A 72,089-nucleotide genomic window follows, 5' to 3' on the forward strand; every position below is an offset into this window, starting at 1 on the left:
AGTTTGATTTCTTCAAAGTATAAATAGTCTTTCCTATGTCCTATGTACATCACATATATTTACAGCATACATACAGGTAGCTAGTATTCTAAATAGGAAACATAGAGAGCCGGATAGCTGGAAAGTAGAGTACAGTACCCTTTTCCCTCCGTGCTCCCTCTTTATATGAACATCAAAGAGTTAAATTCTGACATCATCTGAGCCATACCTCCACACTGACAATTGGCTCAGACTCCTTATGGTGTCATGATACACACCTACTTGATTAATATTCTATGAGCCTGTAACGATTGGGGAATTATTTCCGTGGTCAGCGCACCAGATGCGTGCTGACACTGCGGAAATCCTCCACAAGCATATGACAGAACCCAGCTTGGGTGCAATGCACCTGTAGAGAGAAAGTGAGCACAGAGACAGAATGTATGTGTGTCCACCAATCTAGTCGCCACCCGGCGACAGTGAACACACAACAGCGGAAACCAAGTGGGAACGCAATCGCAAGAGTGGCGAGTGACACAAGACCGAGTAAGACAGAGCACGAGTGTAGCAAGAAAGACACAGCAAATAACAATGATCAGAACGCCAAGGAAACGCCAAGGAAAATAACAAACGCACTTGCTAAGCGCGGTCGCCGCGCGAAAAGCGCAACAGCAACAAAGCACACCAACGGCGCGGTCTCTGCACGAAAAGCACAACAGAGACAAAACACGCCAACCCTAACTATCAATTGAACCTAGAAACACAAACGAACAACAGAAACGCTTGCTAATTGGCTGCCTAACCTCAGGCAACAGCAAGCTTTTGCTCCAGACAAACAGACAACAGGAACAAGTCAGAAGTGGATGCAAATTCTTCACCAGTAAAGCAGCTCAGCAAGTTGCAGAGTGAATACAGGTCTCCATTCCAGGGACCTGCATCACTCAGACCTACAAATTGGTCAAAAAGCTGTCTGCCTGTGCACCCCCCCCCCCCCCCCCCCCCCTTAGGGACGGCTTCCAGACGTCTCTCAAAACTGACATTTCCAACAAAGCAGTCTGACTGAATACTTATGAAGGCCGGGGCAGCCCGACAAGGCCCAATTCCAGAGTCAATCCTCCCGAAACTGAACTCATCGGAAGCAGAAACCACCAAAACATGCCCATCAGTACTACCAGTCTCAGCGTAACATCCATCAGAATTGCGAATGCCAGAGAAGAATCCATCAATACCCTCCAAGCAATATCCACTACCTTCCAGAGACCGTCCAAAAATACCAAATCTGCCACAATAGCCATTTGAAGTGTCCCTTTCAACAGAGAAGCCACTGTTGATCCCATCCAGGGTACCAAGAAAAATTTCTCCCAGAATCTCCCAGAACACTTTGAAGCTCCGCAGAGATCCCAAGTGGCCAGAACATTCACCAGGCTCACATGGAGAACTACCAAGAACCCCTATGGAACCTATGACGATTCAGGATTACCAGGACAACCATCAAGATCAGGGCTTTCAGGGACCACTTCTGGGCATGCAGGCAGGCAGGCAAAATCAGAACATGTCTCCACCGAGGAATCATCTAAGCATGCTGGTAACCGAGACACACTTGGGCATTCTGGCTCACAGAACGCATCGGGGTACACTAGCACAAGAGAAACCTCAGGACATGTCGAGGAACTGCCAACCTCAGAGTCCGCCTAGACAAGACCAAAACCAGGACCGGGCAGAGAATCATCACGAGCAGTGGTCACAAGTACTGGTCTTTCAAAAGAAGACTTGGATTCAGACTTAGAAGTCTCTGTGACTGTAATTGTATCCAACCAGAACTCATTATTGACTACGCTTGACTGAAGCTCCACAAGAGCTGCAAAAGTAGTCAGTATAGCAGCAATGCCTACTGAAGTGGGCAACACCTCAGACGGCCGTGCGGGGCAGGAGGCACCTCCTAAAAGTTCTGCACCCTTTGGGAGGAACTTGGAGACCTCCAGAACATCAAACAAAACTTCAGGAACATAATTTCCCAAGTTTTCTGATAAAGCAATTAAGGATTCAGAACTATCCATGTTACAGGGCCAAACCTCAAATACCTTCTGTGGATGGGGAAGATGTCCCAGGGATGGTTTTACCATACGTTGGTACTGAATCTCATCTTCAAGAACAGGATGCACAGGAATATCTAGTGAAACCAACACTGCCTCTCTGAATCTAGTTTCACTACAGACAGAATCCTGCATAGCAGTCAAACCAGACTGCAATTCTGAAATGGCAGAGAAACAGATGAAATTAGCTGCAATACCTCGAGCAGCCTCTGGGCTCCCTGCAGGAGATTTATTGCAAGGTAATATTGACTCATCCAGCGTACAGGGTGGAAAATCAGTACCTTCCTCAGAGCAAGAAAGGGACTCACAAATGTCAGTGTGAGTGGACATCATAGCTTCATCCATGGTACAGGGTAGACTCACAGAAACATTCACTGGACAAAGCAAAGATCCCTTAGTATCAGATTCGCAAAACCAAAGCGCTGTCTCACCCTTAGACTCGGCTAACAATGTCGAATCCGAGAAGTCATAATGCAAAATTTGCAAATCCAAGATCGCTTTGGGTTGTGAAACTAACGCTTCCAACGCGCAAGCCTCTGCAATCTGTGGACCAGACTGCAAAGTGTTCAAGACAGAAACACTGGAACAACTGTCATCTGGCAACGTGCCATTACAGGTGTGAACAGAGCGACACATAGATTTATTAGTCATATTAACATTACTCTTGAGGCTGCATGGTTTAGGAATTTTCCCCATAACAGGATCATAGATGGAAGATCTTAAAGAATCACTGGGAGAAAAAAAATCTGTTTTTAACTGACAAGGGATCCCACATATCTTTGACAAAACTGACACATTCACGCCGATCACAATCTGCAAGAACACCTGAGAAACAGGCATCAGATCGCACAGATTCAAACTCCACACAAGCAGGAGAAGATCTTTCAGAATTCACACAGGTGTCAACAACAGTGGTACACCCATTCATTTCAGATCGCACAGTGTCTAAACTCACTTGCTTTACCCCAGAACGGCAGGAACAATCATCTGATTACGGTGTCACTTTCTTGGAGTCAATTGGTTGGTGTGTGTGCAATTCATCCAAAATCGTCTGCCACACACAAATCACTGGATCCACAAAACATTCGTCACACTCATGAGATCCAGTCAAAGTGTACACAGAATTAACACAAGCATTAAGAATCTCTTCGCTTTTTGCGATGTAAAAATCGCAAAACGCCTTCCAATCCAATCAATCTCGAACGCCTCAATCAAAGCTCCAATCTCCCATGGAGCAAATGGAGGCTCAAACAACCCTGTATCAAGATAACACTCATACGTGTTGGGATCAGGAGCATGCATAGATTTTCTTACTCCTCTAATATACTGAATAATTCTGACTATCACCGGATCCACATATGCTTTTGCTTGGGGCAGCAAAACCTGAGTCTGGTGCTACACAAGAGAAAAGCGATGTGTGCTGAGACCAGTCAATCCCTGACTTCATTACTGGCTGCCTCAAGTCTGCTGGCTAATTAAAATGGCAAAGCGTTTGCATAATGCATTCCCCTACCAGAATGTGCAGGATCTAAACTATCAACCTGCCTTTCCTGCAAGAAAGAAAGGGCAGCGCAGACACCCCCAAAAATCTGGGAGCACCGCAACTGCCCCCCCCCCCATTGGGGCGAACCGGCCATGTAATCTCGCTCCCCCCTCCCGGGGGGCAGTTGCAGTGCTCCCAGACTTTTGGGGGTGTCTGCGCTGCCCTTTCTTTCTTGGGGGTACAAGGAGGCCTACACGCGGCACCCCTGTTGAGATGCAATGCACATTGCGTGGGCCAACTCCTGCAGGAAAGGCAGGTTGATAGTTTAGATCCTGCACATTCTGGTAGGCGAATGCATTATGCAAACGCTTTGACATTTTAATTAGCCAGCAGACTTGAGGCAGCCAGTAATGAAGTCAGGAGTTGACTGGTCTGAGCACACATCTGTTTTCTCTTGTGTAGCAAAAACCTGAGACTGATAAATCTTTCTGGATTTATCACATTCAAGTGTGTTCCACGTTTCAGACTTTACCTTTTTAGCAGCTTTATGTACTGAGACATTAAACGGATTGTTACACTGAATGGTTTTACATGGAAGGGATAGAACAGCTGACTGACTAGCAGGTACACACTCATCAAGTACAGGTGGTAAGCAAGGCAGTTTAAACCAGTGGGAGAAAATCAATATAAGAAACTGATAAGGATTATCATTCCAGGAATTGCTTTTCAAAATCTCATAAGCCCACACAAACAGATCTCCTTGCAATAGAGTATAAGCGAATTGGAGAGCTGACGTGGACGGAACAGTAATTTAAAGGTAGAATTCAGAAAAAATCTTACACATTCAGAAAGGAAGTCCTCTTTAGTTTCAGTGTCGAGTCTTTTAAAGCTCTTAAAGGTATAAGAACCATATTTGACAAAAACATACAAATCGGAAATTCCCCCTACACTGGGAATTTCGGTTTGGCTGGTCATACTGTAACGATTGGGGAATTATTTCCGTGGTCAGCACACCAGATGCGTGCTGACACTGCGGAAATCCTCCACAGCTTAGGTGCAATGCACCTGTAGAGAGAAAGTGAGCACAGAGACAGAATGTATGTGTGTCCACCAATCTAGTCGCCACCCGGCGACGGTGAACACACAACAGCGGAAACCAAGTGGGAACGCAATCGCAAGAGTGGCAATTGCCAATAGTGACACAAGATCGAGTGAGACAGAGCACGAGTGTAGCAAGAAAGACACAGCAAATAACAATGATCAGAACGCCAAGGAAAATAACAAACGCACTCGCTAAGCGCGGTCACCGCGCGAAAAGCGCAACAGCGACAAAGCAGGCTAATGGCGCGGTCTCCGCACGAAAAGCGCAACAGAGACAAAACACGCCAACCCTAACTATCAAATGAACCTAGAAACACAAACAAACAGCAGAAACGCTTGCTAATCGGCTGCCTTACCTCAGGCAACAGCAAGCGTTTGCTCCAGACAGACAGCCAACAGACAACAGGAACAAGTCAGATTGGATCCACTACTCCTCCGCAAGAGCAAGTGCGATCCCAGCAGACAAAACGATTTGCTACCGCCAACCGCTGGCGACAGCGCAATCGCAAGAACAAGACACAACAGAATAGGCAGTACAAATATACACAATCCTGACTGCACTAAACAGGATTGCAAGGAGCACTCCCAAAGGGTATCTACTCTAAGCTAGCAATAGTAACCAACAATGAGCAGAGGGCTGAGACTCCAGGCAAGTTAGTAGGAGCAAACCATCATGACCAGCAAGGAATTCTGGGAAGAAATGGTTTTTATACTGCAAGCCATCAGAGGAAGCAGCTAAGCTGTTAGGATCCCCAGTTCTGCCTGTCATTGCAGTGATGGGCTGACTCTGCATTTGCTTCAGTCTACACATTACTGCAATGGAATTGTATGCAAGTCTGTGAGGATTCTCAGTTCTGCCTGTCATTGCAGTGATGGGCTGACTGTCCATCGGTTTTTGTCTGCACATTGCTGCAATGGAATTGCATGTGTGTGTGCAAGGATTCCCAGTTCTGTTTCTCACTGCAGTTATGGGCTGGCTTTGCATTTGGCTCAGTCCTGCTGCAGTGAGATTACATGGGAGTGTCTGAACACCTGCAAGGTGAGGGCCTTGTTAGCTGAGTACTTAAGATCCAGACTTCCCAGCAGCCTTTGCTGTCGCATTGTTTGTCCTCCCTGCTTGTGCAGCCTCAGTTCCTGCTCCTGTCTTGCCTGAGTCCTAGGATTTATATCTGTCTGGTTGCTCCAGTTCTGCCTGACCTCTTGGAAGTTCTTGTTCCTGTCTTGCCTGAGTCCTAGGACTATAATCTGTCTGGTTGCTCCAGTTCTGCCTGATCCCTTGGAGTTATAGCCCGTGTGTTTGCTCTTGTCCTGTATGCTGTATTCTGGATGAATATCTACATACCTGCTGGTGGACTTGAACTTACTTATATTGCCTGGGTAAATACTCCTGTCAAGTTGCTTCATGAACATAATGTTGCATGCTTGTTCCTGCACGGTCTGGAATCTACTTTGAATACTGTTGATGTACATACCTTCACTGTAAATAAAATAAATAAAAATAAATTGTAGACAATTGTAAAGAGGCGCCCTAATCGTAGATAAAAGCATCTAAAAACAGTTTAAAATTGACAAAAACATGAGGTAGCTCCCTTGGCTAAATATTCCATTTAGCTTGGCACTTGTATTGGCCTGAGGAAGCGGGCTTGGACCCGCGAAACGCGTTGCCTGTGCTATAAATAAATCTTTTGTTTATTACAAAGATTTGTCGTCATTGAGGTAAGCTACCTCACGTTTTTGTCAATTTTAAACTGTTTTTAGATGCTTTTATCTACGATTAGGGTGCCTCTTTACAATTGTCTAGTGCATCTTGTACCCCCATACGTGTCCCGTTTGAGGGGTGGAGACAGACCACGCATGGTGTACACCACGGTGGACACCTGTCCCCTTTTTTACCCAAGGAGTGCGACCGCATCCAGGTCCTCTGTGACCTCCCCGAGTGGAGTCAGGTTTATTGTCTCCACCTGCTTCCTGTGGTCGGTTGCCCCTCTGCAACCTACCTTTGTGAGTAGATTTTCACTTACTACAATTACCCGATTGTATTGACGTACTGCACCATTGGGCTCCCCGTTTTTGTTCCCTGTGTCCTTTTTCAGAAGGTGTCCTGACACCCACTACCCACTTTTTTCAACAAAGTGTTTTCTTGTGTCAACACCTGTACCCATTTATCCCATGGTGTGTTACACAGTATGTCCCCCTTGTAGGGTCAAACTTGTCTGAACAATTATGAAAATGTACAATGGATGTGTCTATGGACACCATGTTAAAACCCAAATTTTTCTTCAGCCACTGAAAATATTGGTTTGGCTTCAGGTGGAATCTTTTGAATGGCAGCTGTGCATTCTGTGTTTCACCTCCCCATCTAGCACCAAAAATGTCGACCTCTTAGGTCATGGTGTAAGACGTGTGTGGAGGAAACAGGTGTCCCCAGTGATACTACCTACCTGGATTTCTCCATCGGCAGAAACCCAGGAAGTAGTGGTGCATAAAGAATTGTCGCACCATTTTCACCTGTTTACCCAGACATCTCGGTGCCTCCATGCAAAAGATCCTTCCCCAGGAAAATCGATAAATCTCCCCTTGTCACGTCTCCATTGTAAAGGAGTTTTACCTTCTGATAAAGAGTTTTACCTTCTTTGAGTGTACCCCTGAACTTTATATGTGTTGTGCGTTAACTGTTCCAAACCCAAGTTCAGATGATGTTGGGTACCCACATTCTGTTGTCCCAATGTGCCTAATTGTTGAATGACCTCTGTCATACCTTTTAATGTCTACACTGTTGGCTACCCCCATCCCAGCGCCCATGCCTCCCAAGATTGTATCTGCTAAATCCCGGGACCTTCTTCGGGCTACACTATTCCCTGTGGAATGTGCCCATGACATGAAAGCATGTACCATGGTGGCAGCGACAGTGCTGCAGTTAGGGTAGATATTAGATATTACCCACTCATCTACGTTAATCAATTGAAGCTGAGCCTCCATGATAACTGGAGTCGTCCTCAGTTGATTTAACTGAAAATGTCCCCTGATCCCTTAAACTAACGTCTCATGCTAACCCTTGTGACCATACCCCGAAACATATGGGTGGGACTCTCTCTTAAGGGAAATTGATTAGCATATCAATGACAACCGCTATTCCCAACTGTCCTGATTGGACCTTTGCCCCCCTTATGTCCTGAGGCAAAATGCGTACCTTAGGTCGGGAAAAATGTACTCTCGGCAATCTTTTAATTAAGAGTACCTCCTCACTTACCCATCTAGCATGAGGATAAGTGGCTGCATATGGACTGTGTAATATTGTCTCATATTGTGACCCGTGTAATGAGGATGATGTTACCTGTGTTGGCTCTCCCTTCCTCGGGATCACTCTCCCCACCCTCTTTTTCACCCGAAAATGTGGCTGGAGCTCGATTTTTACTTGTCGTTTCGAGAACCAAAACCCTTCTGCTTTCCAGCCTTTACGTGTGTATAGTGGTCTCAGAGACACCCTCTGTTGGTTGCTCCAGAGTGTGATATTGTTCCCTGCTTCTCTCCTGGAGGAAAAGTGACGCTTACTGCTCATTCCTCTCTAGTCTAGAACCATCTCACACCGGAAAACCAAGACAAGGTTATCCTGAACAACACACTTCACCTTTTTCATATACCAAGTGTAGTGCAATGTACCTTGTAACCAGACTTTGGATCGGTGTCAAGGCTGGGAGAGCATGACATTCATAAGTAGCATTGAGCTTCCGTTAATATCATTCTTCCAGCACACCTGACCCTTTCACCAACATTGTGCCATGAAATTGGCTTCCATCTGGCACTAATGATCCCTTTCTCCTACCCGGCTTGGTCCTTACTGACCACTCTGGGTAGGGCAAAAGCAGGCCCGGATTTACCTCACAGGAGCCTGTAGGCACAAGCCGGGCCGAGGCAGAGGCGAGAGAGGCTCCAGCCTCCAGACGCAGTGTACAAGGGGACGTACAACTCACTCAGCTATCATTCCCCTATTGTGTTTGAAGAAAAGAAAATGGGATACATGGCAGTAACTGCAAGCCAGATAACTAGAGATTAAGGTGTTGGGGGCCCTGGGGCGCCTCTTAGTCTACTAGCAATCAGTGTGTGATGGCTGGGGTGGGAGGGATGGGGGGCGCACTTTGCTGTCTCAGCCTTGTGCCCCAGGTGCTGGAGGACCTTGTGCCAGCTCCGCGCACAGGTGCCCTGGCACCCTAGACTTTGCCCTCCTTGAACCTACATACCTCTACCAAACTGCATCGCAAGTGTGTATGGCTGGTCCAGCTGTCACTTCTCCATTACTTCCCTTGCCTGTCATAGGTAACTACAGGTGCCCCTTAGCATTAGGTAGCCAGTGGTGCCATCGACTGAAGGGAGATCTCGTCAGTGGAATGCCAAGAGCTGGGTGAGTAACATCTCATTTACACTCTGCTCAGGACTCTGTATAGGGAAGGATGGGGGGAGGAGCTCAGGGAGGGTAGTGAGCCGCCTTTCCACCATCAGGCACCTGTAGGCATGTGCCTACAGTGCCTTATGGTAAATCCGGCCCTGGGCAAAAGGATCAGTACCTTTCTCTCCAAACATAAACATGCTTGAGCCTTGTGTTCTCATTAACCCCTAATTGTCCATGAGAATGTCTTCTCTTCTCCTCGATCTCCTAGGATGAAATGGCAACCTAGGATCACCATCAGCATGGTACTCTTCATTATTAAAGCACCTCCTTGGGAAAAAAAAAACATATGCACTTTGGATTATGCTTTGCTCAGACAGTGTCTTTAGTCTCTGTCCAATATTGGAAAACTTATTCTTTTCCCACTGCAGGAATGGCCGGAATTGCTCATCTGACTAACATCTCCATCTCTGCATTTGCTGCCAGTCACTCCGCTTGCTTGATTCCATATTCGCCAAACTCCTGAAACTGAAACTGAAAGCCAATCAAATCAATCTCGCCCCTTGGACTGCTGTCAGTCCTGTGCATTGTGTGAACGCTTGATACGAGCTGGAAGAAGGACAAAAATACCTTTTGACCAATCCGCAGACGCACAAACTGCCTAGCCTTGACCTCTGTCAAGCTCTGGCTTTGTCCTGGACAAAATAACGAAAAACGCTTACCGCTCTGTAACGTTCCGACAGACGGCTCGATTGGTCAACCCTTTTTCTGTATTATTTTCTTTTTTTCCATTGCTCTGTACCCTCTTATCCCCCTGACCTCTATCGGGGAACTCATGTTAGACGTGAATCAAAGAATAAAACTGTTAGAAAAAACATTGCATGCACACTTTAGCATATCACATTACAACAATACAACTGAATGTAACACACAGCTGAGAAAAAACTCTGAACCAGCTCACACAGAAAGTACGCTCTGGAATGTTACACACACCGAACATTAATCACCCCTCCCACACGAAAGGGCATAACTCATAACCATATGAACGGAACTACTAGCGAAAGCGTAGCTTGATATCCCTCTCTCAGGAATGCGAAACGAAAAACCTCACTAAACAGATAACTCATGGACAAGAAAACATTTTCGCTGTAATGCACGTCTTACTAAGCTCGAAAAAAACACGTAAAAATTGACATGCAGTATTGCAACTTCACAGAATATCAAAAGGAACAAAAAATAACAGCATCTCTCTGTCTCTCTCTCTCCCAAACTCCGAGGAATATAACCCATAGAACATAAGAGAGAGAGAGAGACACACACACAGACACAACCCCCCCCCCCCCGCCTCTGCTGCGAGGGGGGGGTGGGGGCGTCGCACTGACAAGTGAAAGAAAACATGTATAACACCATACTCGCCTTATCAAAACCTCTTGCATTGCCTCTGTGCCAGAGACGAGCTCTGAGTCTCCCAGCAATCTTGGCTCAGTTTTTCCTCACAGGCGTCGGATGCGCTGAAGGTCCTAATTATTATTATTTAGTACTTATATAGCGCCGACATATTACGCAGCACTGTACAGTGTATATATATATATCTTGTCACTAACTGTCCCTCAAAGGAGCTCACAATCTAATCCCTACCATTGCCATATGTCTATATGTAGTGTAAGTACTGTAGTCTAGGGCCAATTTTTTTTTTTTTTTTAGAGGGAGCCAATTAACTTATCTGTATGTTTTTGGAATGTGGGAGGAAACCTGAGTGCCTGGAGGAAACCCACTCAGACACGGAGAGAACATACAAACTCTTTGCAGATAGTGCCCTGGCTGGCATTCGAACCGGGGACCCAGCGCTGCAAGGCGAGAGCGCTAACCACTATGCCACCGTGCTGCCCACTACGCCACCGTGTCGCAAAGTCCTAATGGGATCTGACCAAACCCATTCTCTTGGACTGCCTTCCCTTATGTGTGGCGTACGTCCACTCCATTTAGGGCACCCACATCGACCCTGCCGCTGGGATTTTCCCAACTCACTCCGCACAGAGCTTATCTCTGCTTGATAAGCTTTGCACCTCTCGTCTCTGGCCTCCGTAGTCCGCTCTTAACTCTTCCAGCTCAGTTCGCTCTGAGCTTCTCCTGTTCTCTTGTGCTTGCTTCACAGAGATGTAAGTCGCTGCTTCGAGAAGTCTCAATTAGACTGATTCTTGTGCCCACCTGGATCACCAATCAACGACCTGGGATTGGTCTAGGGTTTTGGCACCAACTGTAAGAAATCATCTTTAGCTCCGGCACCAGCAACTCATCAGAGCTGCAATTTACAGCGACAGCATACAGGAGATAGAGCGGAGAAAGCCTTCTTCACCTTTCAAAGGGGTTTATTAAGCATCTTGTGTTACAGTTTGATTTCTTCAAAGTATAAATAGTCTTTCCTATGTCCTATGCACATCACATATATTTACAGCATACATACAGGAAGCTAGTATTCTAACTAGGAAGCATAGAGAGCCGGATAGCTGGAAAGTAGAGTACAGTACCCTTTTCCCTCCGTGCTCCCTCCTTATATGAACATCAAAGAGTTAAATTCTGACATCATCTGAGTCATACCTCCACACCGACAATTGGTTCAGACCCCTTATGGTGTCATGATACACACCTACTTGATTAATATTCTATGAGCCCCTTTCCCCTAGTCGCAAAGAATCCCATGTTGATAAATATGGCCTATGTTTAATGTTCCCGTGTTCTGCCTGTCGGGGACAATTAGACCTGTGGCCTTCTACAAAGGAACATATTCCCAGAGAAACTCTGCTTAAAGAGACCCTGTATCTCAAGTCTTTAGACTACAGTACCTGAGGCCTAGAATTCCAGTATACTTACATTCTAACAATTTGATCCAGATCTTTTTTGTGAGTCGAATCATCCGGATCGTCACAATGAAAGATTCGGTTCACAGTGGATGTCTGTCTGGAAGAAACAGGAACATACAGAATGTACAGTGCAGGGAAAGTCCTGTCCTGCTAGTCATTTCACCCAGTCTGCTTCCCTAGTAAAATGATTCAAATAATTTGGTTCAAAGATCCGGATCTTTTCAATGATCTGATTCAAATGATCCAAATCCTTAAAAAGATCCAGACTTCCTTTCACTAACCTGGAGCAGCTGCTTTGAGTGCTGCATAACGCAGCTCAATCTGACGTCCAACTTCAACACCACCATGCGTTGCGTTAGGGGCACGTTATGCGACCATAACGTCCCCTAAAACTCAACGTCTTGGTGGGAAAGTAGCCTAAATTGTATAATGTTTTGGATACTGTATTAAAGCTGTGACCTTTAAACTCCAGTTGAGTGTCATAGCTTAATTTACTTTAGATGGTAAGGTCGGCTCATATGGGCCCTACCCGGTCATGGTTCTTCTCCTTACCCTGCCCACGGAAGGTGCTCAGTTGTCCCCCCTCTCTTCTTCATATACACAAAATGCGTCTCTTGGCCATTGCCTACTGATGTGTCTGTACCCCATTGGGGTCCCTCAGTGTCAACTTAAGGATTGGATTTGACCTGGGAGTTGCTTGGCAGGTGATATAAATTGTGGGCAAATAGTGTTCGCATATGCAGTTTAACAAAATTTTATTTTGTTTTTGGTATAATAATAAAAATAAACTGCATTAATTAGTTTATAGTTTCAAAGAACAACCTGCAGCTCCATTGTGTTATTTAAAATGGGAACAATAGGTATAAAATATCTGTCTGGAATACTGAGTAGAGGTGTTGTCTAACTTATTGTATTGTATTTTGCTAATCTGCTATGTGTCTAGTTAGTAACTGAAGTTAATGCACCTGTGCAAACTTTCCTTGTACACTGAATGACTTTTATTTATATTATATTTGTCTTTTGTTCTTTCATTTGAAAACAAAAATCATTAAAAAATAGTGAAAGTTACTGTATAAAAGGCACAATAAAAACACACGATTGGTTCACACGATGGCCAGGGGCCCCGGACTTCTCTCACTGGCCGGGGCCCCAAGGCCAACACGTGATACCTGGATGGGAGTGCAGGTGGGCCTGGACCTCTCACACCCAGGCTCTGGACCACTCACATCCAGAAAACCCACCAACACTGCCTCCATACTGAATGCTAAATTCAACACACACAAGCAATAGAGCACAGCAGTACATGCATCCAGCTACATTTAAAAGTGGTCAGCAGGTGCTCGTCAGCCAATCAGGATGCACTGTCATACACCCTTTACCTGCCATACCACATCTAGCAGCCATTAGCATTCAGGTGGGAGGCTTCAGTTGGACGCCATCGTAAGTGTAACGATTGTGGAACTTTCCCCGTGATCAGTGCACAACGCGTGCGCTGACACGGCGGAAATCCTCCACAAGCGTATAATTTGCAGGAACCCAGCAAAAGGTGCTACGCACCCGTAGAGGGAAAATTCCTGTCGGCAGATGGCGCTGGGGAGTGCAGAGGAACCAATCCTCTGTACCTCCACAAATGCCAGACAGGAATTGTACAAAACGCAGAACGCAATCGCAAGAGAGGCGATTGCGAATGAGAATGAGCAAAGGGACAGGTTGTATGTGTGTGTGCCAATCCAGTCGCCACCCCGCAACCACACACACAACAGCAGATATGAAATAGGAACGCGATCGCGAGAGGTACGATCGCCAGACGAGACACAAGGCAGATCAGAACAGAATACGAGGTTAGCAAAAGCACAGCAAATAATACAATGAGGAGATACGGAAAATAACAAATGCTAGCTAACCGCGAACACCGCACTCATTCGCAACAGTGCACGCGGTTATGCGCGGTCTCCACGTGATAAGCACAATAGAGACAAGCACGCCTAACTAACCATTAACAGACAAACATGAAACAGAGGACGCGAGCGCTTGCTTAACGGTTACCTCACCGAGCCTCCAGCAAGCGTAGCAGACAGACACACGAAAACAGGGACAAGCGAGAGATAGGATCCACAGCACTAGCTAAAAGTGGCCAGCGTGATCCCAGAAGACAGAACAGAAGGATCCCCAGCGCTAGCGAAAAGTAGCTAGCGCGATCCCAGGAGACAGAACAGAAGGATCCCCAGCGCTAGCAAAAAGTAGCTAGCGCGATCCCAGGAGACAGAACAGAAGAGATAGCTGATAGTAACCGCTGCACCAGCTATACTCCAAGAACAGAGATCAGAACCATTTCCTGTCAACCACCATAGGGACAGGACAATGGCAAACAGGCAAGACAAGACAGAACAGGCAATACAGATAATACAATCCTAACAGCACTAGGGAAATCTGCCTAGCGCAGATTTAGGAATTACTCTAAGCTGATGTTCAAACAGAGAGCAAGGCTGACACCCCACCAGGAGTGTTACATAGGACGAAATCCTTATGAACAGCCAAGCATTGTGGGAAAGACATAGTACTTATAGTACACGCCTCCAATGAATGTGGCCAGGCAATTTGCATGACAACATATGCAAATTCCTCTGCAAGCACAAGCTGCAAAACTGACAGAAGCTCTTCTTTCCAGAGTCCTGCAGCATGCAAACCTACACAATGGTCAAAAGGCTGGCTGCCTGCACAGGCAGCTGAGCAAATCATCACAGTACCCCCCCTCCAGGGTCGAATTCCAGACGACCCTCAAAACTGCTATTAGCAAGCAACAGACTCAAACTGAAGACTCATGAAGGTCGGGGCAGCCCGACAAGGTCCAATTCCAGAGTCAGTCCACCCGAAACCGACCTCATCGGAAACAGAAGCCACCGAAACATGCCCATCAGTACTACCAGTCTCAGTATAACACCCATCAGGACTGTGACCGCCAGAGAAGAAGCCATCGACACCCTCCAGACAATACCCACCACCTTCCAAGGAGCGTCCGAAAATACCAAACCTGCCACAATACCTGTTCGAAGTGTCCCTTACAACACAAAAGCCATCGTTGATCTTATCCAGGGGACCAAGCAAAATTTCTCCCGGAATCTCCCAGAACCTTTTGAAGCTCCACAGAGATCCCAAGAGGGCAGAACAATCACCAGGCTCACATGGAGAATTACCAAGAACCCCCATGGAACCAATGACAATTCCGGATTCAGAATTACGAGGACACCCATCAAGATCAAGACTTTCAGGGACCACTTCTGGGCATGCAAGCAGGCAGGCTAAATCAGAACATGTCTCCACCGAGGAAGCATCTGAGTATGCTGGTAACCGAGGCACACTTGGGCTTTCTGGGTCACAGAGCACACTGGGGTATACCAGCACAGGAGAAACCTCAGGACATGTCGGGGAACTGCCAACCTCAGAGTCCGGCATGAGGAAACCAAAACCAGGACCGGGCAGAGAATCATCACGAGCATTGGTCTCAAGCACTGGACTTTCAAAAGAAGACTCGGATTCAAATTCGGAAATTTCTGTGACTGCAATATCATCATTGACTACACATGACTGAAGCTCCACCAGAGCTGAAAAGGTAGCCAGCAAGGCAGCAATGCCTACGGAAGAGGGCAACACCTCAGAAGGACTTGGGGGACTGGAGACATCTCCTACAAGTTCTGCACCCTTTGGGAGGAACTCGGGGACCTCCAGAACATCAAACAAGACCTCAGGAACATCATTTTTCAAGTTTTCTAGGAAGGATTCTGAACTATCCATGTTACAGGGCAAAACTGGAACTTTATTTTGTGGACAGTTCAGATGTCCCAGGAATGGTTCCACCATAACCTGAGACTGGATCTCATCATCATGAGGGGAATGTACAGGTATATTTACTGGAACACACACTGACTCCCTAACTTTAATCTCACTGTACCCAGAATTCTGTGTGGCAGTCAAACTAGCTTGTAACTCCAAAACTGCAGAAAAACAGGTAAAAATAGCAGCAATACCTAGACGAGCCTCTAGGGGCAGGGCAGGAGATATTGTACAAGGCAATATTGACTCATCCAGAGTACAGGGTGGAGAGTCAGAACTTCCCTCAGAGCAAGAAAGGGGCTCACAAACGTCAGTGTAAAAGGAACACATGTTTTTATTCATGGTACAGGGCAGGTTCAGAGAAAGCGTCTCTGAATAAGGCAATGAGGGTTCAGCATCAGATTTGCAAAACCGAAGCGCTGTCTCACTCTTAGATTCGGCTAACAATGTCGAATCCGAGGAATCAGAACGCAAAACCTGCGAATCAAAATTCACTTTAGGTTGTGAGACTGACGCTTCTATAGCGCAAACCTCCGCGATCTGCGGAGCAGACTGCAAGGCATCTAGGACTGAAACGCTGGAGCAACTGTCCCCAGGCAATGGGCCCTTACAGGTGTGAACAGGGTGAGACAGAGACTCATTTGCAGAAGAAATGGCGACATCAACAGGATAAACTTTATTAGGCATAATAATTTTACTTTTGACGCTGCATAGTCGAGAAATTTTCCCCATAGCAGGGTCACAGACGGAAGATCTCAAAGATCTGTTTCTAAATGACAAAGGATCCCACACATCCTTGAGGAAACCGGCAGACTCATGCCGATCACAATCTGCAGGAACATCCGAGAAACAGGCATCAGATCGCACAGATTCAAACTGCACACTGTCAGGAGCGAATCCTTCAGGATTCACACAGGAATCTACCACAGCGGCACACTCATTCATTTCAGATTGCACAAAGTCAAGACTCTCATGCTTTACCCCAGAAAGGCAGGAACAATCATCCGACAACGATGTCTCTTTATTGGAATCAATTGGTTGGTGTGTGTGCAACTCATCCAAAATCGTTTGCCATACATAGATCACCAGATCCACATCATCCTTGTCACATTCATCGGAATCAATCAGAAGGTACATCGAATCGAGACAAGCATTCAAGACATTTTCGCTTTTTGCGATGTAAAAATCGCAAAAGGCTTTCCAATCGAAATCGAATTCTTCCAGCAAGGCCCCAATATCCCAGGAAGCAAATGGGGGTTCAAACAGGCCAGTATCCAAATAATCTCCATAGGGGTGGAGTTCAGTTACAAGAACAGATTTTTTAACTGCTTTAATGTAGTGTGCGATCCTACCTATAGCAGGATCCACATAAGCTTTGGATTGGGGCAAAAAAGCCGGAGACGGAACAACATCATTACAAACATCAATAGGGAGTGTTTTATTCCGATGCTTGCGTTTTTTAGTTTTTCTCTTTTTCGCCACTTTGCATGTCTGCTGTTTAAAACCTGAAGTGGCAACAGACACATTGAACTGATTGTCATACTGAAAGGTTTTGCATGGAAGGGAAAGATCAGCTGACTTATCAGCAGCTACACACTCAATCAGAGCAGGTGGTAAGCCAGGCAGTTTAAACCAGTGAGAGAATATCTCTGCAAGCAACTGATACAGATTACCATTCCAAGAATTGATTTTTAACAGATTATATGCCCAGGTGAACAAATCGTCTTTTAAGAGCACATAGGCAAACAGAAGAGCCGACGTGGACGGATCAGAAATCTGAAAGGTGGGATTCAGGCAAAACCTCACACATTCAGAAAGAAATTCCGCCTTGGTCTCTGAATCAAACCTTTTAAAGCTCTTAAAGACACAGGACCCAAACTCGACAAAATTGTACAAATCGGAATTTCCGTCTACACTGGGGTTTTGGGTTGGGCTGTTCATACTGTAACGATTGTGGAACTTTCCCCGTGATCAGCGCACAACGCGTGCGCTGACACGGCGGAAATCCTCCACAAGCGTATAATTTGCAGGAACCCAGCAAAAGGTGCTACGCACCCGTAGAGGAAAAATTCTTGTCGGCAGATGGCGCTGGGGAGTGCAGAGGAACCAATCCTCTGTACCTCCACAAATGCCAGACAGGAATTGTACAAAACGCAGAACGCAATCGCAAGAGAGGCGATTGCGAATGAGAATGAGCAAAGGGACAGGTTGTATGTGTGTGTGCCAATCCAGTCGCCACCCCGCAACCACACACACAACAGCAGATATGAAATAGGAACGCGATCGCGAGAGGTGCGATCGCCAGACGAGACACAAGGCAGATCAGAACAGAATACGAGGTTAGCAAAAGCACAGCAAATAATACAATGAGGAGATACGGAAAATAACAAATGCTAGCTAACCGCGAACACCGCACTCATTCGCAACAGTGCACGCGGTTATGCGCGGTCTCCACGTGATAAGCACAATAGAGACAAGCACGCCTAACTAACCATTAACAGACAAACATGAAACAGAGGACGCGAGCGCTTGCTTAACGGTTACCTCACCGAGCCTCCAGCAAGCGTAGCAGACAGACACACGAAAACAGGGACAAGCGAGAGATAGGATCCACAGCACTAGCGAAAAGTGGCTAGCGCGATCCAAGTACAGAGTAGCAAAACAGAAGGATCCCCAGCGCCAGCGAAAAGTGGCCAGCGCGATCCCAGAAGACAGAAGGATCCCCAGCGCTAGAGAAAAGTAGCTAGCGCGATCCCAGGAGACAGAACAGAAGGATCCCCAGCGCTAGCAAAAAGTAGCTGGTGCGATCCCAGGAGACAGAACAGAAGAGATAGCTGGTAGCAACCGCTGCACCAGCTATACTCCAAGAACAGAGATCAGAACCATTTCCTGTCAACCACCATAGGGACAGGACAATGGCAAACAGGCAAGACAAGACAGAACAGGCAATACAGATAATACAATCCTAACAGCACTAGGGAAATCTGCCTAACGCAGATTTAGGAATTACTCTAAGCTGATGTTCAAACAGAGAGCAAGGCTGACACCCCACCAGGAGTGTTACATAGGACGAAATCCTTATGAACAGCCAAGCATTGTGGGAAAGACATAGTACTTATAGTACACGCCTCCAATGAATGTGGCCAGGCAATTTGCATGACAACATATGCAAATTCCTCTGCAAGCACAAGCTGCAAAACTGACAGAAGCTCTTCTTTCCAGAGTCCTGCAGCATGCAAACCTACACAATGGTCAAAAGGCTGGCTGCCTGCACAGGCAGCTGAGCAAATCATCACAGTAAGATTGCGTCGCTAGCAGGACCGCCCCGTGCAGGCATCCCTCCCACAGGGGTCCCTCCCTAACCGCGCACCTGAGAGGTCCAGGCCCACCTGCACTCCCCTCCGGGTATCACGTGTTGGCCTTGGGGCCCCGGCCAGTGAGAGAGGTCCGGGGCCCCTGGCCATCGTGTGAACCAATCGTGTGTTTTTAAACGTTTTCTTTCAGCTCTAGGACATGGCGGACAGGTTAGCGGTTAGGGAGGGACCCCTGTGGGAGGGATGCCTGCACGGGGCGGTCCTGCTAGCGACACAATCTTGTGATGGCGTCCAACTGAAGCCTCCCACCTGAATGCTAATGGCTGCTAGATGTGGTATGGCAGGTAAAGGGTGTATGACAGTGCATCCTGATTGGCTGACGAGCACCTGCTGACCACTTTTAAATGTAGCTGGATGCATGTACTGCTGTGCTCTATTGCTTGTGTGTGTTGAATTTAGCATTCAGTATGGAGGCAGTGTTGGTGGGTTTTCTGGATGTGAGAGGTCCAGTGCCTGGGTGTGAGAGATCCAGGCCCACCTGCACTCCCCTCCAGGTATCACGTGTTGGCCTTGGGGTCCCGGCCAGTGAGAGAGGTCCGGGGCCCCTGGCCATCGTGTGAACCAATCGTGTGTTTTTAAACGTTTTCTTTCAGCTCTAGGACATGGCGGACAGGTGAGCGGTTAGGGAGGGACCCCTGTGGGAGGGATGCCTGCACGGGGCGGTCCTGCTAGCGACGCAATCTTGCGATGGCGTCCAACTGAAGTCTCCCACCTGAATGCTAATGGCTGCTAGATGTGGTATGGCAGGTAAAGGGTGTATGACAGTGCATCCTGATTGGCTGACGAGCACCTGCTGACCACTTTTAAATGTAGCAAATGGATGCATGTACTGCTGTGCTCTTTTGCTTGTGTGTGTAAAAGGCACAATAGAAAGAACTAGCTGAAAGACATTCACACTAGACTGGCAAATCAATGTTAGTAAAGACAGAATATAATAAGGAAACATTTATTTCCCCAGACATATAACTAATTAATATTGCACTTTTATGGCAAGCATGGACATGTTAAAGGATCCTGTGTGTGCCTGCTAGAAACATTTGTTGCATCAGGAGATTCTGTTTACTCTCTTTTAAAACCTCTAATTAAACTCTGGAGTAAACAGCACCACAGCAGGATTATTTATTGCACATTAAAGAATAACTGTAGTTACCAAGTTTTATTTAACATACACTAGAATTAATTCAAATTAGAAACAACCAGTGCCCCATTAGAAATGGCAATTAGTGAACAAACTTCAGATGGTAAATGCATGTGTAGATAGATAGATAGATTGTGAAGGAATATATACATCTTGCTATTATCTAATCCATATCTTTTGCTTGCTTATACACATGTATATTTATATAGGAATAGAATACAGATATTGATACCTTGATATATTTATACAAATTAGAATACTATGCATACTTCAACTGCAAGGCAGACACATTGAAGCTTACAGGCCTAAAGATGCCATGTTGTTCATAGATTTCCATTTTCTTAAGATAATATATTTTTATATATTTTATAGAATAAGGTAAAATAGGATAATATGCTTAATTTAGCTATGATATTAAATGTAGTTACATAGATGTGTCTTTGAAGCTCAAACCGCAAACTTACATCCGTTCTTACACCTATGATAAATTTCTCCCAATGGCCCACCACTTGTTCTGGGCACACATTCAAAGAGTGCCACACCTGATTACTGACAGGGATGCTCATCCAGATTCCAGATATCAAGGTAACCCGGATATCCGACCATTTTTACGCTACCTGGACGGATCCGGATTCCAGATGGTTGGGCCTAAATCCGGATAGCTATCTGCGGATAGTTTGACGCATGACCCGGATATCCGCGAATATCCGCGGATATCTGGATCCGAAATACTGTAACTAAGGTGATGATGCCCTGGAGCCAATCAGAAGGCTCCCAGCAGAAGCCCTAGCAACCAATCACAGAGGGGAACCCTGGCCAGCCCCGCCTGGCCTCATTGAGCCAACCAGAGGCCTCCCAGCCTAAGCCCTGGCACCCAATGACAGAAAGGAACACTGGCCAGTCCCCCTTGTATAATAAGGAGGGCTGCCATGATGAGACAGATCATCCTGGCTTGCTGAATGCTTCCTGAGAGACATGATCCAGTGCTGGTGGCCTAGCAAGGGCTGCCTGTGTACAGTTATAAACCTAAAGCTGTTCATTGATTAACCCCTTCACTACTCTATAGTAATCGTTAATTAGCTTGATTGATGTCTCATAGTGTGACAGTTAGAGTGTGTGCTGCACAGCTGCTGGGCCAAGGGCTGTACACAGTGATAAGCTCATTGATTAACCCTTTCACTATCACTACACTATAGTTAAATCATTAATTAGCTTGATTGATGTCTCATAGTGTGACAGTTAGAGTGTGTGCTGCACAGCTGCTGGGCCAAGGGCTATACACAGTGATAAGCTCATTGATTAACCCTTTCACTATCACTACACTATAGTTAAATCATTAATTAGCTTGATTGATGTCTCATAGTGTGACAGCTAGAGTGTGTGTTGCACAGCTGCAGTGCTATTGGGCCAAGGGCTGTACACAGTGATAAGCTCAGTGGTTAACCCCTTCACTATCACTACACTATTGTTAAATCATTAATGTGTTAGTGTGCACTAGTGTCTTCTCCCCTGCTCTCTGACTGTCACTTGGCACTTACCATGTGGCACTTGGCACATGTCACGTGGCACTTGGCAAGTGTCACGTGGCACTTGCCACTTGTCACGTGGCACTTGCCAAGTGTCACATGGCACTCGCCACGTGCCATGTGCCAAGTGTCACATGGCACCCTGGCCTGGCGGTGGGAGCTGCACAGGCAGCAGGAGCAGGGCAATGCAGCAGCAGCAGTGCCAGGAGCATGCCGGACGTGGCACGTGGCACTTGCCAAGTGTCATGTGGCACTTGGCACGTGTCACGTGGCACTTGGCAAGTGCCACGTGACACGCGCCAAGTGCCACGTGACACATGCCAAGTGCCAAGCGGCACTTGCCAAGTGTAACGTGGCACTTGGCATGTGTCACGTGGCACTTGGCACGTGTCACGTGGCACTCGCCACGTGACACGTGCCAAGTGCCACATGACACTTGACAAGTGCCACGTGCCACGTCCAGCATGCTCCTGGCACTGCTGCTGCTGCATTGCCCTGCTCCTGCTGCCTGTGCAGCTCCCACTGCCAGGCCAGGGTGCCATGTGACACTTGGCACATGACACGTGGCGAGTGCCATGTGACACTTGGCAAGTGCCACGTGGCAAGTGCCAAGTGTCACGTGGCACTTGCCAAGTGTCACGTGGCACTTGACAAGTGTAACGTGGCACTTGGCACGTGGCACTTGGCATGTGTCACATGGCACTTGCCAAGTGTCACGTGGCACTTGCCAAGTGTAACGTGGCACTTGGCACGTGGCACTTGGCATGTGTCACATGGCACTTGGCACGTGTCACGTGGCACTTGCCAAGTGCCACGTGACACGTGCCAAGTGCCACATGACACTTTGCAAGTGCCACGTGCCACTTCCGGCATGCTCCTGGCACTGCTGCTGCTGCATTGCCCTGCTCCTGCTGCCTGTGCAGCTCCCACCGCCAGGCCAGGGTGCCACAGGCCACTGATACCACCTATATTTAACCCAAAACACAATTGCTGCATCATTTTTTGGAGGTGTCAATTTTTTGGCTGAAAACTGTCATGTCCCAGTTGTGTGGTTGGACTTTGGACTCAATGTAGGCTGCACGACCAATGTCTGGAACCTTGGCCTAATGTTACTTGACAGCCATTTTTTTTTGGGGGGGGTTTGAAGTCCCCACATCATCAATTAGTGTTCCCCTTTGCAAAATAATGATGATACATGCCTCATTTACCCTAAAAACGAGCATATTTAAAGGGCACTTCCGTTTTTTCTATCCAGATATCTGAATAAGCCGGATATCCGCGGATAATGCGTCTGGATATCCACGTTCAAGCGGATATCTAAAATGCCGGATTTGGATATCCAAACCAGATCCGGATATCTAGGTATCCGGATCAATTCAGATTTTAAAAAGTACTATCCGAGCATCCCTGTTTACTGATTCCTGTAACTGAAATTTTAGGCACTTTTTATATGAGCTAAAGACATATTTTTTATGATGTATAATGACTGCGCATGTGCTATTGTTTTTTATCGTGTTGTGGTTTCTGTCTTTAAAAAGGGAACCAGAGACGAAGCACCCTCATGTATTTTACCATATATATCAGTGGGAACATTAGAGAAAACACCTACCCTGCTCTCTGTTTCATTCTTCACTGTTCATCTTGCTTGTTAGCAGCCCTGATGAAATCCCTGACTGAACATTTAGTCTGGCTTTGCTATAATGACTCAGCTATAATGATTCCTGAGCAGAGCCAGAAGGGGCAGGCTTGGGCTTGAAAAGACATCAGAGAAGACAGACTCAGCTATAATGATTCCTGATCCTGAGCAAAGCCAGACTGATTGCTCAGTCTGGGATTTTATCAAGGCTGTAAGAAGCAAGCTGAACAGAGTGAAGAATGAAACAGAGAGCAGGGTAGGTGTTTTCTCTGATGTTCCCACTGATATATATGGTAAAATACATGAGGTCACTTTAAATACTGAATGAAATTCATTAAAAATCATTCTATTCACGCTGCACTAGACAACCTGTCTCTGTGTGTTATTCATGTGAATAGGATCGGGCATGCTCATGATGAAATTATAGACCATTTACAGTGTTTATTAACATAGTATAATTATTTCATATTAGTGTACAATAAGCAGTGGTGCTCGGATGTCCCGATCCACGAATCCGGCAACCACGGTCGTTGCCAAAAAAATCTGCATTTGGCGTTATTGGATCCGGATTTCGATACGCGTCCACGCCACGACGCGGATTTTCGGTCGTGAATGACACAATCATGGACGGATCCACGTCCGGATCTGGATTTTCTTTTAACGTTAATAGCAAAGCCCCCATACATGCTACAATCCCACAAATTGCATGGATTATCAAGGTGATAAGGGGCTACAACTTTAACATTTTAGGAAAGGGTTCTTTACAGTAAGAGTAATTAAGATGTGGACTGCATTGCCACAGGAAGTCGTTATGGCAAACTCTATACCCAGGACCGGTTTAAGGGTCCTCGGGGCCCTGGGGCAAGCTTAACCACTTGAGGACCACAGTCTTTCTACCCCTTAAGGACCAGAGCCTTTTTCTCCATTCAGACCACTGCAGCTTTCACGGTTTATTGCTCGCTCATACAACCTACCACCTAAATGAATTTTACCTCCTTTTCTTGTCACTAATACAGCTTTCTTTTGGTGCTATTTGATTGCTGCTGCGAATTTTAGTTTTTATTATATTCATCAAAAAAGACATGAATTTTGTCAAAAAAATGACTTTTTTAACTTCCTGTGCTGACATTTTTCAAATAAAGTAAAATTTCCTATACATTTGAGCGCGAAAGTTATTCTGCTACATGTCTTTGATAAAAAAAATCAATTCAGTGTATATTTATTGGTTTGGGTAAAAGTTATAGCGTTTACAAACTATGGTGCCAAAAGTGAATTTTCCCATGTTGAAGCATCTCTGACTTTTCTGACCACCTGTCATGTTTCATGAGGTGCTAAAATTCCAGGATAGTATAAATACCCCCCAAATGACCCCATTTTGGAAAGAAGACATCCCAAAGTATTCACTGAGAGGCATGGTGAGTTCATAGAAGATTTTATTTTTTGTCACAAGTTAGCGGAAAATAACTCTTTGTGACAAAAAAAAAAGTTTCCATTTCTTCTAACTTGTGACAAAAAAAAATGAAATCTGCCACGGACTCACTATGCTCCTCTCTGAATACCTTGAAGTGTCTACTTTCCAAAATGGGGTCATTTGTGGGGTGTGTTTACTGTCCTGGCATTTTGGGGGGTGCTAAATTGTAAGCACCCCTGTAAAGCCTAAAGGTGCTCATTGGACTTTGGGCCCCTTAGCGCAGTTAGGCTGCAAAAAAGTACCACACGTGGTATTACTGTACTCAGGAGAAGTAGTATAATGTGTTTTGGGGTGTATTTTTACACATACCCATGCTGGGTGGGAGAAATATCTCTGTAAATGACAATTTTTTTATTTTTTTTACACACTATTGTCCATTTACAGAGATATTTCTCCCACTCAGCATGGGTATGTGTAAAAATACACCCCAAAACACATTATACTACTTCTCCTGAGTACGGCGATACCACATGTATGGCACTTTTTTGCACCCTAACTGTGCTAAGGGGCCCAAAGTCCAATGAGTACCTTTAGGATTTCACAGGTCATTTTGTGACATTTGGTTTCAAGACTACTCCTCACGGTTTAGGGCCCCAAAAATGCCAGGGCAGTATAGAAACCCCATAAATGACCCCATTTTAGAAAGAAGACATCCCAAGATATTCCGTTAGGAGTATGGTGAATTCATAGAAGATTTTATTTTTTGTCACAAGTAAGCGGAAATTGATTTTAATTGTTTTTTCACAAAGTGTCATTTTCCGCTAACTTGTGACAAAAAAATAAATCTTCTATGAACTCACCATACTCCTAACGGAATACCTTTGGGTGTCTTCTTTCTAAAATGGGGTCATTTGTGGGGTTCCTATACTGCCCTGGCATTTTAGGGGCCCTAAACCGTGAGGAGTAGTCTTGAAACCAAATGTCGCAAAATGACCTGTGAAATCCTAAAGGTACTCATTGGACTTTGGGCCTCTTAGCGCACTTAGGGTGCAAAAAAGTGCAACACATGTGGTACTGCCGTGCTCAGAAGAAGTAGTATAATGTGTTTTGTGGTGTATTTTTACATATACCCATGCTGGGTGGGAGAAATATCTCTGTAAATGACAATTTTTTGATTTTTTTTTTTACACACAATTGTCCATTTACAGAGAGATTTCTCCCACCCAGCATGGATATGTGTAAAAATACACACCAAAACACATTATACTACTTCTCCTGAGTACGGCGATACCACATGTGTGACACTTTTTTGCAACCTAGGTGCACTAAGGGGCCTAACGTCCTATTCACAGGTCATATTGAGGCATTTGGATTCTAGACTACTCCTCACGGTTTAGGGCTCCTAAAATGCCAGGGCAGTATAGGAATCCCGCAAATGACCCCATTTTAGAAAGAAGACATCCCAAGGTATTCCGTTAGGAGTATGGTGAGTTCATAGAAGATTTTATTTTTTGTCACAAGTTAGTGAAAGATGACACTTTGTGAAAAAAACAATAAAAATCATTTTCCGCTAACTTTTGACAAAAAATAAAATCTTCTATGAACTCGTCATACACCTAACAGAATACCTTGGGGTGTCTTTTTTCTAAAAAGGGGCCACTTGTGGGGTTCCTATACTGCCCTGGCATTTTACAGGCCCAAAACCGTGAGTAGTCTGGAAACCAAATTTCTCAAAATGACTGTTCAGGGGTATAAGCATCTGCAAATTTTGATGACAGGTGGTCTATGAGGGGGCGAATTTTGTGGAACCGGTCATAAGCAGGGTGGCCTCTTAGATGACAGGTTGTATTGGGCCGGATCTGATGGATAGGAGTGCTAGGGGGGTGACAGGAGGTGAGCGATGGGTGTCTCAGGGGGTGGTTAGAGGGGAAAATAGATGCAATCAATGCACTGGGGAGGTGATCTGAAGGGGGTCTGAGGGGGATCTGAGGGTTTGGCCGAGTGATCAGGAGCCCACACGGGGCAAATTAGGGCCTGATCTGATGGGTAGGTGTGCTAGGGGGTGACAGGAGGTGATTGATGGGTGTCTCAAGGTGTGATTAGTGGGGGGAACAGATGCAAGCAATGCAATGGCGAGGTGATCAGGGCTGGGGTCTGAGGGCGTTCTGAGGGTGTGGGCAGGTGATTGGGTGCCCTAGGGGCAGATAAGGGTCTAATCTGATGGGTAGCAGTGACAGGTGGTGACAGGGGTGATTGATGGGTAATTAGTGGGTGTTTAGAGGAGAGAACAGATGTAAACAATACACTTGGGAGGTGATCTGACGGCGGGTCTGCAGGCGATCTGATGGTGTGGGTGGGTGATCAGATTGCCCGCAAGGGGCAGGTTAGGGCCTGATTGATGGGTGGCAGTGACAGGGGGTGATTGATGGGTGGCAGTGACAGGGGGTGATTGATGGGTGATTGATAGGTGAATTGACAGGTGATCAGTGGGTTATTACAGGGAAGAACAGATGTAAATAATCCACTGGCGAATTGATAAGGGGGGGGGCCTGAGGGCAATCTGAGCGTGTGGGCGGTTGATTGGGTGCCCGCAAGGGGTAGATTAGGGTCTAATCTAATGGGTAACAGTGACAGGTGGTGATAGGGGGTGATTGATGGGTGATTGATGGGTAATTAGTGGGTGTTTAGGGTAGAGAACAGATGTAAACAATGCACTTGGGAGGTGATCTGACGTCGGATCTGCGGGCGATCTATTGGTGTGGGTGGGTGATGAGATTGCCCGCAAGGGGCAGGTTAGGGGCTGATTGATGGGTGGCAGTGACAGGGGGTGATTGATGGGTGATTGACAGGTGATCAGGGGGGATAGATGCATACAGTACACGGGGGGGGGGGGGGTCTGGGGAAAATCTGAGTTGCGGGGGGGGGTGATCAGGAGTCCCCAGGGTGCAGTTAGGGACCTAATAAAAAAATAGCGTTGACAGATAGTGACAGGTAGTGATTGATGGGTGATTAGGGGGGTGATTGCGTGCAAACAGTGGTCTGGGAGGTGGGCGGGGGGGGGCTGAGGGGTGCTGTGGGCGATCATGGGGCAGGGGGGGGGGAAACAGTGTGCTTGGGTGCAGACTAGGGTGGCTGCAGCCTGCCCTGGTGGTCCCTCGGACACTGGGACCACCAGGGCAGGAGGCAGCCTGTATAATACACTTTGTATACATTACAAAGTGTATTATACACTTTGTAGCGGCGATCGTGGGGTTAACAACCCGCCGGCGCTTCCGAACGGCCGGTGGGTTGTCGTTGCGGGTGGGCGGAGCCAGTTGCCGGGGGAAGCGCGCGTCATCAGAGACGCGATCGTTCCCCCGGCATGCCGAAAGGATGCAACGCCCTTGGGCGTATTGCGGTCCTTTCGGCGTCCACTTTGCAGCCGCCCATCGGCTGTGGGCGGTCGGCAAGTGGTTACGCAGGGGCCCCCCTCCCCCACACACACACCGAGCCCCCCCCCCCCCCCATACACAAGGCACATACACTGGAACACAGGTACACACACATCTGAACACACACACAAATCAGGGCAGTTTCTCAGCTATAAAGATCAAGGGAGAGAGGGAGAGGGAGGGAGGGAGGGAGGGAGGGAAAGAGACAGACAGAACGGGAGAGAGAGAGAAAGATGGAGGAAGGCAGAGAGACAGAAAGAGAGGTAGGGGGAGAGAAAGAGGGAGAGAGAGAGACAAAAAGAGGGAGGGAGGAAGAGAGAGACAGAGGGGAGAGAGAAAGAGGTAGACACAGAGGGAGGGAGGGAGAGTGAGAGAAAGGGACAGAAAGAGGAAGGGAGGGAGACTGAGAGGGGCAGGGAGAAAGAGAGAGAGACAGAGAATGAGAGACAGAGAGACTGAGAGGGAAAGAGAGAGACAGAGAGGGAGAGCGAGAGAGAGACAGGGAGAGAGAGGGACAGAGAGGGAGGGAGAGACTTAGAGGGAGAGAGACTAAGAAAGAGAGAGAGAGATCACTGCTGTGATGGACACAAATTTTGATGGTGTGTGTGCTCTGCCTACCTGCTTTCCTCCCTGCAACAGATGTCCCATGCCCTGCTCTGCTCATCCCTTCCTCCCTCTATCCCTCTGATGTAGGATTCCAGCAGGGGCAATCAATCACTCACCCTCTGCCCCATTTACAGTGCGGCTTTGTTGAACATTACAGTAACGACATTCTTGTTGTAAGGGTCTTCACGTTATGACCTCATCAAGCGGGGCCCTTAAAGATACAGCAGAATGCCGTGCCGGCAGCGCTGAGTGGATGAAGAGAGAAATTTAAAATCACAAACACTCGTCCACATGGATGAATCACAAACACTGGTCCACATGGATGAAGAGAGGACGGCTCAGGACGCCGGGTGGTATCCATGGAGACCCGACGCTGGAACCGGCATTAGCGGTATGTATCTTTTTGTCCCCGCTCCCCAGCTCTGGCTCAAACTTTATAACTCGCGGCCTCCGCACCTCACCCGGCACCCACACACCCAGGAGTCAGCAGCCAGGACACAGGCAGCAGCAGCAGGCATGCACGCACAGCACAGTGTCCCAGGCTGCGCAGATTTTTTATGTTTGCTGCCAGTGGAGGCCGGGGGCCCCCCAGGCGCCCTGGGGCAGTTGCCTTCCCTCCCGTAATTGTAGCGCCGGCCCTGTCTACACCTGCATTTAAAGGGGGCTTAGATGCTTTCCAGTGCCGTGCAGAGGGTCTTTAAGTGGGGGGTGCTCAAATTTAAAAAAGGGGCCTGGCAACGCCTTCCCCCACATGCCCCCCCCCCCCTCCTCATTTCTGGCTAGGGGGTTATTGGTTGTCATGTGGGTGCTGAGTGCCATGTGGGTTCTGGGTGTAAGTACTGTGGGTTCCGGCTATGGTTGGGTATTGAGTGTCACGGGGGTGTTGATTGCAAGTACTTAGTGCCATGTAAGATCTGCATGTCATGTACTGGATGTCCTCCCCCCCCCCCCCCCCCCACACACACACACCTTTATAGCAGTATCAGGTAGACTTTGTGTCTCCTTCCAACCAACTCTTTTGGTGCCACTACCCTCAAATCAGCAGTGATAGGTGCCCACTGTTAGAGGGGGTTAGAGTGGGCATAGTGGAGCCCACAGTGGAGGCACAGACTCACCTTTCATTACTGGGACCTCTGTCCCTCTTGATTAGCACCCAAGCTTCTTTTCAGGCAAAGAAGAAGTGGTTACCAATAACAGTGGTTGCTAAGCATTAGTAGATGCAAAACTGCAGTAAGTGCCAAGGTGCAGTGGGTGCCCAGATGCAGTAGATGGTAAGATGCAAAGGTTCACATTGTGCTAAGTGGCAGTGGGTGCCGAGATGCCAAAGTCTGTGTCAAGTGTGTCAAGCTGCTGTGGGTACCAAGGTCCAGTTTGTATTGGGTGTTTATTTGCAGTGGGTGCTATGCAGTATTGGGTGTTGAATGAGTAGCACGGTGGCGTAGTGGTTAGCGCTCTTGCCTTGCAAGCGCTGGGTCCCTGGTTCGAATCCCAGCCAGGTCAACATCTGCAAGGAGTTTGTATTATCTCCCCGTGTCTACGTGGGTTTCCTCCGGGCACTCCGGTTTCCTCCCACAACCCCAAAAACATACAGATAGGTTAATTGGCTTCCCCCAAAAATTGGCCCTAGACTACAAAACATACACTACACTACACTAGACATATGACTATGGTAGGGATTAGATTGTGAGCCTCTCTGAGGGACAGTTAGTGACAAGACAATATACTCTGTACAGCGCTGTGGAAGATGTCGGGGCTATATAAATACTAAATATTAATAATAAACAATAGTGGGTGTTGGACATGAGTGAGTAAGGAGTGCCATGTGTGGTCTGGATGTGTGGCATGGGAGAGTACTGAGTCTCATATGGGTTCAGACCAAGGATGGGTACTGGGTGCTATTTGGGTGCTGGCCATGGACTGGTACTAGGTGCATAGAATGGCTATAAAACTTGGCGCCGTATGAGTACTGTGCCATGTGGGTGTTTATTATGGGGGTATGTGGGTCTTGGGTGCAAATACTGAGTGCCAAGTGGGTACTGGGAGTGAGTACATGGCGACATATGGGTGATGGGTGCTGGCTAGTGGGGTATTTGTTGTCATGTGGGTGCTAAAGGCAGATGCTGGGTGCCATGTGGGTTCTGGGTGCTGGCACAGGGTGTCATGTGGATTCTGGCTGTAGTGTATGCGTGTGTATCAAGCATTATGTAGGCGTTGATTGCAGGTACTCAGTCCCTTGTGAGTTCTGGGTGCAAGTACTGGATGTCATATGTGAGTGCTTGGTGTTTGTGCTGGGCACCAAGTGTAGGCTTAGTGCAACTGGAACTACTGCAGATGAAGCATGTGGATGTTGGGTGCAGGTACTGGGTATCACATAGGTGTGAATACTTGCCTGCACTGGGTGCTAGCTATGGGTGGGCATTCTGTGTTATGTGGGTTCTGAGTGCAGGTACTTTGGGTGCTAGTACTAGTTATGTGAGTGCAGATAGTGGGTGCTATGTGAAGGCTGTGTGAAGGTGTAAGTAGTAGGTGCCATGTCGGGGCTGGGTGCAAGTACTGTGCCATGTGGTTGTGAGTACTGGGTGCCAGCTATAGGGTAAAGGGGTGCAGGTACTGGATGTCAAGTGGCTGTTTGATGCAAGTACTAAGTGTCATACGGAGGCCGGATGCGAGTCTTGGGTGCAGGGTGCTTATAGTGGGGGTTACTGGTTCAGTGTAATGTGGGGGCTGAATATTGGTGGTATTGCTGTGGGTGCAGGGGGTGGGAGATCACTGTTGGCACTGCTATGAATGGCATAGTTGCTGCTATGGGAGATAGAGGTCAGTGTGGTTGCTGAGGGAGGTACTGTGGGTGCTGGGGGGGGGGGTAACTGCAGGTACTGTGGAAGGTAGAGGTCAGTATGGGTACGTGAGGAAAGGGAGGTCACTGTGGGTCCTTTGGGGGAGGTCACTGTGGGTCTTGGGGGGGGGGGGGGTTGGGGTAGAGGTTATTGTGGGTGCTGGGGGAAGGGGAGGTCACTGTGGATGCTGCTGTGAATGGCATAGTTGCTGCTAAGGGAGGTAGCGGTCAGTGTGGTTGCTGGAGCAAGGGTAGGTCACTGTGGGTGCTGTGGAAGGAAAAGATCAGTATAGATGCTGGAGGATGGGGAGGTCACTGTGGGTGCTGGGAGAGGTCAGTGTGGTTACTGGAGGAGGGAGTGGATTCTGGGTGTTAGGAGAGGCCACTGTAGGCACTGGCAATGGTAGAGGTCACTGTAGGTGCTGCTTTTGGGATGGAAGGTTCCTGTGGGTACTGCAGGGGACAGGAGGTTAGCCACTGGGGGAGGGAAAGATCACTGTGGGTGCTGGGGGAGGGAGAGGTCACTGTGGGTGCTGGAGAAGGGAGAGGTCACTGTGGGTGCTAGGTGGAGGGAGAGGTCACTGTGGGTGCTAGATGGGGGTTAAGGTCACTGTGGGTGCTGGGCAAGAGAGAGGTCAATGTGGGTGCTAGGTGGAGGGGAGAGGTCACTGTGGGTGCTAGGTGAAGGGAGATGTCACTGTGGGTACTGGGGAGGGAGAGGTCAGTATGGGTCCTAGGTGGAGGGAGAAGTCACTGTGGGTGCTAGGGGAGAGAGTGGTCACTGTGGGTACTAGGTGGAGGGAAAGGTCACTGTGGGTGCTGGGGGAGGTAGAGGTCAGTATGGGTCCTAGGTGGAGGGAGAGGTCAGTATGCCACACTAGGATTCCTGTCTGGGCCTCCTAACTTGAAAGTGCCCCAGGTGGGGGCCGAGCTTCCCGCGGGTGGGTGGGGCTTATCGTGGTCGGGCGGGGCTTATTTTGCACTTCGACAGGGGCCTTTTTTGAAGATTTAAAAAGGGGGGGGTGCCTGGGCACCCAGAGCACCCCCCTCTGCACATGCCTGATGCTTTCCTTGCGTTGAAAGACATCCATGGCTACAATTACTAGGTAATACCCAATTAAGTTGATCCAGGAATGTTATCTGATTGCCATCTGGAGTTGGGAAGGAATTTTTTTCCCTTTTGGGGCTAATTGGACCATGCCTTGTAAGGGTTTTTTCGCCTTCCTCTGGATCAACAGGGATATGTAAGGGAGCAGGCTGGTGTTGTATAGTGTTGGGCGAACAGTGTTCGCCACTGTTCGGGTTCTGCAGAACATCACCCTGTTCGGGTGATGTTCGAGTTCGGCCGAACACCTAATGGTGTTCAGACAAACTGTTCGGGTTCGCCCGAACTGCTCAATGGCCGGCCGAACAGGGCCCCTGTTCGGCCGAATACGGCCCCCCTATGGGGTCGCAGGCATAAGGGGGGAGCATGCCCCGATCGCAGGGGGGTGGGGGTCGGAAATTCCCCCCACCCCCTCTGCTAGCGCTCCCCCCTCTGCCCGCTTCCCCATAAAAAAAGTTTAATGCAAGTTAAATAGTACCGGTGGCTGGCAGTGGAATGAGGAGGAGGAGGAGGAGTCCGAGTAGCAGAGTGACGCGTTGAGGCCGGGCAGCGGGCGGTTCAGCGGTAGTACCCTTGTGGTACTTCCGCCCTTATCTGACCTCACGTCCTCTACGTGATGACGCATACGAGGGTACGCGTGACGCGTACCCTCGTATGCAGAGGACGTGAGGTCAGAGAAAGGGCGGAAGTACCACAAGGGTACTACCGCTGAACCGCCCGCTGCCCGGCCTGCCCGTCACTCTCCTACTTGGACTCCTCCTCCTCACTCCACTGCCAGCCACCGGTACTATTTAACTTGCATTAAACTTTTTTTATGGGGAAGCGGGCAGAGGGGGGAGCGCTAGCGAAGGGGGTGGGGGGAATTTCCGACCCCCCCCCCCCGCGATCGGGGCATGCTCCCCCCTTATGCCTGCGATCCCATAGGGCCTCCAAAATGGGCATGTTCGGGGGTCCCATTGACTTCCATTAAGTTCGGGGTTCAGGCCGAACATGCCGAACATGTGGCCCATGTTCGGCCCGAACCCGAACATCCAGGTGTTCGCCCAACACTAGTGTTGTACTTTGTTCTCTGGTTGAACTTAATCGACGTATGTCTTTTTTCAACCAAAATAACTGTGTAACTATGTAACATAAAAAATTCCAATTGTAGTAGCAGGCAGCGACTGAGTCAGGAGGACAAAGCGGACAGTCAGTTCAGCAGCACAGAAGGGCTATGGCAACTCACTGGTAGTAGTACCACAGTGTAATAGTGCTGCCCCAAACATTAGATGCGCCCCGTAACCCGGGCAGAGTGAACGCAGAGTGTAGTAGCAGCGACTGAGTCAGGAGGACAAAGTGGACGGTCAGTTCGGCAGCACAGAAGGACCATGGCAACTCACTGGTAGTAGTACCACAGTATAATAGTGCTGCCCCACAAATTAGATGCGCCCAGTGGCCTGGGCAGAGTGAACGCAGAGTGTAGTAGCAGCGACTGAGTCAAGAGGACAAAGTGGACGGTCAGTTCGGCAGCACAGAAGGACCATGGCAACTCACTGGTAGTAGTAGTACAACAGTGTAATAGTGCTGCCCCAAAAATTAGATGCGCCCGGTGACCCGGGCATTGTGAATGCAGAGTGTAGTTGCAGCGACTGAGTCAAGAGGACAAATCGGCTGTTAAGTTCAGCAGCACAGTAGGAACATGGCAACTTAGTAGTACCACAGTGTAATAGTGCTGCCCAAAACATTAGATGCACCCGATGACCCAGGCAGAGTGAACGCAGAGTGTAGTAGCAGCGACTAAATGAGGAGGATAAAGTGGCCAGTCAGTTCGGCAGCACAGAAGGACCATGGCAACTCACTGGTAGTAGTACCACAGTGTAATAGTGCTGCTCCAAACATTAGATGCGCCCGGTGACCCGGGCAGAGTGAACGCAGAGTGTAGTAGCAGCGACTGAGTCAGGAGTACAAAGCGGCGGGCGGTCAGTTCAGCAGCACAGAAGGACCATGGCAACTCATTGGTAGTAAGTACCACAGTGTAATAGTGCTGTCCCAAAAATTAGATGCACCCGGTGACCCGGGCAGAGTGAACGCAGAGTGTAGTAGCAGTGACTGAGTCAGGAGGACAAAGCGGATGGTCAGTTCAGAAGCACAGAAGGACCATGGCAACTTAGTAGTACCACAGTGTAATAGTGCTGCCCCAAAAATTAGATGCGCCCGGTGACCCGGGCAGAGTGAACACAGAGTGTAGTAGCAGCGACTGAGTCAGGAGGAAAAAGCGGCCGGTCAGTTCAGCAGCACAGAAGGACCATGGCAACTCACTGGTAGTAGTACCACAGTGTAATAGTGCTGCCCCAAACATTAGATACGCCCGGTGATCCAGGCAGAGTGAACGCAGAGTGTAGTAGCAGCGACTAAATGAGGAGGACAAAGTGGCCGGTCAGTTTGGCAGCACAGAAGAACCATGGCAACTCACTGGTAGTAGTACCACAGTGTAATAGTGCTGCCCCAAACATTAGATGCGCCCGGTGACCTGGGCAGAGTGAACGCAGAGTGTAGTAGCAGCGACTGAGTCAGGAGGACAAAGCGGCTGGTCAGTTCAGCTGCACAGAGGGACCATGGCAACACACTGGTAGTAGTACAACAGTGTAATAGTGCTGCCCGAAACATTAGATGCACCCGATGACCCAGGCAGAGTGAACGCAGAGTGTAGTAGCAGCGACTAAATGAGGAGGACAAAGTGGCCGGTCAGTTCGGCAGCACAGAAGGACCATGGCAACTCACTGGTAGTAGTACCACAGTGTAATAGTGCTGCCCCAAACATTAGATGCACCCGATAACCCAGGCAGAGTGAACGCAGAGTGTAGTAGTAGCGACTAAATGAGGAGGACAAAGTGGCCGGTCAGTTCGGCAGCACAGAAGGACCATGGCAACTCACTGGTAGTAGTACCACAGTGTAATAGTGCTGCCCCAAACATTAGATGCGCCCGGTGACCCGGGCAGAGTGAACGCAGAGTGTAGTAGCAGTGACTGAGTCAAGAGGACAAAGCGGACGGTCAGTTCGGCAGCACAGAATGAAGGGAGCCGAGCCATAGTGAAGGCTCCTGGTGGGATCTGTGGCAGCAAGAATAGTCAGGTAGTTTCTTGAAAAAAGCAGCAGCGGAGGGCAGTTAAGAACTTTCTGGAAGGGGATAACTGTCTATTTTGATCCTATAGTTGATTGGTCGGCACTGGAGAGTAACGATGAATTTTAGCAGTTTGGTTTGGGTGCCGACCAATCAGCTGGGGTCTTGGGGTTATAAATAAGGGGGTTATTGGGGAGTTTAACGGTCGTCGGTTGGAAGAAGTTAAGGAGCAAGCTTCCTGATGGATTTTATGCAGCTTATGGCATCAAGAGCGGAGGAACCTGGCGGAGCTGAGATGTTGGCTAGATGCTGGAAGTTGGCAGAAGAGGAATGTCGGCGATGTGCGGATGAGGAAAGTGAGGGATGCTCTGCGGCTGTTTGCGGAGATGTGGTCTTTCAGGATGTCCCTGCAGCGGCGTCTGATGAGCGCCCAGCAAAAAGAAAGAAGAAGTCTCGTCGTACCTACTCACCAGAATGTTTACCTAAGAGGGCGTCCTTCAAGCCTGTCATCCTTTCTGTGAGGAAAGCTGTCTGGTCTTCTGTTTCTCGTGTTCCGGCTGTGCAAAAAGTGAGGGCTGCCAATAGGATTCTTCGGGAGGACCCTGGTTTGGGTTGCTCCTATCAGCGGTCAGGGGCGGAGCCTGCTGTACGGTCCAATCTGTCCCGGCCGGCGCATCTTGATGACTCGGAAGTGCGCACTGAGGTCATCTCGGATCCGGTCTTCTCCATTCATTCACTATCTTCTCCTCAGCCGTCCTCTTCATCTTCAGTCGGCAATTCAGGACGTAAGGAGGTGTTGGACGAGGTCCCCTGCCCGGAGAGTGGGTGTGTGCATGCTGCAATTAGCAGGTCTGCGTCCCCTGGTCTTCCGGGATTGCTTGTGACAGCTGAGCAGCATGCTACACCTGGTATCTCTGTGGCTGGCAGCAGCACTGTCCTCTCGGATGGGAGACCTGATGCGGGTAGCAGTGGAAATTTAGTTCAGACAGCTGGTGAGTATGCGCAGCTGGCCCCTTTATTGTCTGCAGTTTTGTCTGCTTTTAAACAGCGTGGTTTGGCTGTACAAGAGCCTTTATTATCGCAGCATGGTGTGAAGGGTGTTTGGGATGCTAATCTTGTTAATAGGCAGCATGTTCCTGTTTCTATGTCAGCTGTTCCTTCCCTGCCGTCTGGTATTTCTAAGTCTATCCCTGTGACTAAACCTGGGGTGTCAGAATGTTTATATAAAGAGCAGTTATCCTGTGACCTCTCTCCATTGGGTTTTCATCTTTCTGGTTCTATTAAGGAAAACATTTGGAAAGGGGAATTTTTAGATTTGTTATGTTTGCTGCCTAGTGCTAAAGAATTTATAAAAAAGAATGAAAGGAAATTGGAAGATAAGGATGACGAAGACAGAAGGAGGCCTGTTCCCAGATCTTTTAATAATTGGTTACAGGCTTTCTGTATATATTCTAGTGTAATGGGAGAAAGATATCCAGATAGGTGTCCGGCCATGTTTCAATATTTGGACACAATTTTGGAGGCTTACAAGTCTTTCGGAGGCTTAGCTTGGTACTTCTATGACGAAGCTTTTAGGCAAAAGATGGCGGTGTACCCTGGGATGAAGTGGGGGACGAAAGATATCAGTTTGTGGTTAAATTTAATGCTCCCTCAAAGGGCAGGTTATGGGAAGCAAAATCCAACTACTATAACAGCTACAATGGGTTATAGAATGGGAGTGTGTTTCTCATTTAATGATAGTCAATGTAAATGGCCGGGGACTTGTAAATACAGACACGAGTGCGGCTTTTGTGCAGGGGCTCATCCAATATCCCGCTGTTTTAAAAAGGCAGCTGCAGCTAATCAGCCGAATGCAAAAGAGCTTTTTCTTAAAAGCAACAACACCGGTGATAATTCAAAACATGCTGCCTTGGCTTCGGGTGTACCCCGACAGGGCGAAAGCACAATTACTCACTGAAGGCTTTAGCGTTGGTTTTCGCCTTCCAGAATTTAAAGGTTCAGGTTGTTCTTTTGTTAATAATTTACACTCGGTTGATTTACATACTGATATAGTATTGGAAAAAATTCAGAAAGAGATTGAGGAAGGTAGGGTTGAAGGTCCATTCTCCTCCCCACCTTTTTCTGATTTTCGTTTATCTCTGTTAGGTATAGTTCCAAAGAAAGAAGTGAATAGTTTTAGATTAATACACCATTTATCGTTTCCTAAGGGTCATTAATTGAATGATGACATTTCAGAGGATTTAGCGTCTGTGTCATATGCTTCATTTGAGGATGCGTTAAATCTCTTGAGACCGTTAGGAAGGCATTCTTTAGCAAAATCAGACGTTAAATCTGCATTTCGATTGCTTCCTATTCACCCTACTGCTTTTCAGTCGTTAGGTTTTCATTTTCAAGGGAAATACTATTTTGACAAATGTTTACCAATGGGCTGCTCGCTTTCGTGTAATTATTTTGAAACTTTTTCTACTTTTTTAGAGTGGGTGGTAAAATTTATTTCCAGGGAAAATTCCATTTTGCATTATTTAGATGATTTTTTATTTTTAAGTTCAGCCAATTCGCGTTTATGTTTGCAACTGTTGGTAACATTTTGCAATATGCGTAGTCATTTTGGTATTCCTCTTGCTAAGGAAAAAACGGTTTTGCCATGCACTCGATTAGAATTTCTAGGAATTGTAATTGATACAGATGAGATGGCTTTCTTTTTACCGGATGCTAAGGTTGAAAAAATAAAGTCATTAATTTTTGTTTTTATTAGGAGGAAGAAAGTCTTACTGAAGGAGATGCAATCTTTATTGGGGAGTTTAAATTTTGCATCTCGTATTATGCCTATGGGCAGAATTTTTTCAAGGCGTTTGTCGGATTCTACGAAAGGTTTGAAATCGCCTTTCTCCCATATTAGAATTACTCATGATCTTCGTGAGGATCTTTTAGTATGGGCAAGTTTTTTTTTAAATTCTTACAACGGGCGTTCGGTTTGGCAGGATTATTTTGTTACGGATGATGATTTAATTTTTCATACAGATGCGTCGGGTAGTATAGGTTGTGGTGCAATCTTCCAGAAACATTGGTTTGCGTTGGAATGGCCTTTGCAAGGGCGTCAAAAAAAGGTGATAAGCAATATAGTTCTTCTTGAGCTATTTCCAGTGGTTGTGTCATTGTATTTATGGGGTAATTGTTTGGAGGGTAGGAGAATCTTAGTGTCATCTGATAATAAGGGTGTAGTTTTTTCTATTAATTGTTTGTCATCCAAATCCCCATTAGTGGTTAAGTTGCTTAGAGTTTTAACGTTTTATTGTTTAAAATTTAATTTATGGCTCAAGGCCAAATATGTACCAGGTAAGACAAATTCGGTGGCTGATGCATTGTCGCGGTTACAGATGGACAGATTCAGGAGTTTGGCTCCAGAAGCGGACAGGAATGGAGAGGACGTTCCGAGTTTTCTTTGGGACTTGATTTGGAGCTGATTAACAATGTCATCCAGCAGTCAGTGTCACAAGCAACATGGAAGGCTTACACTTTTTCTTGGAAACTTTGGATGGGTTTTACACATAAGTTAGGTAGTCATGAGTTGGAGGTATCTGAGGGTTTAGTATTAAAATTTATCCTGTCTTTTGTGAAACAAGGCTATTCACATTCTCAAATAGTAAAAACATTAGCGGGGATATCTTTCTTTTTAAAACCTAATAATAGACCTTCATGCATGACTATTTTCTCGGTGCGGCAATTGTTAAAAGGCTACAGACGTGGTAAGGCGAGCCCGGACAGCAGAGAACCAGTTTCTCTTGATATCTTGCTTCTTCTTTGAAATCTAGTTGAGCAGGTTTGCTCGTCAGATTTTGAAGTCAAGCTTTTTCGTTGTGTTTTTTCGTTTATGTTTTTTGCGGCTTTTCGTATATCTGAGCTTTTAGCTAAGTCAAAGTCTCATGGCGGGGGTTTGAAGTTTGAGAATGTGAAGTTTTCTGAAGAGAAGTTGAGGTTATTTTTAAGTGGTTCAAAAACTGATCAGTTAAGAAGGGGAACGTGGATTGAGCTTAATTCATGGCCAGGGGAAGTCTTATGCCCTATCGCTAATTTTCAAGATTATGTGTTACTCAGAGGCGTATGCCAGGGTAATTGTATGATGCATATGGACGGAAGTCCATTGACAATTTATCAATTTAATGCAGTGTTAAAAAGGTGCCTTCAATTAGCTGGTTTGCACGATAAGAAAATTACTTCCCATTCATTTCGGATAGGAGCAGCTTCGGAGGCGGCTAGATTGGGTTGCAATATTGGTTTAATCAAAAAGATAGGTAGATGGTCTTCGAATTCATACAAACTATATATACGTAAATGATGTTGTTGTTTTTAATTTTAGGAAGTAAGAAGATTATCTGGATTTTAGGACATTCTTACATCTATTGGGCTTACAATAGGGCTTCCAGAAGAGTGTACTCCCCTAATTTGGATATGGACGTTAACAAATATAAAATCTACTGGTGTGGAAACAGAGGAATGGTGTGGGATCAATTGCATGACACTTTATACAGTTTGTTTAATGTTTTTCCTATTCCAGATATTCTCATAGTACACTTGGGTGGAAATGACATAGGGGTGGATAAGTCGCTAGAGTTGTTCTTTAAGATTAGGGATTCTTTAACCGCTTTTAAAGCTTTTTCACCTTCTACTAAAGTTATATTTTCTGAAGTGGTTCCTAGATTGATTTGGTTGAATACGCCTTTAGAAAGGGTAAGGAGGCGCTTGAACCACAGCATGGAAAAATGTATGCCCAAAATTGGTGGTTTCTCATTTAGACATATTAATTTGGAGGGAGGGTGTCAAGGCTTATATAGACAGGATTTGGTTCATTTGTCTGATGTAGGGTTAGACATTTTTAATGTAGGACTCCAGGATTGTATTGAAAGGGCCGTTGGTGGGGTGCCTGGCTTATTGCCTGGCTAGTGGGGATTTTTCATTAGGTGAATTTAATTTATGGTTTTTGCCTGGGCCTTAGCGGTAGGGCAAAAATGTTTGTGTCTAAATATTAACAAGTTATTTGTATGTAATGAAGTTGAGCTTTTAGCTCTTTTAGTTTGATGCTTAGCTGTTAAGTGTTTAAACCAGTAATAAAATGCCACGGCCAAATTTTGTCCAATTTTGGAGTCCTGTGTGTGTTATTTCATTTATTTTGTAAGGTGAAGGTTATTGGTTAGGGGGAGAAAGAATGCTGCCTACAATCCCATTAAGGGAGCCGAGCCATAGTGAAGGCTCCTGGTGGGATCTGTGGCAGCAAGAATAGTCAGGTAGTTTCTAGAAAAAAGCAGCAGCGGAGGGCAGTTAGGAACTTTCTGGAAGGGGATAACTGTCTATTTTGATCCTATAGTTGATTGGTCGGCACTGGAGAGTAAAGATGAATTTTAGCAGTTTGGTTTGGGTGCCGACCAATCAGCTGGGGTCTTGGGGTTATAAATAAGGGGGTTATTGGGGAGTTTAACGGTCGTCAGTTGGAAGAGGTTAAGGAGCAAGCTTCCCCCCCCCCCCTCCCATCCCATTTATTTCTCTGTCGTGGCGTTTGTTATGTGGTTGCGTCGCAAGCAATTGCGGACTAATTTTTATGTCAGCTAAGGTGTTGGGGTTTTTCATTAGGTGAATTTAATTTATGGTTTTTGCCTGGGCCTTAGCGGTAGGGCAAAAATGTTTGTGTCTAAATATTAACAAGTTATTTGTATGTAATAAAGTTGAGCTTTTAGCTCTTTTAGTTTGATGCTTAGCTGTTAAGTGTTTAAACCAGTAATAAAATGCCACGGCCAAATCTTGTCCAATTTTGGAGTCCTGTGTGTGTTATTTCATTTATTTTGTAAGGTGAAGGTTATTGGTTAGGGGGAGAAAGAATGCTGCCTACAATCCCAGGACCATGGCAACTCACTGGTAGTTGTACCACAGTGTAATAGTGCTGCCCCAAACATTAGATGCACCCAGTGACCCGGGCAGAGTGAACGCAGAGTGTAGTAGCAGCGACTGAGTCAGGAGGAAAAAGCGGCCGGTCAGTTCAGCAGCACAGAAGGACCTTGGTACTTAGGAGTCCCACAGTGTAATAGTGCTGCCCCAAACAGTTCAGCAGCACAGAAGGACCATGGCAACTTAGTAGTACCACAGTGTAATAGTGCTGCCCTAAAAATTAGATGCGCCCAGTGACCCGGGCAGAGTGAACGCAGAGTGTAGTAGCAGCGACTGAGTCAGGAGTACAAAGCGGACGGTCAGTTCAGCAGCACAGAAGGACCATGGCAACTCACTGGTAGTAGTACCACAGTGTAATAGTGCTGCACCAAACAGTAGATGTGCCCGGTGACCCGGGCATAGTGAACGCAGAGTGTAGTGACAGAGACTGAGTCAGGAGGACAAAGCGGCTGGTCAGTTCGGCAGCACAGAAGGACCATAGCAACTCACTGGTAGTAGTAGTACCACAGTGTAATAGTGCTGCCCCAAAAATTAGATGCGCCCAGTGACCCGGGCAGAGTGAACGCAGAGTGTAGTAGCAGCGACTGAGTCAGGAGGAAAAAGCAGCCGGTCAGTTCAGCAGCACAGAAGGACCTTGGTACTTAGGAGTCCCACAGTGTAATAGTGCTGCCCCAAACATTAGATGCGCCCCGTAACCCGGGCAGAGTGAACGCAGAGTGTAGTAGCAGCGACTGAGTCAGGAGGACAAAGTGGACGGTCAGTTCAGCAGCACAGAAGGACCATGGCAACTCACTGGTAGCAGTACCACAGTATAATAGTGCTGCCCCAAAAATTAGATGCGCCCGGTGGCCTGGGCAGAGTGAACGCAGAGTGTAGTAGCAGCGACTGAGTCAAGAGGACAAAGTGGATGGTCAGTTCTGCAGCACAGAAGGACCATAGCAACTCACTGGTAGTAGTAGTACAACAGTGTAATAGTGCTGCCCCAAAAATTAGATGCGCCCGGTGACCCGGGCATTGTGAATGCAGAGTGTAGTTGCAGCGACGGAGTCAGGAGGACAAATCGGCTGTTAAGTTCAGCAGCCCAGAAGGAACATGGCAACTTAGTAGTACCACAGTGTAATAGTGCTGCTCCAAACATTAGATGCGCCCGGTGACCCGGGCAGAGTGAACGCAGAGTGTAGTAGCAGCGACTGAGTCAGGAGTACAAAGCGGCGGCCGGTCATTTCAGCAGCACAGAAGGACCATGGCAACTCATTGGTAGTAGTACCACAGTGTAATAGTGCTGCCCCAAACATTAGATACGCCCGGTGACCCTGGCAGAGTGAACGCAGAGTGTAGTAGCAGTGACTGAGTCAGGAGGAAAAAGCGGACGGTCAGTTCAGCAGCAGAAGGACCTTGGTACTTAGGAGTCCCACAGTGTAATAGTGCTGCCCTAAAAATTAGATGCGCCCGGTGACCCGGCCAGAGTAAACACAGAGTGTAGTAGCAGCGACTGAGTCAGGAGTACAAAGCGGCTGGTCAGTTCAGCAGCACAGAAGGACCATGGCAACTCACTGGTAGTAGTACCACAGTGTAATAGTGCTGACCCAAACATTAGATGTGACCGGTAACCCGGGCAGAGTGAACGCAGAGTGTAGTAGCGGCGACTGAGTCAGGAGGACCAAGCGGCCATCAGTTCAGCAGCACAGACGGACCATGGCAACTCACTGGTAGTAGTAGTACCACAGTGTAATAGTGCTGCCCCAAACATTAGATTCGCCGGTGACCCGGACAGAGTGAACACAGAGTGTAGTAGCAGCGACTGAGCCAGGAGGACAAAGCGGCCGGTCAGTTCAGCAGCACAGAAGGACCATGGCAACTTAGTAGTACCACAGTGTAATAGTGCTGCCCCAAAAATTAGATACGCCCGGTGACCCGGCCAGAGTGAACGCAGAGTGTAGTAGCAGCGACTGAGTCAGGAGGACAAAGCGGCCGGTCAGTTCATCAGCACAGAAGAACCATGGCAACTCACTGGTAGTAGTTCCACAGTGTAATAGTGCTGCCCCAAACATTAGATACGCCCGGTGACTCGGGCAGAGTGAACACAGAGTGTAGTAGCAGCGACTGAGTCAGGAGTACAAAGCGGCTGGTCAGTTCAGCAGTACAGAAGGACGATGGCAACTTAGTAGTACCACAGTGTAATAGTGCTGCCCTAAAAATTAGATGCGGCCGGTGACCCGGGCAGAGTGAACGCAGAGTGTAGTAGCAGCGACTGAGTCAGGAGGACAAAGCGGACGGTCAGTTCAGCAGCACAGAAGGGCCATGGCAACTTACTGGTAGTAGTACCACAGTGTAATAGTGCAGCCCCAAACATTAGATGTGCCCGGTGACCCGGGCAGAGTGAACGCAGAGTGTAGTGACAGCGACTGAGTCAGGAGGAAAAAGCGGCCAGTCAGTTCAGCAGCACAGAAGGACCTTGGTACTTAGGAGTCCCACAGTGTAATAGTGCTGCCCCAAAAATTAGATGCGCCCGGTCACCCGGCCAGAGTAAACGCAGAGTGTAGTAGCAGCGACTGAGTCAGGAGTAAAAAGCGGCCGGTCAGTTCAGCAGCACAGAAGGACCATGGCAACTCACTGGTAGTAGTACCACAGTGTAATAGTTCTGCTCCAAACATTAGATGCGCCCGGTGCCCCGGGCAGAGTGAACGCAGAGTGTAATAGCAGCGACTGAGTCAGGAGTACAAAGCGGCGGCCGGTCAGTTCAGCAGCACAGAAGGACCATGGCAACTCATTGGTAGTAGTACCACAGTGTAATAGTGCTGTCCCAAAAATTAGATGCACCGGGTGACCCGGGCAGAGTGAACGCAGAGTGTAGTAGCAGCGACTGAGTCAGGAGTACAAAGCGGCCGGTCAGTTCAGCAGCACAGAAGGACCTTGGTACTTAGGAGTCCCACAGTGTAATAGTGCTGCCCCAAACATTAGATACGCCCGGTGACCCGGGCAGAGTAAACGCAGAGTGTAGTAGCAGCGACTGAGTCAGGAGTAGAAAGCGGCCGGTCAGTTCAGCAGCACAGAAGGACCATGACAACTCACTGGTAGTAGTACCACAGTGTAATAGTGCTGACCCAAACATTAGATGTGACCGGTAACCCGGGCAGAGTGAACGCAGAGTGTAGTAGCGGCGACTGAGTCAGGAGGACCAAGCGGCCGTCAGTTCAGCAGCACAGACGGACCATGGCAACTCACTGGTAGTAGTAGTACCACAGTGTAATAGTGCTGCCCCAAACATTAGATTCGCCCGGTGACCCGGACAGAGTGAACACAGAGTGTAGTAGCAGCGACTGAGCCAGGAGGACAAAGCGGCCGGTGAGTTCAGCAGCACAGAAGGACCATGGCAACTTAGTAGTACCACAATGTAATAGTGCTGCCCCAAAAATTAGATACGCCCGGTGACCCGGCCAGAGTGAACGCAGAGTGTAGTAGCAGCGACTGAGTCAGGAGGACAAAGCGGCCGGTCAGTTTATCAGCACAGAAGAACCATGGCAACTCACTGGTAGTAGTTCCACAGTGTAATAGTGCTGCCCCAAACATTACATACGCCCGGTGACCCGGGCAGAGTGAACGCAGAGTGTAGTAGCAGCGACTGAGTCAGGAGGACAAAGCGGCCGGTCAGTTCAGCAGCACAGAAGGACCATGGCAACTCACTGGTAGTAGTTCCACAGTGTAATAGTGCTGCCCCAAACATTAGATGCGCCCGGTAACCTGGGCAGAGTTAATACAGAGTGTAGTAGCAGCGACTGAGTCAGGAGTACAAAGCTGCCGGTCAGTTCAGCAGCACAGAAGGACCTTGGTACTTAGGAGTCCCACAGTGTAATAGTGCTGCCCCAAACATTAGATACGCCCGGTGACCCTGGCAGAGTGAACGCAGAGTGTAGTAGCAGTGACTGAGTCAGGAGGAAAAAGCGGACGGTCAGTTCAGCAGCAGAAGGACCTTGGTACTTAGGAGTCCCACAGTGTAATAGTGCTGCCCCAAAAATTAGATGCGCCCGGTGACCCGGCCAGAGTAAACGCAGAGTGTAGTAGCAGCGACTGAGTCAGGAGTACAAAGCGGCTGGTCAGTTCAGCAGCACAGAAGGACCATGGCAACTCACTGGTAGTAGTACCACAGTGTAATAGTGCTGACCCAAACATTAGATGTGACCGGTAACCCGGGCAGAGTGAACGCAGAGTGTAGTAGCGGCGACTGAGTCAGGAGGACCAAGCGGCCATCAGTTCAGCAGCACAGACGGACCATGGCAACTCACTGGTAGTAGTAGTACCACAGTGTAATAGTGCTGCCCCAAACATTAGATTCGCCCGGTGACCCGGACAGAGTGAACACAGAGTGTAGTAGCAGCGACTGAGCCAGGAGGACAAAGCGGCCAGTCAGTTCAGCAGCACAGAAGGACCATGGCAACTTAGTAGTACCACAGTGTAATAGTGCTGCCCCAAAAATTAGATACGCCCGGTGACCCGGCCAGAGTGAACGCAGAGTGTAGTAGCAGCGACTGAGTCAGGAGGACAAAGCGGCCGGTCAGTTCATCAGCACAGAAGAACCATGGCAACTCACTGGTAGTAGTTCCACAGTGTAATAGTGCTGCCCCAAACATTAGATACGCCCGGTGACTCGGGCAGAGTGAACACAGAGTGTAGTAGCAGCGACTGAGTCAGGAGTACAAAGCGGCCGGTCAGTTCAGCAGTACAGAAGGACCATGGCAACTTAGTAGTACCACAGTGTAATAGTGCTGCCCTAAAAATTAGATGCGGCCGGTGACCCGGGCAGAGTGAACGCAGAGTGTAGTAGCAGCGACTGAGTCAGGAAGACAAAGCGGACGGTCAGTTCAGCAGCACAGAAGGGCCATGGCAACTTACTGGTAGTAGTACCACAGTGTAATAGTGCTGCCCCAAACATTAGATGTGCCCGGTGACCCGGGCAGAGTGAACGCAGAGTGTAGTGACAGCGACTGAGTCAGGAGGAAAAAGCGGCCAGTCAGTTCAGCAGCACAGAAGGACCTTGGTACTTAGGAGTCCCACAGTGTAATAGTGCTACCCCAAAAATTAGATGCGCCCGGTCACCCGGCCAGAGTAAACGCAGAGTGTAGTAGCAGCGACTGAGTCAGGAGTATAAAGCGGCCGGTCAGTTCAGCAGCACAGAAGGACCATGGCAACTCACTGGTAGTAGTACCACAGTGTAATAGTTCTGCTCCAAACATTAGATGTGCCCGGTGACCCGGGCAGAGTGAACGCAGAGTGTAATAGCAGCGACTGAGTCAGGAGTACAAAGCGGCGGCCGGTCAGTTCAGCAGCACAGAAGGACCATGGCAACTCACTGGTAGTAGTACCACAGTGTAATAGTGCTGTCCCAAAAATTAGATGCACCCGGTGACCCGGGCAGAGTGAACGCAGAGTGTAGTAGTAGCGACTGAGTCAGGAGTACAAAGCGGCCGGTCAGTTCAGCAGCACAAAAGGACCATGACAACTCACTGGTAGTAGTACCACAGTGTAATAGTGCTGCTCCAAACATTAGATGCGCCCGGTGACCAGGGCAGAGTGAACGCACAGTGTAGTAGCAGCGACTGAGTCAGGAGTACAAAGCGGCGGCCGGTCAGTTCAGCAGCACAGAAGGACCATGGCAACTCATTGGTAGTAGTACCACAGTGTAATAGTGCTGTCCCAAAAATTAGATGCACCCAGGGACCCGGGCAGAGTGAACGCAGAGTGTAATAGCAGCGACTGAGTCAGGAGGACAAAGCGGACGGTCAGTTCAGCAGCACAGAAGGACCATGGCAACTTAGTAGTACCACAGTGTAATAGTGCTGCCCCAAAAATTAGATGCGTCCGGTGAGCCGGGCAGAGTGAACGCAGAGTGTAGTAGCAGCGACTGAGTCAGGAGGAAAAAGCGGCCGGTCAGTTCAGCAGCACAGAAGGACCATGGCAACTCACTGGTAGTAGTACCACAGTGTAATAGTGCTGCCCCAAACATTAGATGCGCCCCGTAACCCGGGCAGAGTGAACGCAGAGTGTAGTAGCAGTGACTGAGTCAGGAGGACAAAGTGGACGGTCAGTTCGGCAGCACAGAAGGACCATGGCAACTCACTGGTAGTAGTACCACAGTGTAATAGTGCTGCCCCAAAAATGAGATGCGCCCGGTGGCCTGGGCAGAGTGAACGCAGAGTGTAGTAGCAGCGACTGAGTCAAGAGGACAAAGTGGACGGTCAGTTCGGCAGCACAGAAGGACCATGGCAGCTCACTGGTAGTAGTAGTACAACAGTGTAATAGTGCTGCCCCAAAAATTAGATGCGCCCGGTGACCCGGGCATTGTAAATGCAGAGTGTAGTTGCAGCGACTGAGTCAAGAGGACAAATCGGCTGTTAAGTTCAGCAGCACAGAAGGAACATGGCAACTTAGTAGTACCACAGTGTAATAGTGCTGCCCCAAACATTAGATGCACCCGATGACCCAGGCAGAGTGAACGCAGAGTGTAGTAGCAGCGACTAAATGAGGAGGACAAAGTGGCCGGTCAGTTCGGCAGCACAGAAGGACCATGGCAACTCACTGGTAGTAGTACCACAGTGTAATAGTGCTGCTCCAAACATTAGATGCGCCCGGTAACCCGGGCAGAGTGAACTCAGAGTGTAGTAGCAGCGACTGAGTCAAGAGTACAAAGCGGCGGCCGGTCAGTTCAGCAGCACAGAAGGACCATGGCAACTCATTGGTAGTAGTACCACAGTGTAATAGTGCTGTCCCAAAAATTAGATGCACCCGGTGACCCGGGCAGAGTGAACGCAGAGTGTAGTAGCAGCGACTGAGTCAGGAGGACAAAGCGGACGGTCAGTTCAGAAGCACAGAAGGACCATGGCAACTTAGTAGTACCACAGTGTAATAGTGCTGCCCGAAAAATTAGATGCGCCCGGTGACCCGGGCAGAGTGAACGCAGAGTGTAGTAGCAGCGACTGAGTCAGCAGGATAAAGCGGCCGGTCAGTTCAGCAGCACAGAAGGACCATGGCAACTCACTGGTAGTAGTACCACAGTGTAATAGTGCTGCCCCAAACATTAGATGCGCCCCGTAACCCGGGCAGAGTGAACGCAGAGTGTAGTAGCAGCGACTGAGTCAGGAGGACAAAGTGGACGGTCAGTTCGGAAGCACAGAAGGACCATGGCAACTCACTGGTAGTAGTACCACAGTGTAATAGTGCTGCCCCAAAAATGAGATGCGCCCGGTGGCCTGGGCAGAGTGAACGCAGAGTGTAGTAGCAGCGACTGAGTCAAGAGGACAAAGTGGACGGTCAGTTCGGCAGCACAGAAGGACCATGGCAACTCACTGGTAGTAGTAGTACAACAGTGTAATAGTGCTGCCCCAAAAATTAGATGCGCCCGGTGACCCGGGCATTGTGAATGCAGAGTGTAGTTGCAGCGACTGAGTCAAGAGGACAAATCGGCTGTTAAGTTCAGCAGCACAGAAGGAACATGGCAACTTAGTAGTACCACAGTGTAATAGTGCTGCCCCAAACATTAGATGCACCCGATGACCCAGGCAGAGTGAACGCAGAGTGTAGTAGCAGCGACTAAATGAGGAGGACAAAGTGGCCGGTCAGTTCGGCAGCACAGAAGGACCATGGCAACTCACTGGTAGTAGTACCACAGTGTAATAGTGCTGCTCCAAACATTAGATGCGCCCGGTGACCAGGGCAGAGTGAACGCACAGTGTAGTAGCAGCGACTGAGTCAGGAGTACAAAGCGGCGGCCGGTCAGTTCAGCAGCACAGAAGGACCATGGCAACTCATTGGTAGTAGTACCACAGTGTAATAGTGCTGTCCCAAAAATTAGATGCACCCAGGGACCTGGGCAGAGTGAACGCAGAGTGTAATAGCAGCGACTGAGTCAGGAGGACAAAGCGGACGGTCAGTTCAGCAGCACAGAAGGACCATGGCAACTTAGTAGTACCACAGTGTAATAGTGCTGCTCCAAACATTAGATGCGCCCGGTAACCCGGGCAGAGTGAACTCAGAGTGTAGTAGCAGCGACTGAGTCAAGAGTACAAAGCGGCGGCCGGTCAGTTCAGCAGCACAGAAGGACCATGGCAACTCATTGGTAGTAGTACCACAGTGTAATAGTGCTGTCCCAAAAATTAGATGCACCCGGTGACCCGGGCAGAGTGAACGCAGAGTGTAGTAGCAGCGACTGAGTCAGGAGGACAAAGCGGACGGTCAGTTCAGAAGCACAGAAGGACCATGGCAACTTAGTAGTACCACAGTGTAATAGTGCTGCCCGAAAAATTAGATGCGCCCGGTAACCCGGGCAGAGTGAACGCAGAGTGTTGTAGCAGCGACTGAGTCAGCAGGAATAAGCGGCCGGTCAGTTCAGCAGCACAGAAGGACCATGGCAACTCACTGGTAGTAGTACCACAGTGTAATAGTGCTGCCCCAAACATTAGATGCGCCCCGTAACCCGGGCAGAGTGAACGCAGAGTGTAGTAGCAGCGACTGAGTCAGGAGGACAAAGTGGACGGTCAGTTCGGCAGCACAGAAGGACCATGGCAACTCACTGGTAGTAGTACCACAGTGTAATAGTGCTGCCCCAAAAATGAGATGCGCCCGGTGGCCTGGGCAGAGTGAACGCAGAGTGTAGTAGCAGCGACTGAGTCAAGAGGACAAAGTGGACGGTCAGTTCGGCAGCACAGAAGGACCATGGCAACTCACTGGTAGTAGTAGTACAACAGTGTAATAGTGCTGCCCCAAAAATTAGATGCGCCCGGTGACCCGGGCATTGTGAATGCAGAGTGTAGTTGCAGCGACTGAGTCAAGAGGACAAATCGGCTGTTAAGTTCAGCAGCACAGAAGGAACATGGCAACGTAGTAGTACCACAGTGTAATAGTGCTGCCCCAAACATTAGATGCACCCGATGACCCAGGCAGAGTGAACGCAGAGTGTAGTAGCAGCGACTAAATGAGGAGGACAAAGTGGCCGGTCAGTTCGGCAGCACAGAAGGACCATGGCAACTCACTGGTAGTAGTACCACAGTGTAATAGTGCTGCTCCAAACATTAGATGCGCCCGGTAACCCGGGCAGAGTGAACTCAGAGTGTAGTAGCAGCGACTGAGTCAAGAGTACAAAGCGGCGGCCGGTCAGTTCAGCAGCACAGAAGGACCATGGCAACTCATTGGTAGTAGTACCACAGTGTAATAGTGCTGTCCCAAAAATTAGATGCACCCGGTGACCCGGGCAGAGTGAACGCAGAGTGTAGTAGCAGCGACTGAGTCAGGAGGACAAAGCGGACGGTCAGTTCAGAAGCACAGAAGGACCATGGCAACTTAGTAGTACCACAGTGCAATAGTGCTGCCCGAAAAAATTAGATGCGCCCGGTGACCCGGGCAGAGTGAACGCAGAGTGTAGTAGCAGCGACTGAGTCAGGAGGAAAAAGCGGCCGGTCAGTTCAGCAGCACAGAAGGACCATGGCAACTCACTGGTAGTAGTACCACAGTGTAATAGTGCTGCCCCAAACATTAGATACGCCCGGTGATCCGGGCAGAGTGAACGCAGAGTGTAGTAGCAGCGACTAAATGAGGAGGACAAAGTGGCCGGTCAGTTCGGCAGCACAGAAGGACCATGGCAACTCACTGGTAGTAGTACCACAGTGTAATAGTGCTGCCCCAAACATTAGATGCGCCCGGTGACCCGGGCAGAGTGAACGCAGAGTGTAGTAGCAGCGACTGAGTCAGGAGGACAAAGCGGCTGGTCAGTTCAGCTGCACAGAGGGACCATGGCAACACACTGGTAGTAGTACAACAGTGTAATAGTGCTGCCCGAAACATTAGATGCACCCGATGACCCGGGCAGAGTGAACGCAGAGTGTAGTAGCAGCGACTAAATGAGGAGGACAAAGTGGACGGTCAGTTCGGCAGCACAGAAGGACCATGGCAACTCACTGGTAGTAGTACCACAGTGTAATAGTGCTGCCCCAAACATTAGATGCGCCCGGTGACCCGGGCAGAGTGAACGCAGAGTGTAGTAGCAGTGACTGAGTGAAGAGGACAAAGCGGACGGTCAGTTCGGCAGCACAGAAGGACCATGGCAACTCACTGGTAGTTGTACCACAGTGTAATAGTGCTGCCCCAAACATTAGATGCACCTGGTAACCCGGGCAGAGTGAACACAGAGTGTAGTAGCAGCGAATGAGTCAGGAGGACAAAGCGGCCGGTCAGTTCGGCAGCACAGAAGGACCATAGCAACTCACTGGTAGTAGTAGTAGTACCACAGTGTAATAGTGCTGCCCCAAAAATTAGATGCGCCCAGTGACCCAGGCAGAGTGAACGCAGAGTGTAGTAGCAGCGACTGAGTCAGGAGGACAAAGCGAACAGTCAGTTCAGCAGCACAGAAGGGCCATGGCAACTCACTGGTAGTAGTACCACAGTGTAATAGTGCTGCCCCAAACATTAGATGCGCCACGTAACCCGGGCAGAGTGAACGCAGAGTGTAGTAGCAGCGACTGAGTCAGGAGGACAAAGTGGACGGTCAGTTCGGCAGCACAGAAGGACCATGACAACTCACTGGTAGTAGTACCACAGTATAATAGTGCTGCCCCAAAAATTAGATGCGCCCGGTGGCCTGGGCAGAGTGAACGCAGAGTGTAGTAGCAGCGACTGAGTCAAGAGGACAAAGTGGACAGTCAGTTCGGCAGCACAGAAGGACCATGGCAACTCACTGGTAGTAGTAGTACAACAGTGTAATAGTGCTGCCCCAAAAATTAGATGCGCCCGGTGACCCGGGCATTGTGAATGCAGAGTGTAGTTGCAGCGACTGAGTCAGGAGGACAAATCGGCTGTTAAGTTCAGCAGCACAGAAGGAACATGGCAACTTAGTAGTACCACAGTGTAATAGTGCTGCCCCAAACATTAGATGCGCCCGGTAACCCGGGCAGAGTAAATGCAGAGTGTAGTAGCAGCGACTGAGTCAGGAGGACAAAGCGGCTGGTCAGTTCAGCTGCATAGAGGGACCATGGCAACACACTGGTAGTAGTACAACAGTGTAATAGTGCTGCCCAAAACATTAGATGCACCCGATGACCCAGGCAGAGTGAACGCAGAGTGTAGTAGCAGCGACTAAATGAGGAGGACAAAGTGGCCGGTCAGTTCGGCAGCACAGAAGGACCATGGCAACTCACTGGTAGTAGTACCACAGTGTAATAGTGCTGCCCCAAACATTAGATGCGCCCAGTGACCCGGGCAGAGTGAACGCAGAGTGTAGTAGCAGCGACTGAGTCAGGAGGAAAAAGCGGCCGGTCAGTTCAGCAGCACAGAAGGACCTTGGTAATTAGGAGTCCCACAGTGTAATAGTGCTGCCCCAAAAATTAGAAGCGCCCGGTAACCCGGGCAGAGTGAACACAGAGTGTAGTAGCAGGCAGCGACTGAGTCAGGAGGACAAAGCGGCCGGTCAGTTCGGCAGCACAGAAGGACCATAGCAACTCACTGGTAGTAGTAGTACCACTGTGTAATAGTGCTGCCCCAAAAATTAGATGCGCCCAGTGACCCGGGCAGAGTGAACGCAGAGTGTAGTAGCAGCGACTGAGTCAGGAGGAAAAAGCGGCCGGTCAGTTCAGCAGCACAGAAGGACCTTGGTACTTAGGAGTCCCACAGTGTAATAGTGCTGCCCCAAAAATTAGAAGCGCCCGGTAACCCGGGCAGAGTGAACGCAGAGTCTAGTAGCAGGCAGCGACTGAGTCAGGAGGACAAAGCGAACAGTCAGTTCAGCAGCACAGAAGGGCCATGGCAACTCACTGGTAGTAGTACCACAGTGTAATAGTGCTGCCCCAAACATTAGATGCACCACGTAACCCAGGCAAAGTGAACGCAGAGTGTAGTAGCAGCGACTGAGTCAGGAGGACAAAGTGGACGGTCAGTTCGGCAGCACAGAAGGACCATGGCAACTCACTGGTAGTAGTAGTACAACAGTGTAATAGTGCTGCCCCAAAAATTAGATGCGCCCGGTGACCCGGGCATTGTGAATGCAGAGTGTAGTTGCAGCGACTGAGTCAGGAGGACAAATCGGCTGTTAAGTTCAGCAGCACAGAAGGAACATGGCAACTTAGTAGTACCACAGTGTAATAGTGCTGCCCCAAACATTAGATGCGCCCGGTGACCCGGGCAGAGTAAACGCAGAGTGTAGTAGCAGCGACTGAGTCAGGAGGACAAAGCGGCTGGTCAGTTCAGCTGCACAGAGGGACCATGGCAACACACTGGTAGTAGTACCACAGTGTAATAGTGCTGCCCAAAACATTAGATGCACCCGATGACCCAGGCAGAGTGAACGCAGAGTGTAGTAGCAGCGACTAAATGAGGAGGACAAAGTGGCCGGTCAGTTCGGCAGCACAGAAGGACCATGGCAACTCACTGGTAGTAGTACCACAGTGTAATAGTGCTGCCCCAAACATTAGATGCGCCCGGTGACCCGGGCAGAGTGAACGCAGAGTGTAGTAGCAGTGACTGAGTCAAGAGGACAAAGCGGACGGTCAGTTCGGCAGCACAGAAGGTCCATGGCAACTCACTGGTAGTTGTACCACAGTGTAATAGTGCTGCCCCAAACATTAGATGCACCTGGTAACCCGGGCAGAGTGAACGCAGAGTGTAGTAGCAGCGAATGAGTCAGGAGGACAAAGCGGACGGTCAGTTCAGCAGCACAAAAGAACTGTGACAACTCACTGGTAGTAGTACCACAGTGTAATAGTGCTGCACCAAGCATTAGATGCGCCCGGTAACCCGGGCAGAGTGAACGCAGAGTGTAGTAGCAGTGACTGAGTCAGGAGGACAAAGCGGACGGTCAGTTCGGCAGCACAGAAGGACCATGGCAACTCACTGGTAGTTGTACCACAGTGTAATAGTGCTGCCCCAAACATTAGATGCACCTGGTAACCCGGGCAGAGTGAACGCAGAGTGTAGTAGCAGCGAATGAGTCAGGAGGACAAAGCGGACGGTCAGTTCAGCAGCACAAAGGACTGTGGCAACTCACTGGTAGTAGTACCACAGTGTAATAGTGCTGCCCCAAGCATTAGATGCGCCCGGTAACCCGGGCAGAGTGAACGCAGAGTGTAGTAGCAGTGACTGAGTCAGGAGGACAAAGCGGACGGTCAGTTCGGCAGCACAGAAGGACCATGGCAACTCACTGGTAGAAGTACCACAGTGTAATAGTGCTGCCCCAAACATTAGATGCGCCCGGTAACCCGGGCAGAGTGAGCACAGAGTGAAGTAGCAGCGACTGAGTCAGGAGAACAAAGCGGCCGGTCAATTCAGCAGCACAGAAGGACCATGGCAACTTAGTAGTACCACAGTGTAATAGTGCTGCCCTAAAAATTAGATGCGCCCGGTAACCTGGGCAGAGTGAACGCAGAGTGTAGTAGCAGCGACTGAGTCAGGACTACAAAGCGGCCGGTCAGTTCAGCAGCACAGAAGGACCGTGGCAAATCATTGGTAGTAGTACCACAGTGTAATAGTGCTGCCCCAAACATTAGATGCACCCGGTATCCCGGACAGAGTGAATGCAGAGTGTAGTAGCTGTGACTGAGTCAGGAGCACAAAGCGGACGGTCAGTTCGGCAGCACAGAAGGACCATGGCAACTCACTGGTAGTAGTACCACAGTGTAATAGTGCTGCCCCAAACATTAGATACGCCCGGTGACCCGGGCAGAGTGAACGCAGAGTGTAGTAGCAGCGACTGAGTCAGGAGTACAAAGCGGCCGGTCAGTTCAGCAGCACATAAGGACCATGGCAACTCACTGGTAGTAGTACCACAGTGTTACAGTGCTGCCCCAAACATTAGATGCGCCCGGTAACCCGGGCAGAGTAAACGCAGAGTGTAGTAGCAGCGACTGAGTCAGGGGTACAAAGCGGCCGGTCAGTTCAGCAGCACAGAAGGACCTTGGTACTTAGGAGTCCCACAGTGTAATAGTGCTGCCCCAAACATTAGATACGCCCGGTGACCCGGGCAGAGTGAACGCAGAGTGTAGTAGCAGCGACTGAGCCATGAGGAAAAAGCGGCCGGTCAGTTCAGCAGCACAGAAGGACCTTGGTACTTAGGAGTCCCACAGTGTAATAGTGCTGCCCCAAAAATTATATGCGCCCGGTGACCCGGGCAGAGTAAACGCAGAGTGTAGTAGCAGCGACTGAGTCAGGAGTAGAATGCGGCCGGTCAGTTCAGCAGCACAGAAGGACCATGACAACTCACTGGTAGTATTACCACAGTGTAATAGTGCTGCCCCAAACATTAGATGCACCTGGTAACCCGGGCAGAGTGAACGCAGAGTGTAGTAGCAGCGAATGAGTCAGGAGGACAAAGCGGACGGTCAGTTCAGCAGCACAAAAGAACTGTGGCAACTCACTGGTAGTAGTACCACAGTGTAATAGTGCTGCACCAAGCATTAGATGCGCCCGGTAACCCAGGCAGAGTGAACGCAGAGTGTAGTAGCAGTGACTGAGTCAGGAGGACAAAGCGGACGGTCAGTTCGGCAGCACAGAAGGACCATGGCAACTCACTGGTAGTTGTACCACAGTGTAATAGTGCTGCCCCAAACATTAGATGCACCTGGTAACCCGGGCAGAGTGAACGCAGAGTCTAGTAGCAGCGAATGAGTCAGGAGGACAAAGCGGATGGTCAGTTCAGCAGCACAAAAGAACTGTGGCAACTCACTGGTAGTAGTACCACAGTGTAATAGTGCTGCCCCAAGCATTAGATGCGCCCGGTAACCCGGGCAGAGTGAACGCAGAGTGTAGTAGCAGTGACTGAGTCAGGAGGACAAAGCGGACGGTCAGTTCGGCAGCACAGAAGGACCATGGCAACTCACTGGTAGAAGTACCACAGTGTAATAGTGCTGCCCCAAACATTAGATGCGCCCGGTAACCCGGGCAGAGTGAGCACAGAGTGTAGTAGCAGCGACTGAGTCAGGAGTACAAAGCGGCCGGTCAATTCAGCAGCACAGAAGGACCATGGCAACTTAGTAGTACCACAGTGTAATAGTGCTGCCCTAAAAATTAGATGCGCCCGGTAACCCGGGCAGAGTGAACGCAGAGTGTAGTAGCAGCGACTGAGTAAGGAGTACAAAGCGGCCGGTCAGTTCAGCAGCACAGAAGGACCGTGGCAAATCATTGGTAGTAGTACCACAGTGTAATAGTGCTGCCCCAAACATTAGATGCACCCGGTATCCCGGACAGAGTGAATGCAGAGTGTAGTAGCTGTGACTGAGTCAGGAGCACAAAGCGGACAGTCAGTTCGGCAGCACAGAAGGACCATGGCAACTCACTGGTAGTAGTACCACAGTGTAATAGTGCTGCCCCAAACATTAGATTCGCCCGGTGACCCGGGCAGAGTGAACACAGAGTGTAGTAGCAGCGACTGAGTCAGGAGGACAAAGCGGCCGGTCAGTTCAGCAGCACAGAAGGACCATGGCAACTCACTGGTAGTAGTTCCACAGTGTAATAGTGCTGCCCCAAACATTAGATACGCCCGGTAACCCGGGCAGAGTGAACGCAGAGTGTAGTAGCAGCGACTGAGTCAGGAGTACAAAGCGGCCGGTCAGTTCAGCAGCACAGAAGGACCATGGCAACTCACTGGTAGTAGTACCACAGTGTTACAGTGCTGCCCCAAACATTAGATGCGCCCGGTAACCCGGGCAGAGTAAACGCAGAGTGTAGTAGCAGCGACTGAGTCAGGGGTACAAAGCGGCCGGTCAGTTCAGCAGCACAGAAGGACCTTGGTACTTAGGAGTCCCACAGTGTAATAGTGCTGCCCCAAACATTAGATACGCCCGGTGACCCGGGCAGAGTGAACGCAGAGTGTAGTAGCAGCGACTGAGTCAGGAGGAAAAAGCGGCCGGTCAGTTCAGCAGCACAGAAGGACCTTGGTACTTAGGAGTCCCACAGTGTAATAGTGCTGCCCCAAAAATTATATGCGCCCGGTGACCCGGGCAGAGTAAACGCAGAGTGTAGTAGCAGCGACTTAGTCAGGAGTAGAATGCGGCCGGTCAGTTCAGCAGCACAGAAGGACCATGACAACTCACTGGTAGTATTACCACAGTGTAATAGTGCTGCTCCAAACATTAGATGCGCCCAGTGACCCGGACAGAGTGAACGCAGAGTGTAGTAGCAGCGACTGAGTCAGGAGTACAAAGCGGCGGCCGGTCAGTTCAGCAGCACAGAAGGACCATGGCAACTCATTGGTAGTAGTACCACAGTGTAATAGTGCTGTCCCAAAGATTAGATGCACTGGGTGACCCGGGCAGAGTGAACGCAGAGTGTAGTAGCAGCGACTGAGTCAGGAGGACAAAGCGGACGGTCAGTTCAGAAGCACAGAAGGACCATGGCAACTTAGTAGTACCACAGTGTAATAGTGCTGCCCCAAACATTAGATGCGCCCGGTGACCCGGGCAGAGTGAACGCAGAGTGTAGTAGCAGCGACTGAGTCAGGAGGAAAAAGCGGCCGGTCAGTTCAGCAGCACAGAAGGACCATGGCAACTCACTGGTAGTAGTACCACAGTGTAATAGTGCTGCCCCAAACATTAGATACGCCCGGTGATCCGGGCAGAGTGAACGCAGAGTGTAGTAGCAGCGACTGAGTCAGGAGTAAAAAGCGGCTGGTCAGTTCAGCAGCACAGAAGGACCATGGCAACTCACTGGTAGTAGTACCACAGTGTAATAGTGCTGTCCCAAACATTAGATGTGACCGGTAACCCGGGCAGAGTGAACGCAGAGTGTAGTAGCGGCGACTGAGTCAGGAGGCCCAAGCGGCCGTCAGTTCAGCAGCACAGACGGACCATGGCATCTCACTGGTAGTAGTAGTACCACAGTGTAATAGTGCTGCCCCAAACATTAGATTCGCCCGGTGACCCGGACAGAGTGAACACAGAGTGTAGTAGCAGCGACTGGGCCAGGAGGACAAAGCGGCCGGTCAGTTCAGCAGCACAGAAGGACCATGGCAACTTAGTAGTACCACAGTGTAATAGTGCTGCCCCAAACATTAGATGCGCCCGGTGACCCGGCCAGAGTGAACGCAGAGTGTAGTAGCAGCGACTGAGTCAGGAGGACAAAGTGGCCGGTCAGATCATCAGCACAGAAGAACCATGGCAACTCACTGGTAGTAGTTCCACAGTGTAATAGTGCTGCCCCAAACATTAGATACGCCCGGTGACCCGGGCAGAGTGAACACAGAGTGTAGTAGCAGCGACTGAGTGAGGAGTACAAAGCGGCCGGTCAGTTCAGCAGTACAGAAGGACCATGGCAACTTAGTAGTACCACAGTGTAATAGTGCTGCCCCAAAAATTACATGCGCCCGGTGACCCGGCCAGAGTAAACGCAGAGTGTAGTAGCAGCGACTGAGTCAGGAGTACAAAGCGGACGGTCAGTTCAGCAGCACAGAAGGACCATGGCAACTCACTGGTAGTAGTACCACAGTGTAATAGTTCTGCTCCAAACATTAGATGCGCCCGGTGACCCGGGCAGAGTGAACGCAGAGTGTAATAGCAGCGACTGCGTCATGATAGGGTATAGCTTATTCCTTAGTATAAACAACCATTTACCCCACCCCGAAACCTCTTAACACTACATAATAAACACACAGACTACAATGGCAACTTGGATAAATTTAGGCCAAAGCAGCCCGTTTATTTAAACCAACAATATATATAGTCCAACACAACAATCTCTTAAAAGAACATCTTCCAGAACATCTTCCAGAGAGCTGGGGTGAGGGGTCCGGAGTTACCTCTTTTAAACAATAGCTTGTACTGGCATGCAGCCTTGTGACCGGCCCCCACCGCGTTCACCGGTTCGGGGACAGCTGCATGCCCACCTGGTTGATAATCTCTGCTGATCAGTAACCCTCCGGAATTTGCCCCGCGGCAAATCCCCTGTCCAATCGATCCCACCTCCGGAACCCCCTACCCCTCCACCACGAGCTGGCATGACCCCTTATGCCATCGAGGCCCCCAACCTCAATGCTCTCTGGATCCCATCTTCAATTCCTAGGGCCCAAAGATCTGTCCCCACCGCATTCAAGTGCACCCCATCCCCCCTTAAATATAGACTGCTGTCCTCCTCTAACTCTCTGTGTCTAATGGCCAGACCCCCATTCCTGATCACAAACTTGGAAACCTCCTTATTGAGCTTCACCCTGGCCTTGTTAATTTTTTGCACCGATCGTGCCAGTCTTCACGAGGTGCGGGTGACCATATCCGACCACACTATTATTGTGGACGGAAAAGACGACCTGATCCTTAAAACATCAAATTTGATGTCTTTAATGATGACTCTAGTGGATCTGGAGGCCAGGTCATTGCCTCCCACGTGTAGCACAAGTATATCGGGAGCTCTATCAAGCCGAGAGAACCGGTGCAGTTCAGGTAGGACCCTTGACCAGAGCATCCCCGGGAAACCCAGCCACCTGATACAGACCTGGTCGCGCGGAAAGCCGAGCTGCCGACCTTCCGGCCTCACGTCGGCCCGTTTGGCCCCCCATTTCACATAGGAATGCCCAAATATCCAGACCAGGATCTGTGCACCTGAAAAGAACAAAATATACTACAGAAAACTAAACCATAAACTAAAAAGCACAGCCTACACTAAATGAGGGCGAACATAGGACCTGAACCGAGCTGACTCCCATCTCCCAATCCTCTGAATGACTTCCTCACTCATACCCCACCGGGACGCTTCAGTAGCCGCCCCAATCCTAAACGAGTGGGAGGCAAATTCTGCCAGGCAGACGCCAACGTGCGTAAGGCACTTACGAAATATGGCGGTAAATTGAAATCTGGTAAGCGGGACGCCGTCCGCGTGTGAAAAGAAGGCAATCGCCCCCGGGGAACGAATGGCCATAAAAGATTCTGACACTAACCGCGGGCAAAGAGGGCCCCCTATACGAAACAGGGAAATCGTCCGGCCCTTACCCGACCGGTCTGTTTTGGAACGCCTGAGAAAAATACAAACCGAATCCTCCTGTAACGAGACGTCCGCTGCCCGGATGCCTCCCACCGTTCGTTTGCTTGGGCTGACCAGCTCACCTACTCTGAAAGCCCCAAAAAAGGCTAATGTAAATACGGCCTTAAATAAACTGGCCTCGTATTCTGACGAGCATACCCTGCCAAGCGCTCCTACTATTAACCCTAATAACTCAAATGTAACAGGGCGCCTGGAGTCCCTTTGCACCCACCCCACTCTGTAACCCTTCAAAGCCTGCCTGACCCTAAAATCCTTTGTTAAGTCCTGCAGCCCTCGCAATTTAAACCAGAACGCCAGCGCTGCTACCCTTTTATTCATGGCCGACACTGACACCCCTTCCGAGAAACATTTTCCCATAAAATATAACATCAAACAAAGCCTGTCATCGTCTGAACTGCAGTCTCCCACCTGGTACACCAAGGCGTCCCACGTGCGCCATATGGCCGTGTACGCCGCCCATGATGCTTCCGATAAGGACCTGCTGATCAAGTGGGATACTGCCCGAATGGAACTCCCCACATCGCCACTGGACAGGGCACCCCAACTTCCTCCGCCGCTGGGGCCGCCGCCCGGAACCTGTCGCACTGAAATCGAGACAACGCGTCAGCCGTGACATTCTCAACCCCGGGGATATGTACAGCACAAATATCAACGTTTGCACGCAAGCATTCGAACACTAACTGGCGCATCAAACAAATGACTGGGGGAGATGACGCCGAAAATTTATTAATCGCTTCCACCACTCCCATGTTATCGCAGTTAATCTTGATGCGCTTGTTGGCCAGGTGACAGCCCCAAAGCCGCATTGCTACTACAATCGGAAACAATTCCAGCAGGACCAGGTTAGATGTAAACCCCGCTTCCACCCACGATTCGTCCCAAGGGGCAGCACACCACTTACCCGCCAGGAATGCTCCGAAACCGTGTGCACCTGCGGCGTCGGTAAAGAGTTCCACATCGAAATTACTTACCACATCCTGTAACCACAGAGATCTCCCGTTGAAACTGCCCAGAAAAACAGACCATACTTGCAGGTCCGCCCGCAGTTCCGCATTCAACCGAATGCGGTGATGCGGCGCACTCTTCCCTGCTGTTGCCAAGGACAACCGCCTGCAGAATATACGCCCCATGGGCATAATTCTGCAGGCGAAATTCAATTTGCCTAACAAGGATTGTACTTCTCTCAGCGTCATTTTTTTGCACAAGATTGCCGCCGCAATCGTGTTCCTCAAGTCGATCACCTTGTCGTGAGGCAACCGACATTCCATTAATAAGGTGTCAATAGTGATACCTAAAAAATTTAGGGATGTCGTTTGCCCATCTGTTTTGTCCTCCGCGAGAGGGATCCCGAAACGACCGCAGACATGCCGCATAGTGGCCAGGGAATAAGCGCAATCGGGGGAACCCGCCGGCCCTAAAAAGAGAAAGTCATCAAGGTAGTGGATGATCGACTGAACCTCTGACATGTCTCTCACCACCCATTCCAGGAACCCACTGAACTTCTCAAAATATGCGCATGAGATAGAGCACCCCATGGGGAGACATTTATCCACAAAATACTCACCCTTCCAAAAGCATCCGAGCAAGCGGAAGCTTTCCGGGTGAACGGGTAACAACCTAAAAGCTGCCTCAATGTCTGTTTTGGCTAACAAGGACCCAGGACCTAACCGTCTAGCCCACCTAACTGCCACGTCGAATGACGTATAGACCACGGACACTTCTGTGTCCGGGATCCCATCATTCACCGATGAACCCCGAGGGAATGACAGGTGGTGTATCATGCGAAAAGACCCCGGCTCCTTCTTTGGCACAACTCCCAACGGTGATACCACTAGATCGTCCAGTGGACGTTCCAAAAAGGGGCCCGCTAGGCGGCCTGCCGCCACCTCTTTCTCTATCTTGCGGGTGACTACTTCGGGAAGCTCAATAGCAGATCTCAAGTTCCTAACTGGACTACCGGCTGGCAACTGACAATAACTCGGGATAACGAAACCAACGGAAAAACCCCTACGTAAAAATTCCGCCTCCTCCGATTTCGGATATCTATTTAGGAACGGTTCCATCTCGTGCAGCTTCACTGGCATCGTCCCTTTTTGAAGCAAAGTCAGAGGACTTTCCTTTCTTTTTAAAACATCTGGCTGCGGCGTGTGATCCCCCGCAGCCTGAACACTCATGCCTGAAACGACACGAATGTCCAAAACGGCAGGACCCTTCATTAAACTGCCAGCAGACCCCTTTTCCTCTCTCGGTCCGCGGTCCGGCTGGTGTTGTGCCACTGCTCTGACCGAGAAAGGACTGCGTTCCCCTTGTCGGGATCATGAGGCGCATCCAAGAGTGGATGTCCTGGTGGTCCCATCGTACTGCGGGCCTCACTGCCATACTTTGCCGGAAGAGCTCGTCGTATCGCAGCCATGCATTGCCGCCCTAAGACCTTTGCGCTTCACCGATAGAATCCATATACCCGAACAACGCCGAGCAATTCTCCGGTTGCCTCTCACCAATGACACTTGCCAGAATTGCGAACGCTTGGAACCAATTCTGGAAAGTCCGAGGTATCAGCCGATAACGCCAGGGGCAAACGCAGGATTTTTAAGGGGGGGGGTTCCTGAAAGGTCCAGAAGCACGTATGTCCCCGAGTGCTTCCGAATACAGGTGGCTCCATACTGCCCATGCACAAAAGTGCGCTGGCGTATTACGGAGCTGCCTATCTTTGGAAGTACTCAAGGACACGAGTGTTTCTGAGGGCTTCTGGTAGCAGCAAATGTGAACGGGGTACAGCGCTGGAACAACTCCCCGAGAGAGGAACGGGAGATAGACTTAGTTTGGACAATTCAGTGGAATATGCTACATAGTGTCAAATAGCGCAAGTGATATGATGCAGGGATATATGCATCTGCGGAAGATGGCGGCGCTATATAAATACTAAATAATAATATTTTGCCTCACCAGGATTGCACTTTTATTTAGCTTTCCTGTATGACAAGAAGACACACCCAGCTCTAGGGGAAGAGGGAAACAAAGGTAAATGAAGGAGGCTGGTGCACACCAAGAGTGCTTCTGAGCGTTTTTCAAATCAACAGTGATTTGAAAAGCGCTTGACTAATGTTACCCTATGTGGGTGTTCCCACAGCAGCGTTGTGATTTTTTCAAAATCGCAGGTATACTGCATGTAGCATGTTTTTGAGCAATTCATTCAAAAATCGCTCTGAAAATCACTTCACAAAATCACACTCACAAATTGCTAGCGATTGCTATTGTCATTTTGGCGTGCACTAGCCCAGAGAGAGGAGTGGAGAAATTGAGAATAGCCTGAGATGGAGCAGAGAACTTATCTGTATTGCAGTCCCACATCAGACAGGCTACTTGCCTGTAATCGGACTCCTGTCCCTGTCAGTCTCTCACACAAGTCAGAAAGAAGCCCTCCTGGAGTCTAGGGACTGTCAAAAACTTTTCAGCTTGTTAAACACCTTACCCACACATGCAGTCATTATAACAATGGGGAGAGACCAGACAGATGTTTGCCCACGGACCCTGAGTCCAGGCAAGCTCTGCATCATGCTGTGCATATTTTACCAGCTTGCCTGCACTCTAATTTCATCATGTCGGACACTTCTGTGCTGTGGAGAGTCCAGGACTCCATAACCAACATTCTCTCACTGCAGGCAGCATCTTCTTGTGAGGGAAGCTGGGCTGCCTCTCTCATTCTATTAGCTGGAGGGAAGCACCAGAAGTAAGAAGGGAGGGAGAATGAGGCTGTTTATATTATGCGGGCTTCCCTGGCTGAATACACAGCTCAGTGCAGGGGGGAGGTTCCAGACACCCGGAACAGCCCCCTCAGTTCGCCAGTGAACGCCGCTCCTCCTCCCTCTTTTTTTCGTCCGGCTTCCCCTTGTCTAAATTAAACTTCTCTAGTGGTAGTAGTGAGAAAATCTCCCCATACTCACCCCTCCATATGCGCTCTTTTACCTCCAACTTCAAATGTGACCCCAACCTCCCCCTAAAACACACATACATTTCTGCATGAGCGGCATCTGCCATCCGCACCAACCCCGGGTCCCCTGCAACCACTGGCCCCCCGGCTGGAACACCCACTGGAGCCACCAAACCTGACTGCCCAGCAAGAAATACCCCTGGTGTGCTGCTAGCCTCGGCGACCGGAGAGGACGCCAAAACCTGCAGTGGGGCAGCTGAAGCATGCGCTGATCCACTAACGGCCGCTACGGCCGGCGCTGTAGCCTGGGGTAAGGGGGACCATACCGCGGTAGGCGAGGAATGAAGCGCAGGCGCTGCAACAGGTGCTAACCCTGAGGGTGTTACTGTTGGCAAGGCTCCCAACGCCCCAGAACCCCCTGCCCCTTGCAACCCCCCAACCGCCCCCCACAACCAACTGGCAATAGCAATAAGGGGATTGGCCTCACCTGGCTGTGCTGGACCGGCGTCCCGTACAGCCGTCTGTCCTGATCCAGCCATCAGCGACATCTCCTCTGCGACCACCGACTCATCGTCCGACGGGGACCCATGTTCAGGGCTGGGAGTGGGCTGTCTGGTGCTGGGGCCTGCATCCTGCTGGCTGGAACCTCTGCTGCTCCTGGGCGCACCCTTCTTCCCATGTCTTCCGGAGGGCCCGGCCGATCCCCCCTTTCGCTTCTTGGATGCGCTCCCAGCCCCCTTGCGATGTGGCTGGGCCGCCGCCGCACCCGGGGAGGTGGCGGCGCCCGTTGCCTGTGGATCTGAGCGCTGGGCCTGCTTGGCCCGCTGCGCAGAGCGGGTGCCAAGGGCCGCGGAGGATCCGGAAGGTGGCGCCGGCGGTGCGGAGGCCTCAGATGCGGATTGCCCACCGCCGGAGGAGTTCCGCCTTGGATTCGGATTCCTCCCGGCAGCCCCGCTTTCAGCCGCGGATGTGCGCTTAGCGGGGGGTGCCGGAGGGTCCCCACGGGGGCTCCCACTGCGTCTCTGAGTCGGGCGGTGCTCCGGGCTGAGCCGCTCGGGCGGCCTGGACTTCCTCTTGGCCCCGGCCGGCTGGCCTGAAGTGCTGGGGGCCATGGCTGCTAGTTGGACCTGGACCCAGGTCGGACCCCTGGTCGTCGCCTCCTCTCTGACCCGGGCCAGCAAGTCATCCAATCCCTCCATGTCGTCAAAACAAGCGAGGTGAGCTGTGGCAGGCTACAGGCAGCTTTCCCCTACACTTGCTAAGAGGCCAGACTCCGCCCCCCCCCCTTTTATAGACTAACCCCCACCCCTCTATGTCAGTCCCACAGCCCGGGAACCTGAGCTCCTCCCCGCCTAACTATTAACCCCTTACTACCCGGTCAGCTGCCCTATCATGTGGGGGCCCTGCACATTACTCTGCGCTACAGTTCCTGGCCCCATTCTGGAGTACAAAGCGGCGGCCGGTCAGTTCAGCAGCACAGAAGGACCATGGCAACTCACTGGTAGTAGTACCACAGTGTAATAGTGCTGTCCCAAAAATTAGATGCACCCGGTGACCCGGGCAGAGTAAACGCAGAGTGTAGTAGCAGCGACTGAGTCAGGAGTACAAAACGGCCGGTCAGTTCAGCAGCACAGAAGGACCATGACAACTCACTGGTAGTAGTACCACAGTGTAATAGTGCTGCTCCAAACATTAGCGGGCAAAGAAAAGCAAAGTTCCAGCACTCAGCGGGAGATGCAACAGGAGGCTGGGCTAGGCTATGCTGTACTGCAAACTGTGAAGAAGTGAGTCCCTCTAGGCTGCGTGCTCCGGCAAGGAAAGAGCAGTATACTTGTAAGTATGGAGAGAGAGGGCAAAGCCAGCACTGCAGTTGGGGTTCTTTTATTGATAAAAGATCAAACACTCACAGTTGTGTGATAGCCAGGTGTCAAAGCAGGTTGAGTGGGCGCCAGGTCTGAGATTCCCTGCGGACGACCGTTTCGCGCTAGACGCGCTTGTTCACCACTATGGGAAAGTTGGGGGCGGGCTGCCTCAGCGCGGGTTACATACCCGCGTCACGGCGGCACTTCCGCCTTCGTCTGCTAGCCACGCCCCCGTTGCCATGTCATTCCATGACGCTCACTCGTCCTGCGGACAGGACGGGAAGCGTCCATGTTCCCCGGCAACAGTGTGCACGCCCACAGGCACGCCCACCCGAGCCACCAAATGTCCAGCCAACCAGCCCAAGGATGCACATCAATGGCTGCTGTTAGTAAACAGCAGAACATGTGTACATGCTGCTAGGCGCGTACTATATTAGAGGCACATATGTTTTTTGCCGGCTTTTCTCCCCCTTATATTCCACTGCTCTGTCTATGTGCCCGCGCGGCTGGGAGTTGTATCCCGTGTCGCGCGTACGCGCATGACTCTGCCTTTATGCACGTTTTTCTCCCTCTCCTTTTCTCTGTGGTTGGTCCTCAGTTTATTGTACATCTGCTCTGCTCCCTTCCTTGCCTCTCTCTCTCTTCTCTCTGTGGGCTTGTTCCACACTGTATATATACCTTTGGTATTTGCTTTTATGTCTTTTTACCCCGACACCCTGGGTTGCGCCTGTGAGCGTGCCTGCCCTTGCCTCCACTGCCCGTGCCTTTCCAGCCCTGGGTTTTACTGCCTACATATGTGCCTCTAATATAGTACACGCCTAGCAGCATGTACACATGTTCTGCTGTTTACTAACAGCAGCCATTGATGTGCATCCTTGGGCTGGTTGGCTGGACATTTGGTGGCTCGGGTGGGCGTGCCTGTGGGCGTGCACACTGTTGCCGGGGAACATGGACGCTTCCCGTCCTGTCCGCAGGACGAGTGAGCGTCATGGAATGACATGGCAACGGGGGCGTGGCTAGCAGACGAAGGCGGAAGTGCCGCCGTGACGCGGGTATGTAACCCGCGCTGAGGCAGCCCGCCCCCAACTTTCCCATAGCGGTGAACAAGCGCGTCTAGCGCGAAACGGTCGTCCGCAGGGAATCTCAGACCTGGCGCCCACTCAACCTGCTTTGACACCTGGCTATCACACAACTGTGAGTGTTTGAACTTTTATCAATAAAAGAACCCCAACTGCAGTGCTGGCTTTGCCCTCTCTCTCCATGCTTACACAACTGCTCCAAACATTAGATGCGCCCGGTGACCCGGGCAGAGTGAACACACAGTGTAGTAGCAGCGACTGAGTCAGGAGTACAAAGCGGCGGCCGATCAGTTCAGCAGCACAGAAGGACCATGACAACTCATTGGTAGTAGTACCACAGTGTAATAGTGCTGTCCCAAAAATTAGATGCACCCGGTGACCCGGGCAGAGTAAACGCAGAGTGTAGTAGCAGCGACTGAGTCAGGAGGACAAAGCGGCCGGTCAGTTCAGCAGCACAGAAGGACCTTGGTAAAAAGCGGCTGGTCAGTTCAGCAGCACAGAAGGACCATGGCAACTCACTGGTAGTAGTACCACAGTGTAATAGTGCTGACCCAAACATTAGATGTAACCGGTGACCCGGGCAGAGTGAACGTAGAGTGTAGTAGCAGCGACTGAGTCAGGAGGACCAAGCGGCCGTCAGTTCAGCAGCACAGACGGACCATGGCAACTCACTGGTAGTAGTAGTACTACAGTGTAATAGTGCTGCCCCAAACATTAGATTCGCCCGGTGACTGGGACAGAGTGAACACAGAGTGTAGTAGCAGCGACTGAGCCAGGAGGACAAAACTGCCGGTCAGTTCAGCAGCACAGAAGGACCATGGCAACTTAGTAGTACCACAGTGTAATAGTGCTGACCCAAAAATTAGATGTGCCCGGTGACCCAGCCAGAGTGAACGCAGAGTGTAGTAGCAGCGACTGAATCAGGAGGACAAAGCGGCCGGTCAGTTCAGCAGCACAGAAGGACCATGGCAACTCACTGGTAGTAGTTCCACAGTGTAATAGTGCTGCCTCAAACATTAGATACGCCCGGTGACCCGGGCAGAGTGAACGCAGAGTGTAGTAGCAGCGACTGAGTCAGGAGCACAAAGCGGACGGTCAGTTCAGCAGCACAGAAGGGCCATGGCAACTCACTGGTAGTAGTACCACAGTGTAATAGTGCTGCCCCAAACATTAGATGTGCCCGGTGACCCGGGCAGAGTGAACGCAGAGTGTAGTGACAGAGAGTGAGTCAGGAGGACAAAGCGGCCGGTCAGTTAAGCAGCACAGAAGGACCATGGCAACTTAGTAGTACCACAGTGTAATAGCGCTGCCCCAAAAATTAGATGCACCCGGTGACCTGGGCAGAGTGAACGCAGAGTGTAGTAGCAGCGACTGAGTCAGGAGGACAAAGTGGCCGGTCAGTTCAGCAGCACAGAAGGACCATGGCAACTCACTGGTAGTAGTTCCACAGTGTAATAGTGCTGCCCCAAACATTAGATACGCCCGGTGACTCGGGCAGAGTGAACACAGAGTGTAGTAGCAGCGACTGAGTCAGGAGTACAAAGCGGCCGGTCAGTTCAGCAGTACAGAAGGACCATGGAAACTTAGTAGTACCACAGTGTAATAGTGCTGCCCCAAAAATTAGATGCGCCCGGTGACCTGGGCAGAGTGAACGCAGAGTGTAGTAGCAGCGACTGAGTCAGGAGCACAAAGCGGACGGTCAGTTCAGCAGCACAGAAGGGCCATGGCAACTCACTGGTAGTAGTACCACAGTGTAATAGTGCTGCCCCAAACATTAGATGTGCCCGGTGACCCGGGCAGAGTGAACGCAGAGTGTAGTGACAGAGAGTGAGTCAGGAGGACAAAGCGGCCGGTCAGTTAAGCAGCACAGAAGGACCATGGCAACTTAGTAGTACCACAGTGTAATAGCGCTGCCCCAAAAATTAGATGCACCCGGTGACCTGGGCAGAGTGAACGCAGAGTGTAGTAGCAGCGACTGAGTCAGGAGGACAAAGTGGCCGGTCAGTTCAGCAGCACAGAAGGACCATGGCAACTCACTGGTAGTAGTTCCACAGTGTAATAGTGCTGCCCCAAACATTAGATACGCCCGGTGACTCGGGCAGAGTGAACACAGAGTGTAGTAGCAGCGACTGAGTCAGGAGGACAAAGTGGCCGGTCAGTTCAGCAGTACAGAAGGACCATGGAAACTTAGTAGTACCACAGTGTAATAGTGCTGCCCCAAAAATTAGATGCGCCCGGTGACCTGGGCCGAGTGAACGCAGAGTGTAGTAGCAGCGACTGAGTCAGGAGCACAAAGTGGACGGTCAGTTCAGCAGCACAGAAGGGCCATGGCAACTCACTGGTAGTAGTACCACAGTGTAATAGTGCTGCCCCAAACATTAGATGTGCCCGGTGACCCGGGCAGAGTGAACGCAGAGTGTAGTGACAGAGAGTGAGTCAGGAGGACAAAGCGGCCGGTCAGTTCGGCAGCACAGAAGGACCATAGCAACTCACTGGTAGTAGTACCACAGTGTAATAGTGCTGCCCCAAACATTAGATGTGCCCGGTGACCCGGGCAGAGTGAACGCAGAGTGTAGTGACAGAGACTGAGTCAGGAGGAAAAAGCGGCTAGTCAGTTCAGCAGCACAGAAGGACCTTGGTACTTAGGAGTCCCACAGTGTAATAGTGCTGTCCAAAAAATTAGATGCGCCCGGTGACCCGGCCAGAGTAAACGCAGAGTGTAGTAGCAGCGACTGAGTCAGGAGTACAAAGCGGCCAGTGAGTTCAGCAGCACAGAAGGACCATGGCAACTCACTGGTAGTAGTACCACAGTGTAATAGTGCTGCTCCAAACATTAGATGCGCCCGGTGACCCGGGCAGAGTGAACGCAGAGTGTAGTAGCAGCGACTGAGTCAGGAGTACAAAGTGGCGGCCGGTCAGTTCAGCAGCACAAAAGGACCATGGCAACTCACTGGTAGTAGTACCACAGTGTAATAGGCGTACGTTAAAAAGGGGCGCTGGGAAAAAAGGGCGCGGGGTTTTAAACGATAAACACGGATAACGTTTTAAAATATAATGTACTATATTTCGTTCAAAAATAATATTTTATAAAGTTATAAATCATTAAATAATGTGCTTGAAATTGGCAATTGTGAAAACGTTAATCTTCCGTTTAAAAAGTGAAACGTATAATAACGTTTAAAAAAAAATAGTAAGTAACCCTCCCTGTACCTACCCCTAACCCCTAGACCCCCGTGTTGGTGCCTAAACCTAAGACCCCCCTGGTGGTGCCTAAACCTAAGACTCCCCTGATGGTGCCTAAACCTAAGACTCCCCTGGTGGTGCCTAAACCTAAGACCCGCCTGTTGGTGCCTAAACCTAAGACCCCCCTGGTGGTGCCTACACCTAAGACTCCCCTGATGGTGCCTAAACCTAAGACTCCCCTGGTGGTGCCTAAACCTAAGACCCCCCTGTTGGTGCCTAAACCTAAGACCCCCCTGGTGGTGCCTAAACCTAAGACCCCCCTGTTGGTGCCTAAACCTAAGACCCCCCTGTTGGTGCCTAAACCTAAGACCCCCCTGGTGGTGCCTAAACCTAAGACCCCCCTGTGATAAGCATTAATAACTTGTGAAAAAAATATTGTGCTGTTTTTCGTTTAAAAATAATGTTTTAAAAAAGATTGTACTGTTTTTCGTTTAAAAATAATGTTTAAAAAATTATAAATCATAAAATAATGTGTAATCATGAGAAGCAGTTATAAAACAGTAAAAGTCTCCGGGCGTTGCTTATAAAACGTTATTTTTCTCCGGCGCCCTTTTTTCCTGTCGTGCGCCCATTAAACGATATTTATTATGGGAGTGAATGGCGGCGCCCGATTTGTCCACTTGCCTCAGGCGCCCGAATTTACTGTTACCGTGTAATAGTGCTGTCCCAAAAATTAGATGCACCCGGTGACCCGGGCAGAGTGAACGCAGAGTGTAATAGCAGCGACTGAGTCAGGAGGACAAAGCGGACAGTCAGTTCAGCAGCACAGAAGGACCATGGCAACTTAGTAGTACCACAGTGTAATAGTGCTGCCCCAAAAATTGGATGCGCCCGGTAACCCGGGCAGAGTGAACGCAGAATGTAGTAGCAGCGACTGAGTCAGGAGGAAAAAGCGGCCGGTCAGTTCAGCAGCACAGAAGGACCATGGCAACTCACTGGTAGTAGTACCACAGTGTTATAGTGCTGCCCCAAACATTAGATACGCCCGGTGATCCGGGCAGAGTGAACGCAGAGTGTAGTAGCAGCGACTGAGTCAGGAGTACAAAGCGGCTGGTCAGTTCAGCAGCACAGAAGGACCATGGCAACTCACTGGTAGTAGTACCACAGTGTAATAGTGCTGACCCAAACATTAGATGTGACCGGTA

Source organism: Hyperolius riggenbachi, chromosome 2 (genome assembly GCF_040937935.1).
Source record: "Hyperolius riggenbachi isolate aHypRig1 chromosome 2, aHypRig1.pri, whole genome shotgun sequence".
NCBI lineage: Eukaryota > Metazoa > Chordata > Amphibia > Anura > Hyperoliidae > Hyperolius > Hyperolius riggenbachi.